Source organism: Gastrolobium bilobum, unplaced genomic scaffold, assembly GCF_033153095.1.
Source record: "Gastrolobium bilobum isolate Gb01-03AN ecotype WA unplaced genomic scaffold, APGP_CSIRO_Gbil_v1 utg16477, whole genome shotgun sequence".
NCBI lineage: Eukaryota > Viridiplantae > Streptophyta > Magnoliopsida > Fabales > Fabaceae > Gastrolobium > Gastrolobium bilobum.
The window spans coordinates 199,238-271,326 of record NW_026897272.1 but is presented as its reverse complement, the minus strand read 5'-3'; the positions used below and the strand labels follow the sequence as shown (position 1 = coordinate 271,326).

The window sequence follows — 72,089 nt, the reverse complement described above, 5'->3', positions numbered from 1 at the left end:
AAATGAAAAAAATAAAATAAAAAATATTTCAATTAAAAAATAAAATTACATCAATTACAGGAAAAGGAAATTTGTAAGAACCCGCACCGTTAATTAAGGTATTTAATTAATTAATTATGCAAAAATAAGAAATGATTCCATAATTGACCTTAATAATTATTTATGAGGCTTAATAATCATAATAAGTGATTAAGAATGCTGAAAGTCGCTTTTCGGAAGAAAAGTGCAGATACCAGTTCTGCTAGTCGGTATAAATGTGTACCGAAAAAGTATCCCGGAAAATTAAAGTAAGTGCATGATAATTACTAGAATAACATGTAGGACTTGTATTTCAAGTCCAAATAATGAGAACTGGTGCCAGAAACCGGTACTGGCTTTGAAAAGCGCGTACTGGAAAGGTGCTCAGAAAAATATAAGAAAAATATGATAATTCTTAGAAAATTATGTAGTTTCAGAATCCAAAGTTTGGGATTAAAATGCTAAGCGTAGAAATTAAAGTTAATACTGTGTGTTTAAGTGTGTTTGGGCTATAAATACTCCCATTATGGGCACAAAACCCTAGGCTCTTTTATTTCCTTCGTGAGTGAGCTGATCAGCTTGGGAGGGAGCACTGTTCCATTGCTTTCTTCTCTTGTTCTTGACCAAAACTCAACCTTGAACCCATTTTCTTGGTTGTTTCATCATCCTAAACACTTGGTGTGAGTGAGAGACATCATTGTGGGTGAGTGAGGGTGTTCTTCAGTGGTACTCTAGTTGCTGTTGGTGAGAGTTTTGGGGCTGACTTGGTTGGCTTGATTGTGGAAGCTTGAGTTGGGCATTTTGTTGCTTAAAGAAGCAACCTTTGGGTAGAAAGGTCAAGTCTTGGTGTAGCATTTTCGTACACCATATTTCCAGTAGCTGTTGAAGTTGTTTTGGGAGCTTCTTGAGCAGTTGAACCTCTGTTTTGGCCTTTGGTATGTATACCAACCTTTGATCTTGAGTTTTAAGGCTTAAAAATGGTAGCTTGATGCATGTTAAGGTTAAAAGATGATAACTTGTTGTTGAGTGAGGCTTAACACATCTAGAAATGCATGATTAGGTGTTTAAAATCGGTAAAAGGGGACCTTTTAGGGATATCTTCACGAAAATGCAGAAACTGCATTATGTCGTGAGATATTCGGATATCTGTCGAACTGATATCCGGATATTGGATATTCGGATACGTGGTTTTGGAATATCCGGATATTGGATATCCGAATATGTGAATCTGTATATCTGGATATTGCATATCCGGATATGGACAATGAGATATCCGGATATTCTGGGATTTCGCAGAACAGCAGCTGTGCTGTGTGTACAGTAGGCTATTGGGGGTTTGTGGACCCTAGTTTGATGAAGCTGAACTTCTGTATTTAATGGATTAAGCCAGAATCATGGGATTTAAGGCTTGTGGCTTTGTTAGAAGCTTTAAGACTTGAAAACGTAATGAAAAGGCGTTGTCTTTAATTTGTATGCATGTGGTACATGTTATTGATTTATGTTTGGTCCATATCAGATTGTGATCTGCTGTGATTGGACTTTTAGCTTGTGGCATTGGATAGCTAGCTTTGAGGTAAGCTTTCGTGTCCTCGGTTTAGCCATGTTGTGGTTCCACCATGTCCCATGGGGATATGGTATATGCATGCTGTGTTACATGCTTTTGATGTTTTGGAAATGCTGTTGAGCTATTGTATGTTAGTGCCTTGTTGATATGCATGGAGGTGTTCCACCTATACGGTAAGCCTGAGTATGTAGAACATACAAGAGGGTGAGGCTGTGGGTGAGGTGCAAGTGGTGTTCCTTGTACTACATGTAGGGAATAGACGTATTCCTACATTTCTCTGGCCAATAGATAGTGATTACACACATGCCATAGATATCTGTTGCACTACATAGTTTTTGGAACTGATAATGATATAAATGCTTTTGAACTTATATTGCACATGTAAGTGAGCTTGGGGTGGAAGATCCTTGAGGACCCCTTGTCTTACTGAGATTTCTAGTTTAGAGATCTCACCCCACGTTTGGGGAATGCTTATTTCAGGGTCAGGTAATGTTGAGACCTTAGGCGGCAAGAGGCCGGAGCTGAGTTAGATTGCTGATATATTATGCTGCCTTGATTGGATGCTGGATTTGCATGCTGCTTATGCTTATAGCTTCAGTTTATGTTTATGGAGTTTTATGTTGAGACTTGTTGTTTACTATGTTTATTGGTGAGCATGGGATTGTCCATAACACATAGTATTATTATGTCTTGTTGTGTCTTGAGTCTTTTGGAGTTGTAATAATGTATCAGGATGTTGTCCGGATTACTTGATGTAATGCCGTGATTTAGATACACACTTTATCTATATATTGAGGTATTTTAGTAGATGTCTTAGTGTAATTTACATACAGGCGTTATTTTATGAAATTGATTAAGTAATCAAGTTGGTAATTGATAATGACGTCATAATTGAAAAGAAAAGGAATATTCCGCATTTTTAATTAAGCACCGCTTAATACGATGTAATGTTAATATTCCGGGTATACACGGGGTGTTACAAAATTGAATGTCAAATCAACCTTGTATGGTAGGCGTATGAATCAATGATTATAAATGTCCTCATTGTATAAAAAGTCTTGTGCAAGAACCTTCATTTTGACTTATAAGTTGATTTCCTGCTAAAAAAGTAATTTAAAATGACAATTTTTAAGTACGAAGATTATCATAAAAAAATATTGAGTAAAAAATACTAAGCATTCCTGTGTTTGGCAAGTTAACCAATGGAATGGCTCTAGTGCTATATATATATATATATATATATATATATATATATATATATATATAGATGCTTTGATGAGTTATATTGTATCATGCTTGTTTTCATGCCTGTATATCATAAAAGTGAACTTAAAGGTGGAGGAATCTTCAAGGACCCTTAGTTTACTGAGATTGTATCTCACCCTGTGCGGGGAACTATATTTCAGGTACAATAAGTGGTGCATATGAGAACTCCCTTAGCAAGAGGCCAGCTTAGGGATTGATGGCAGGATAATATGATTTTTTTTACCCCTTTTAACATAAGAGCAAGCTAAGAATATTTTTTTTATGTATATTGAACATTTGTACTATGAGGAGTTGCAATTATAGGTCTTGTATGTACTAGTGTCAAAAGGGAGAGCTATTGAGCTTTATTTTGTATCCTTGGAGTATTATTTTGAAAACAAAGCCTAGTGTATCATGAATATTGATTTTAGTCACATGTAGTGACAAGCTATGATTTGGGTTATGTAAATAATGGCTTGATGCCAAAGATTGTTGGAACAAGTGTATAAAGCTTGCATGGATGCTTGATTATTGAAATTGGGAAATTGGTCATGGTAGCATATATGTGATGCAAGACCAAATTTGATGTAGACAATAACCATGGCTATATGGATTCCAATGTGAGTGTGCAATGATTTAATTGTGTAAAGGGTAAACCAATGAAATGATGTCATGAATAATAGAATTAATATACTTGATGTATAATTATTGGAAAGATGGGGAATGAGACTTATTAGGGACCATGGAGACTTGTTGGCTTTAAAAATTAGAGGTCCAATACTTCCTTTGAAACTTTGATTCCCATGGAGAGAGCACTAAAATGTGCTAAAGGGACTTTCCTTTGGGTGGAGGGCACTACAACGCGCTAAGGAACCCAAATTTGCTTACTTGCTCCGAAATGAAGGTGAAAAATACATGTTGAGCACGCTAAAGTACTCTGGAGGGCGCTAAAGCACCTTGGACAGGGTAATTTCTATGTGCAAGAGGGTGCTAAAGAGCTCTCAAGGGTGCTAAAGCGCTCTTCCCCTGCATCTTAAATTCATGTTTTACCCTCATTAGCCTATGTGAGTCACATGTTATGGCTTTGTACACCAACGTAGGATACTCTTAACTAATGCATGATTAATAATTACGGGAATGGGTGCTATTGAGCATGAGATGAATTTATTAGAAAAAGAAAAAGTTATTCACGATTCTTTTGCAATACTATATAAAAATTTAGCTGTGCTTAATGCCATAGTTAATGATAATACATCGGGTGCACACATGGTGTTACATTGGGAGTGTTGTACTTTAACTAATGGTTTAATTGGTTCTTCACTGGCAGGAGCAATGTTGTATTTACTGAGCCTTGTACTTAGGTAACCACTCCCACCTTACATGTGAGGATTCATGACTATCACCGTGTTGTAAAGTTGCTACAGTAAACTCGCAAGGTGTAACACCCTGTGTGCACCCGGTGTATTAAACATATAAATGGTAATAACGCAGCTCAATAAATGCGGAAGCTAAATTTTTCCAATTAGGAAACTTATCATTTTACCCAAATGGATTTACTTATTCTTTTCAAAATATTGCATGTATGAAAATTGCAATAAATAACTACACTTAATAACCTCATATCATAAATAACGTGCCAAGTCACGGAACTACAACACGTAGACCGGACAATATCCTGATACAGAATACAACTCAAGTCTGAACAATATAGCTTATACCAATGTGGCATAGACAACCCTCATGCTTACCAAATATAACAACATAATTCATCATGTCTCTAATACAATAGCCTTATAAAAATAACAAGGCAGATATAAATCCAAAAGCGATAACATATAGGCATGTATATATCAGCTTAACTTTGGCCTCCTGCCGCCAGAGGTCTCAACATCAGGGGTACCTGTACCTAAAAATATGTCCCACACGGGGTGAGATCTCTAAACAGAAATCTCAGTAAGATAAGGGGTCCTCAAGTATCTCTCAACCCCAAGCTCACTTACGTGTACAATATAAGTTCCAAAACAATAATAACAGTATAATGTCAAATATTCATGCAATGCAGCTTATGTCTATGTCATGTGTGTATGCATCCTACTGGCCAGAGAATAAAAGGTAGGGATTACATACGCCTACAACCTACAGTACAAGACTCTTCGCTCGTACCTCACCCATGGAGTTCTCATCTTGTATGTTACCACATACTCAGGAATTACCGTCTAGGTGGAATACCCCACATACATAGCATATGACATTTGCACTTATAAACAGCTCAACAATATATCAAATATTATTCACATAATTTCAAAAAAACACAACATGCATATAAACCACCCCTCCATGAGGTATGGTGGAATCAACAATGGGAAAAACTAAGGACACGAAAGCTTACCTGTCAAGCTAAATCCTCCCTCACAACTCGGTGGCCAAGAGTCACAAGTAATAACAATGTCCAGCAAGGTCACAAATTTGTTTTCATAACATTCACATCATCAATATTCATAGTCTAGAATTTCATTAAGGTTCTATATTGTATTTAAGGCTTCCCAACTTGTTAAAATTGATTTTAGGCTCAATCTGCCAAAAGTATTCGAATACTCCTCGATAAGTATTCAAATACTTCATGTTCCTAGAAAAGTATCCCAATACTTTCACTAAAGTATTCGAATACCAAAAGTATCCCAATACTTTTACTAAAGTATTTGAATACCACCAAGTATCTCAATACTTCACGATAAGTATTCGAATACCAAAAGTATCCCAATACTTTTATTAAGGTATTCGAATACTGCCCTTCCCAAAAAAGCATCCCAATACTTCTTGATGAGTATTCGAATACCAAGCAAGTATTCGAATACTCCACAAAAAGTATTCGAATAGTTTTCAGATAGAATGCAGAAACTCGTGTAGTTTTGCATAAACTCAGTTTTAAGGGTCCTCCAATGGTTCTGAGTCCAATGTCTCCACAAACAGAAGTTTATTACCACTTATTAAACATAGATTAACCACCCTTAACTTGAACAATCAAAGTTCCTCTTTTTTAGGACTCAAACAAGCTATATTCATGAAATTTCAAGGGAAATGGTCATAGGTTACCTTAAGGCTTGTGAAAACAGAAAAAAAGGTATCTTGACTTTGTCCTCACCACCCTACAATTCTGACCCAACAATGCCACAAATTTGGTCTACCAACAAGGTTCTTTCCTCCACAAAAGGCTTCTTGAAGTACCAAAGTGAGTGAAAATGGCCTTCACACTCCCAACCAAGAAGTCAGCAGCTCCACACCTCCAAACAGACTTCACAACCTCACAAGAAGTGATTTTTCACCCTCACCAAGTCTGCTCTCAAGTGTTTACAAGGAATGATGACGGTTCAATGGCTTAAGAGTGGAGCAATGTGGGTAAAAATGGATTCTTGGTCAAGTTCCATGCAAAAGCTCAAGTCTTTTGAAGAGGGGAAGGTGGCAGCAAAGGGGGATCAACCTTGGGATCAGAAACTGACCTAGGGCTGTGTGAAAAATTCCTATTTATAGGTCCACTTAATTATTTTAATCTCAAACTTCATATTCTGGACCTAGCCATTTTTCCAGGAATTATCATATTTTTCTTATAATTTTTGCAGCATTTTGCCGGTACGCATTTTATACGTAGCCGATATTAGTTCTGGCATCACCGCTCATTATTGTTACTCCAAATTTGATATCGCAGACCTAGATATTTTTCTAGGAATATTTATATTTTTATTATAATTTTTCGAAATACTTCACCAGTACGCATTTATACCGTAAAGCAGAATCGGTATCTGCACTTTTCATCCGAAAAGCGACTTTAAGCCTTATTCGACTTCTAAACAATTATCTTATCATAATTATACATAATCTTTATCAAATCCATGCTCCGGCATCGATACTCTTGTTTTATTAATTATTTAGCGGTGCGAGTTCTTACACAAGGAGAGTAAGTTGATTTTGTTGATCATTAAGTCTGGCTTCTAAGTGCTGAATTTGAGATTGATTCTTAGCAAGACGATTTTCAAAATTTCGTTCAAACAACTGAAATTTTTCTACAAGATCTTGAAGACACATTTTAATAAAGATGGTGGCTTGTTCAAGATGAAAGCACCAATGATTAGAAGAGACCTATCAAAGAGAAAGGAAAACAAAGGAAACTTGAGTTTATTATTTTGAATGAGTTAGTTACATACAACTTCTTCTATTTAAACATGCAAACCTTATCTTATCTTATATTCTATCTCCTCAACTACTTATTTGAACCACTAACATACTAATAACCCTTTTTCTTTATTACACTTGCCATTTACTAAGCTGCAAAGTCTTCAAGTATAACTAAGTTATTCTCTAACAACTTATATCATCTCATAATAACACATTAATAGCATAAAAGTCTTCAAATTAAGGTTATAAAATAACAATTAAAATACGAACTTTGCCAACACGAATAATGTGTTAAGGTCACCAATGAAATAAATTAGACTTATCACTTGATCAATTCATATGAGTGGACTTAAAAAACTATATCATTACCTCTGTCTGAAAACATAAAAACACTCGGGTGAATTGCAATGCGACCCAGCAAAAAGATTATGAAAGCTATAATGAAATAAGACTTGACAACATATAAAAATTAATAATTTAATCAAATGGAAATATTGAAAAGTAAATTGTCCAATCCGAATCAATGTATATACACACACACACACACACACTTGATCATGATATTTGTAAGAACCCGCACCGTTAATTAAGGAAGTTAATTAATTAATTATGAGAAATTAGGAAATAATTCCATAATTGACCCTAATAATTATGATATGGCTTAAATAAAAATGTTAAGTGATTAATAATGCTGAAAGTCGTTGTTCAGACGAATAGCGCAGATACCGGTTCTGCTGCTCGGTATAAATGCGTACCGATGAAGTATCCCAGAAAATTATAATAAGTGCATGAATATTCCTAGAATAATATATAGGACTTGTGAAACAAATTTCAAGTCAAAATAATGAGAACTGGTGCCAGAACTGATACTGACTATGGAAAAGTGCGTACCGAAAAGGTGCTGCGAAAAATAAAATAAAAACATGAAAATTCTTAGAAAAATGAGTAGGTTCAGAATCCTTAGTTTGAGATTAAAATGCTAAGCGTAGCTATTAGCGCTAATACAGTGCGATTAAAACTTAAGTGGCTATATATATCATAGTGGCACATGATCCTAGGGTAAACCCTTGTGCCTTATGCGTGAGTTTTCTGACTTCTTGAGCAGCTGAGCTTCTTCTTCATCATTCTTGGCTTCCTTCTCCATAGAAACTCCCAAGTGATCACCTTTGATCATTGTTTCTTCACTAAACACCATGTCTTGGGGTATGTTAGCAATGGTGGTTTAAAGGTGTGCCATTTCTGAGTTTTAACCTTTGTTTGGGGAGGCTTAGGTGCTGTTTTCTGAGTTGTTGGAGAGGAGACCTCTTTCTTGGCATTTTGAGTTTCAAGGTGCGACCTTTGAAGAGAAAGAACCACTCTTGACCACCATTTTCGTGGGTTGTGCTTAGCCTGACTTTGGGAGCTTTAAGTGAGCTCCAAGAGCACTTCAAGCTTTTGTTTTGAAGCTTTGGGTATGTTCCCTACCTTGATCATGAGTTTTCTTGGGTTAAAGGTTGAGTCTTGGCATGTTAATGAGTTAAATGAGTAACCAACCTGTATATGAACCTAAATGGGCTTATAGATGCATGCTTTAACGTTTAGAAGTGTTAAAAATGGAACCTTGGAAGTGATATCTCGCGAAATGCAGAAACTGCATTCTGTCGCGAAATATCCAGATACGATATTCGGATATTGATATCCGGATATGGGATATCCAAATATGTCCCCGACAAATATCCGGATATTCTGAGAATTTCGAGACAGTGTCTGTACTGTTCATACATAACTGTGTTTGGGGTTTGTGGATCCTAGATTGATTAAGTTGAACTTCTGTAATGATTGTCTAAGTCAGAATCTAAGTGATTAAGGGCTTGTGGCTTTGTGAGAAGCCTAAAGACATGAAACGTAAAGGAAAGGCGTTGTCTTTATGTCATATGCTTGTATGTTTGATATTGATATGATTGCTGGTCCTAAACAGATTGTGATTCTGCTGTGTGTAGACTTTGAGCTTGTGTAGACTCTTGGCTTGGATAGTTAGCTTGCAAGGTAAGCTTTCGTGTCCTCGGTTTAGCCATTGTTTCTTCCACCATGTCCCATGGAGGGATGGTTATATGCATGATGTGTTTTCATGTACTGTTTTATTGAAATGCTATTGAGCTGTTAAGTGCAATTGCTTTATGATATGTATGTGGTGTTTCGCCTAGACAGGAAGCCATGGGGTGGTCCTATGGGCGGGTACAGCATGGGCGTGTACTGTGTGGATAATAGACGTATTCCTGCACTTCTCTGATCAGTAGAATAGTTATAACACACATGACATGATTATCTGCTGCATTGCACTGGTTTTGGAACTTATACTGTTAAACTGTTTTGGAACTTATATTGCACATGTAAGTGAGCATGGGGTGGAAGATCATTGAGGACCCCTTGTCTTGCTGAGATTTCTGTTTAGAGATCTCACCCCACGTTTGGGGCACCATTTTCAGGTTCAGGTAATGCGGGGGTTGAGACCTCTAGCGGCAGGAGGCCGGAGCTGATATTTCTGTTTTTATGATGATTATGCTTGTATGCTGGTTATGCCTGTTGCTATTTTTCTGTTAGCTTTATGATTATGGTGTTGCTGTTGATACCTTGTTTGGCTATGTTGCCTTGTTTGGTGAGCATGAAGATTGTCCATGCCACATTGATTGACTATGCCTTATCTTAGATTTGAGTTGTATTAATGTATCAGGATATTGTCTGGACTGCGTGTTGTAGATTCGTGACTAGATCATGAACATATTGCATGTTGAGATTTCCATGCTTTTGTGGTGTTCATGATTAATGTAAGAATCCGCACCGTTAATTAAGGAAGTTAATTACTTAATTATGTGAAATTAGGAAATAATTCCATAATTGACCCTAATAATTATCATGAGGCTTAAATAAATGTAGTAAGTGATTAAGAATGCTGAAAGTCGCTTTTCTGACAAAAAGTGCAGATACCAGTTCTGCTAGTCGGTATAAATGCGTACCGATAAAGTATCCCAGAAAATTATAATAAGTGCATGAATATTACTAGTATAATATATAGGACTTGTAAAACGAATTTCAAGTTAAAATAATGAGAACTGGTACCAGAACTGATACTGGCTATGGGAAAAGCGCGTACACGGGGTGTTACAATATTCCTACCCCTAGAGGGAAGGGTCCTTCCCCGTTTACCCTGGTGTACAGAGCTACTTTACTTTGCAAGGCTAGGGTTGATTGTCGATTTTACGCAACCATACCCCTGTATTTATGCAAATAGATTGTTACTAACTTGAATCCATGATATCATGACGTGAATTCCAAGAATCTATATATATATATATATATATATATATATATATATATATATTCATCTGATATGTTCATTGGCAAAGAATCTATATATATTCATATATATATATATTTATCTCAAATCTCCTCGAATCATATCATATTATCACCTATATGAATGCAACTACACTATATGTTAGGTTATCACAAAGCACAAACATACAGATATACCTCAAAGATCATGAAATCCTGGTAGAACAAACAAAGAGGAAGAATCCTCCTAAACCAAGAGCTTACATCTTGTAGCTCCTAGCAAGTTTACTTGTACCACAAGTAACTAAGTCAAATCCTTCGAACACTGATCATGAATCACTGTATCTCCCGATTCACATTTGTACCCATATATACATCATATTTGACATACACACAATAACTTGTAACACAAGATTCATATCTTATCAATTCCACGTTACACTCTTAACAATTCATTTTCAACAATTCGTACCCATACCACAAGTCAGACCTAACCTTAAAACTTGACATTAGGATAAACTTATATTTAAACACTATCAATTAGAGACTTAATCATTCAAACTTACTTGAACACCTTTCATTTTAGTTTCTAGGATTTAGTTATCAACTAACTTCAATTCCAACCATATACATCTATTCATGGCCAAACCCTAGCACACATATTTACACATATTTTCATGCTTTTCATTCATCATTCTTTATACCACTTTACAATTAATCATGCATAAAAAATACACTTAAACTTAGACTTTCAAATCATTGTTTACATGTCCTTTAAGTGTCAAATTACATTTTTAATTTCAAAAAACCATTCCTATACATTTTATTTTACACAAAATGCACTCAACATTATTTAACATAAATTAAACATCATTGATACTGTAGCACCTCGTGTATACCCGATTTGTTAACATGTCATCGTATTAAGCCACGCTTAATTGAAAATGGGGAATATCTTTTTCTTTTCAATTATGACGTCATTATACTTAGCCAAGTTGATTACTTAATCATTTTCATAAAAACATCGCCTGTATGTAAATTGCAAAGACAGCTAACTGAAATACCTCAATAGATAAATAACATAAATGTGTCTTTAGTCACGGAACTACAACACGTAGACCGGACTACCCTGATAACTTATACAACTCAAGCTAAAAGGTACTAACATCAAAGCGGAGAAACCCCATTCTCGCAAAATAAGGCAACACGCCCAACAAGAGTCTCAAATCAAATAACAAAAGCATGACATAAAACATAAATAGCATCCAATATCTAGTCATGTCAGCATACAACATAAAATAGTCAACTAAGCTCCGGCCTCCTGCCGCTAGAGGCATCCGCCCCCAAGTTACCTGAACCTGAAATAAGTTTCCCAAACGTGGGGTGAGATCTCTAAACAAGAAATTTTAGTAAGACAAGGGGTCCTCAAGGATCTACCACCTCAAGCTCACTTACATGTGCAATATAAGTTCCAAAAGCAGTTACACAGTATAAGTTCCAAAATAGTGCAATGCAGCAGATAATCATGTCGTGTGTGTTATAACAATTCTACTGATCAGAGAAGTGCAGGAATACGTCTATTACCACACAGTACCAGCCCATGCTGTACCCGCCCCCAGAACCACCCCATGGCTTCCTGGCTAGGCGAAACACCACATACATATCATAAGCATTTTGTACTTAACAGCTCCATAGCATTTCAATAAAACAGTACATGAAAACACATCATGCATATAACCATCCCCCCATGGGACATGGTGGAACAAACAATGGCTAAGCCGAGGACACGAAAGCTTACCTCTTGAGCAATACGTCCAAACCAAGAGCTCACACTAGCTCAAGCCCACAAACAGCACAATCACAATCTGTTTATAGAGTAAATAATCATCAATAACCATTACTCCAGGTTACATTAAGTGATTAAGGTTTTCCATCTCATTTTAAGTCATTTTAGGCAGTTTCTACAGGAGGTATTCGAATACTCCCCGATGAGTATTCGAATACTCCTGCTCTCCAGAAAGTATTCGACTACTCTCACTAAGTATTCGAATACCACATGGTATTCGAATACCCACACCCCAGTATTCGAATACTACCCAGTATTCGACTACTTCTTCAAGGTATCCGAATACTTTTCTTCCTAGAAAAGTATCCTAATACTCCTGCAAGGAGTATTCGACTACCAAGGGATAAGTATTCGAATACTACACGAAAAGTATTCGAATACTACACGAAAAGTATTCGAATACTTATCAGACAAAATGCAGAAATTCGAGCATTCTTCTGCATAAGTCCAATTTTAAGGGTCCAAATGCGATTGGGAGTCCAATGGCTCCCTAAACAAGTATTCATTATCATGTTATGAACTCAGAAACACATTTCTTTACTCAAATGGTTAAAGTTTCTCTTTTTAATGGATTAAACTAGTTAAACTCATCCAAACACCAAAACTATAATCATGGTGTACCTTAGGCTTCACAAACTCAGAAAAAGACTCCTCCTTGGAGATTCCAACACAGTCTCACAGCACTCACTTCTAAGGTCCACGAATTTGACACTTCAAGATAGTGTCTTTCTCCACAAAGCACACAACTTGGAGCTCAAAATGCCATGTCAATGGCTAAACTCACTCACTCAGAAATTCAACCCCTTTAAACCTCACAAAATCTGAAACCAAACTCAAAAAAATCCCCTACACACTCTCAAGGCAAACCCTTACTCACACAAGTGTTTAAGTGGAGAGAACAAGGAGAAATGTGAAACCTTTGGATCACAAAAGGGAAGAGAGGTGAAGGTGGCAAAAGGAGGGAATGACCAGCAGCCAAGAGGTCCAGAAACTTCACGTAGGAGTGTTATAATTCTGACCTAGGGCATTGTGCCCTTAAGTATAAATAGGTCCACTTAAATTAACACACAGTATTAATAATAATAGCTACGCTTTGCATTTTAATCCCAAACTTGAGATTCTGAACCTAATCATTTTTCTAAGATTTATCATATTTTTATTTTATTTTTCGCAGCACCTTTCCGGTACGCGCTTTTCCATAGCCAATATTAGTTCTGGCACCACTTCTCATTATTTTAACTTAAAACTTGAAACATTAGTCCTACATATTATTTTAGGAATATTCCCACACTTATTATAATTTTCCGGGATACTTCATCGGTACGAATCTATACCGAGTAGCAGAACCGGTATCTGCACTTTTCGTCAGAAAAGCCACTTTCAGCATTATTAATCACTTACCAATATTATTTAAGCCTTCTCATAATTATTAGGGTCTATTATTGAATTATTTTTTAATTTCACATAATTAATCAATTAACGTCCTTAATTAACGGTGCAGGTTCTTACATTCACCCCACCGTTTTAGGATTTTGTCCTCAAAATCAGAAACATACCTGTCTCGAAAATCGGGATACTGTCGGAGAAGCTCGTCCTCTCGCTCCCAAGTGCACTCCTCAGGTGTTCTTCCGATCCACTGCACTTTGACCATCGGAATTATCTTGCTCCTCAGCTGCTTCTCGCCACGGTCGAGAATCTTGAGTGGTCCGACGGGAGTCTTTAGGTTCTCCTGAACCTCCACATCATCCGGTTGCACCATGTGCGAAGGATCTGCTACATACTTGCGAAGCTGAGACACATGAAACACGTCATGGATGTTGGCCAAGTTCGGAGGCAAGGCAAGCCGGTAGGCAACTGGTCTTACTCTACCAAGGATCTGGTATGGCCCAATGAATCGCGGGCTCAACTTCCTCACTCCGAGGGCCCGACCAACACCGGTGACAGGTGAAAGTCTCACAAACACGTGCTCACCCTCACTAAACTCCAGTGGATGATGCTTGACATCGTAGTAGCTCTTCTGGCGATTCTGCGCCTGCTTCAGCTTCTCTCGGATCATCTGGATCTGCAGGTAGGTATCTTGGACAAAGTTCAAGCCAAAAAGCTCATTGTCTCCAACCTCAGACCAGCAGGTAGGAGTCCGACACCTCATACCATATAACTCCTCGTAGGGTGCCATGCCCAGGCTAGCATGGAAACTGTTGTTGTACGAAAACTCCACCAATGGCAGGTACCTATCCCATGCTGAACCCTGCTCCAAAGCGCAAGCCCTCAACATGTCCTCCAAGGTCTGGATGGTCCGCTCAGTCTGTCCGTCAGTCTGAGGGTGATAAGTTGTACTCAACCTTAACTGAGTACCAAAAGCTCCCTGCAGCGTTTCCCCAGAACCGAGATGTGAACTTCGGGTCCCTATCACTGATGATACTCTCGGGCAGCCCGTGAAGCCTCACAATCTCGCAAACATACAGCTTGGCCAACTGCTCAGTAGTGAAGCTCACCTTCACTGGAAGAAATCGGCAGACTTCATCAGTCTGTCCAGAATGACCCAGATAGAGTCACAACCAAGCTGAGTCTTCGGCAAACCCACCACGAAGTCCATGGAAATGCTCTCCCATTTCCATTCTGGAATCTCTAGAGGTTGAAGTTTACCAGACGGCTTCTGGTGTCTATCTTCACCTTCTGGCAAATCAAACACTTGCACACATACACAACAATGTCCTTCTTCATACCCGGCCACCAGAAATTTTGCTTCAAGTCCTAATACATCTTCGTAGCACCAGGGTGAACTGTGAACTGACCCTTATGGGCCTCAGTCATAACCTCTTCGGTCAAAGGACCTCGAGGAACCACAATCCTCTTTTGGAACAACAAAAGTCCATCCTCATTCCAAGACACACCGTCTTTGTTCTTCACGTAGTCCAGGAACTCTATCTGCACTTGCGCCTCTTGGATCTTCTCCATAAGCTCATTCTTGACTCTCACAGTCTCCATCTCGAGAAGTGCACCCCCAAACAAGGAAGTCACCGTCAGATCTCGAAACTTCTAGATAACATCAAAGTCACCAATCTACAAACTGGATAGACTCACGGATTTCCGACTCAGAGCATCAGCTACCACATTGGCCTTGCCACGATGATACTTCAACTCAAAGTCGTAGTCCTTCAAGAACTCCATCCATCTCCTTTGCCTCATGTTCAGCTCCTTCTGGTCAAACAAATACTTTAAACTGTGGTGGTCACTGAACACAGCAAACTGCATACCAAACAGATAATGCCTCGAAATCTTGAAAGCAAAAACAATCGCAGCCAACTCCAAATCATGAATCGGGTAGTTCTCCTCATGAGGCTTCAACTTCCTCAAAGCATAAGAAACAACTCTACCAGTTTGCAGGAAAACACAGGCCAACCCCTTTCCATAAGCATCACAGTAAAGCTCAAACTGCTCATCAGTATCTGGAAGGATCAACACAGGTGCGGTAGTCAATCTCTCCTTCAACTCCTGAAAGCATTCCTCACACTCGTGAGTCTACACAAACGGAGTCTCCTTCCGGGTAAGGCGGGACAGTGGAAGAACCATCATGGAGAATCCCTTAATGAACTTCCGGTAGTAACCTGCCAAACCCAAGAAACTCCTCACCTCAGTAACCGTCTTGGGCCTCTCCCAATCCAGCACAGCTTCAATCTTGTTGGGATCTACTGCAACTCCCTCAGCAGAAATCACATGCCCAAGAAACTTCACAGACTTGAGCAAAAACTCGCATTTCGAAGGCTTAGCGTACAGTTTTTTCTCCTTCAGTACTTGCAAAACAATCCTTATATGCTCCGTGTAAGAACCCGCACCGCTAATTAAGGAAATTAATTAGATAATTACGATATAATTCCATAATTGACCCTAATAATTATTATGAGGCTCTAATAATTATAGTAAGTGAGTTATAATGTTGAAAGTCGCTTTTCAGACGAAAAGCGCGGATACCGGTTCTGCTAGTCGTTATAAATGCGTACCCAAAAAGTATCCCGGAAAATTATAATAAGTGTATGATAATTCCTAGAATAATATATTGGACTTGTAAAACGAGTTTCAAGTTAAAATAATGAGAACTGGTGCCAGAAATTGATACTGGCTATGAAAAGCGCGTACTGGAAGGGTGCTCCAAAAAATAAAATAAAAATATGATAAATCTTAGAAAAATGAGTAGGTTCAGAATCTAAAGTTTGAGATTAAAATGCTAAGCGTAGCTATTTTCGTTAATACTGTGTGTTTAATTTTAAGTGAGCTATAAATACTCACTTTGGCTCAAAACCCTAGGCCACATTTTATCCTACGTGAGTCACTTGCTGAAGCTCTCAATCAGCCACCCTCTCCTCCTTTCAAACCTGAGTTTTCTCTTTAGAATCTCCCCAAGGTCTCACCTTTCCTTTGATTCTTCCTCTTTGGAGTTGTAAACACTGTCTTGTTGGGCATTGTGAGGGAGTGTGGTGTAGTCTTTTGAGTGTTTGCTGCTGCCTTTGGGTGGTTGAGGGCTGAGTTGTTGAGTCTTGTGGAGGGAGCCTTGTTCTTGTTCTTTGAGGCTTTAAGAAGCCATTTTCATGGTGAAAGGTCAAAGCTTGTTGTTGATTGTTGTAATCTTGGTGGGACAGAACCTATGTGCTGTGTAGAGGACCCCTTGTGTGCCTCATTTTCGGATTTGTGGTGCATTAGAGGTATACTTGATCATAACTCTTGTCATTTTGATGTTTTAAGCTTGTTTAAGAAAATAAAACTCATAACTTGAACCGTTGATAAAAGGAATGTGTTTCTGGGTTCATATCATGTTAATAAACATCTGTTTAAGGAGTTCTTGGACTCCAGATCGAGTTTGGATCATTGGAGGTCGATTTTACCTTTAAAACTCAGTTTTCTGCATTCTGTCGAAGAAGTATTCGAATACTTTTCGGGCAGTATTCGAATACTTTTCTGGAAAAATGCAGTAATCGAATACTTCGCGAGACAACAGCGACCTAGTTTAGTAAAATTGCAATATCTTGAGCTACAGAGATCTAAATTGAGTGAGGTTTAGACCTATGTGAATCTAACACATAGTTTAACAACCCTGTAAAGTTTCAGATCCATTGGATAAGTGTATTTCTCTCAGTGTATGTTTGAAGTAGAGACCCTATTGCTGGAAATTCAGCTTGTTGTAGGAACTTTGCAAAAATCATAACCGGAGTTATACAACTCCGATTGAGGCATAAGATATGTCGTTGGAAATCTTGAGATGTCTAGTTTAACATAGTAAAATCTTAGAGTATTTGGTAAATATTTACAATGGTAGTTTTAATTTGGTAGTCGAATACTCATGGCAGGAGTATTGGAATACTTTTCTGGGAAGAAAAGTATTCGGATACCTTTGAAGAAGTATTCGAATACTGGAAAGTATTCGAATATAGTGAGGTTTGGTATTCGGATATTGTGGTATTCGGATATTGGGGAAAAAAGTATTCGGCTACTTGGTAGTATTCGAATACTTAAATGAAAGTAATCGAATACTTTCTGGAGAGCTGGAGTATTCGAATACTACTCGTGGAGTATTCGAATACCTCCTGCAGAAACATCATGAAATGAGTTAAAATGAGTAAGAAAACCTTAATCACTTAGTGGAATCTGAACTATGATTATTGATGATTAATTATGGTATGGGCAGATTGTGATTGTGCTGTTTGTGGGCCTTGAGCTTGTGTGGACTCTTGGCATTGGATAGTTAGCTTGCAAGGTAAGCTTTTGTGTCCTCGGTTTAGCTATGTTGTGGTTCCACCATGTCCCATGGGGGTATGGTTATATGCATGTTGTGTTACATGCTTTTGATGTTTTGGAAATGCTGTTGAGTTGTTATATGCTAGTGTCTTTATGATATGCATGTGGTGTTCCACCTATATGGTAAGCCTGAGTATGTGGTACATACAAGATGGTGAGGCTGTGGGTGAGGTGCAAGAGGTGTTCCTTGTACTACATGTAGGTATAGACGTATTCCTGCATTTCTCTGGCCAGTAGAATAGTATCAACACACATGTCATGAATATCTGTTGCACTGCATAGTTTTGAGAACTTATACTGATGCAAATGCTTTTAGAACTTATATTGCACATGTAAGTGAGCTTGGGGTGGAGGATCCTTGAAGACCCCTTGTCTTACTGAGATTTCTAGTTTAGAGATCTCACCCCACGTTTGGGGCGCTTATCTCAACTTGAGACCTCAGGCGGCAGGAGGCCGGAGCTGAGTTAGTTAGTGCTGATATTATATGCTGACTTGTTGGATGCTGGATATGCATGCTGCTTTTATGCTTTTAGCTTTTATTATGGTTTTGGATTATATGTAGAGACGCTGTTGATTTGGTGAGCATGGGGATTGTCCATGACACATAGTCTTGTTTATGTCTTGTTTATTTGGAGTTGTATTAATGTATCAGGATTATTGTCCGGATTACGAGTTGTAGATCCGTGATTTAGATACACACTTTATTTATATATTGAGGTATTTTCAGTTAGATGTCTTTGCAATTTACATACAGACGATATTTTATGAAATTGATTAAGTAATCAACTTGGCTAAGTATAATGACGTCATAATCAGAAAAGAAAAAGTATATTCCGCAAATTTTTAATTAAGCGCAGCTTAATACGATGTAATGTTAATATTCCGGGTATACACGGGGTGTTACACTCTGCATGCTCCTCCTCAGTCTTGGAGTAAATCAAGATATCGTCAATGAAGACGATCACAAACTTATCCAGGTACGGCTGGAAAATTCGGTTCATGTAATCCATGAACACTGCTGGTGCATTTGTGAGTCCAAAAGGAATCACCAAATACTCAAAGTGACCGTATCTCGAATGAAATGCGGTCTTAGGGAATCCCACCGGCTTCACCCAAATCTGATGGTATCCGGACCGGAGATCAATCTTCTAATACACACAAGCACCCCTGAGCTGATCCAGCAAATCATCAATACGCGAAAGGGGATACTTGTTCTTGATCGTCACCTTGTTCAACTGCCTGTAGTCGGTGCACAATAGCATTGTCCTGTCCTTCTTCTTCACGAAGATGACCGGTGCTCCCCATGGAGACACACTCGGTGAATGAAGTCTTTCGCTAAAAGATCCTCAATGTTCTTCTTCAGCTTTGTAAGAACCCGCACCGTTAATTAAGGTATTTAATTAATTAATTATGTGAAAATAGGAAATGATTCCATAATTGACCCTAATAATTGTTAAGAGGCTTTAATAATTATGGTAAGTGATTAAGAATGCTGAAAGTCGCTTTTCAGAAGAAAAGTGCAGATACCGGTTCTGCTAGTCGGTATAAATGCGTACCAAAAAAGTATCCCAGAAAATTCATGTAAATGCATGATAATTACTAGAATAATATGTAGGACTTGTAAAACGACTTTCAAGTCCAAATAATGAGAACTGGTGCCAGAAACTGGTACTGGCTATGAAAAGCGCGTACCGAAAAGGTGCTCAGAAAAATATTATAAAAATATGAAAATTCTTGTAAAATTGAGTAGGTTAAGAATCCAAAGTTTGGGATTAAAATGCTAAGCGTAGCAATTAAATCTAATACTGCATGTGTTTAAGTGTGAGTTGGCTATTTATACACTTACTAAGGGGACATTGCCCTAGATACCAGATTTTCCTTCGTGAGAGAGGCTGACCAGCTGCTTGAGCATTGTTCCATTGGTCTCCTTCACCTTCTCTTGAGCCAAGTTGGGACCATTGGCATTGATCCTTCTCTTTTCTTTTTGTAAACACTTGGGAATCATCTTTGTGAGGGTGTGAGGGTGTTTTGCTTGGGGTTTTAGTCACTGTTTCTGGTCAGGGAGTGTGCTGAGTTGGGGTGTTGGTTGACAGCCACCTTCTTCTTGGTTTGTGAAGCTTCAAGAAGCTACCTTTGTGAAGAAAGGAACCATCTTGTGCTAGCATTTTCGTGTTCTGTCCTAGTCAGAGGTTGAGGGACTGTTGGTGAGCTCCAAGGGCCTCTTGGTTCTGAGTTTTGAGCCTTGGTATGTTGTACCACCCTTTGATCATGAGTTTTATTCTTAAAAATGGAAGCTTGATGCATATTAAGGCTAAAAGATGATAACTTAACGTTGGGTAATGTCAAACACACATAGAAATGCATGTTTAAGTGTTTAAAATCGGTAAAAACCCAACCTTTGTAGGATATCTTCACGAAATGCAGTTTCTGCATTCTGTCGTGAAATATCCGGATATCTGCCCGTGGAATATCCGGATATTGGATATCCGGATATGGTATCCGGATATGTGATATCCGAATATGGGATTCTGGATATCCGGATATTGATATCCGGATATGCACAGTGGGATATCCGGATATTGCATATCCGGATATGACCCCGAGGAATATCCGGATATTTTGGGAATTCGAAGAACAGTAGCTGTGCTGTGTGGACAGTAGGCTACTGGGGGTTTGTGGACCCTAGATTAAAGAAGTTGAACTTCTGTAATTAATGGACTAAGTCAGAATCATGTGATTAAGGGCTTGTGGCTTTGTTGGAAGCCTTAAGACATAAATCGTTAAAAGAGAACGTAGTCTTTATGTTAATGCTTTTGAGTTATGTATGTTGATACACTTGCTGGTCCTAAATCAGATTGTGATCAGCTGTGTGTTGGATTTTAGCTGTGAGGACTGTTGGCATTGGATAGTGAGCTTGCAAGGTAAGCTTTCATGTCCTCGGTTTAGCTATGTTGTGGTTCCACCATGTCCCATGGGGATATGGTTATATGCATGTTGTGTTACATGCTTTTGATGTTTTGGAAATGTTGTTGAGCTGTTATATGCTAGTGCCTTTTTGATATGCATGTGGTATTCCACCTATACGGTAAGCCTGAGTATGTGGTACATACAATATGGTGAAGCTGTGGGTGAGGTGCAAGCGGTGTTCCTTGTACTACATGTAGGAGATAGATGTATTCCTGCATTTCTCTGGCCAGTAGAATAGTTTAAACACACATGGCATGAATATCTGTTGAACTGCATAGTTTTGGAACTGATATTGATATAAATGCTTTTAGAACTTATATTGCACATGTAAGTGAGCTTGGGGTGGAAGATCCTTGAGGACCCCTTGTCTTACTGAGATTTCTTGTTTAGAGATCTCACCCCACGTTTGGGGAATGCTTATTTCAGGATCAGGTAATGTTGAGACCTCAGGCGGCAGGAGGCCAGAGCTGAGTTAGATTTGCTGTTATTTATGCTGACATGTTACACTACTAGAAAATTCACAATCAGCGAGGGACAAATTCCCTCACAAAAATGGAAAATTCCCTCGCAAAAACGGTCTGCAACGGAATTTGCGAGGGAACACGGTCGATCGCTAAAACCGTGGTCGCAAAGATATTTGCGAGGGAAATTTGTCATATGCAAATTCCCTCGCAAATTGCTACGGAAACATTCCCTCGCAAAAAAAAAATTTCCCTCGCGAACAAGAAATCTGTCTATAGTGTATTTCCGTCGCAGATTGCAACGAAAATTTTGAGTATAATTTCCCTCACAAAATCTGCGAGGGAATATGTGAAATTTCCATCGCTGAATTTGCGAGGGACTGTATTAAATTTCCGTTGCAAAACTTGCGAGGGAATAATTTTATTTTTCCCTCGCAATAGTCTACGAATTTTGCAAGAGAAGTTTTAAAATTTCCGTCACAGATTTTGAAATTAAAAAAAATAATTAGAAAATGAATTAAACTTTTGCTAATTTTCCTGTAAACAATACAAATTCCAAAAGAAGATAAATACAAAAATTGAGCTACAGAAATCCAAAAAATACTGGATAAACAATTAAATTAAAATTAAACGATATATCAACAAAAGTGAACAACAATCCTCAAAAGTACAACTAAAAGTTCTAAACAAAATAAAACATACAAAAAATATTTGATATATGTCTCTGAAGTCCTAAACAAAGTAAAACATACAAACAACAACTAGTATGCCTCTAAAGTCCTAGCAAAGTCATCATCATCATCAGGGTCATCATCCGGCGCTGGTCCCTTCGTCTTGTTGCAGTTGGCTTCCTTGTCCTACATTAGAAGTCAGAGTTGTTCCTGCATTTGTTTCATAATTTCAGCTTGCTGCTTCATAAAGTCCGCTTGTTGAGTTAGCTGCTCTGTCTGCTGAGTTAGCTGCTCTGTCGCAGCATCCAATTGCTCTCGAATTTGGAAGTGGGACACCTTCATCCTTTTAAGCTCATCTGCAAATACATTATTATAAAATAGTAAGTTAAATGTTTAAAATAAAATATTAATAGAATAGAGATTGAAAACATAAAAGAATTAACTATGCATTGAGTTTACCTGCAGAAAGACTGTCAACCTGGGTAGAGGGCCGCTTACTAGGCTTCAGCCGGCTAGCATATCCTCCCAGCCCGACCACCCTTCCTTTCTTGTTGAATCCACCTGCAGCTATAACCAACATGTTCCCATTATCGGAATAGGAGGAGCTGGATTGACCGTCTGTCGCCGCCTGTGCGGACCTCTCCTCTTCAAGTTTTTGATAATTTTCCTGCAAGTAAAGAAAAACCAGCACACATGTGGACATGTAAAACATGACATAAACCATCATAGGAAAAACAAACGTCAAATAATAAATGATCAAACCGTTATTTGCTCCGCTCTAGGGCTTAACCATCGCCTTTGACCAGCTTCAAGCTGCTGGGAATGAGTTCGCTCAAAGGTAAACCAATCAACTTTTTCAGGCGGCACTTCTCCAGAAGCCTCCTGGAAATACAAATGAAAATCATTAATTCATTAGTTGCAAGTACGAATTATTGAATACTGAACTAGAAAACAATTTATACTTACTATATTTTGTCGATGCTTGCTGATTGGAATCGACCCTCCAGCATATGTGGGTGTTTCCTGCTTGGACCTATTTTCCTTATTTTGAGCAGATCTCTTTTGAAACTTAAGGCAGTTCTTCCATTTTTCTTTCAATTGGATTTTTAAATTTTCACTACACCATGCATTTTTGCCGATGTCATATCTTACTCTATTCATTTTATGTGAGAACATTGTGGTGGCTTTGTGATGCCAAGCTCTTACCAGGTTATAGCGATCCTCGGGCAACCACCTATAATGCTCCTGTAAATTGCCAATTTTTTCTATTAGCGCACAAATTGGTGACAAATGTGTAGTTAGTATACATTCTTGTAATAAAACATTAGCAATGACGAGATATACATAACTTACAAGGAATTCATTCAACCAAGCACGTTGAGTGTCCTCAGGAATATCTTTCCAGGTGCTCCATACTTGAGTAAAATTACGGAATATTTGATCTTTAATGAATTTCATGATCTCATTATAAGGTTCGAACCTGACAATATTAAATCAATTTATTTGATTATAACAATTGAGAAATGCTAGAAGCCACATTAGTACATCATTAGTAAGAATTACAACTTACTCTGTGGTTCCTAAAGGACGAACCCATATACGTCTAGTCTGTGGATCAAAACTCCCCCACTCTGGCTGAAGTGTCGAAGCAGCATCTCCTACCTCGCTTGCAGGGGATGCAGCCTGCAAAAGGGAAAAAATATTAAGCATTAAAAAAGTTAGTACATAGATGCTTAAAAGAAACTATAATATATATCTAAATCATAAAATGATGGTTTACTTAACCTGCTGTGTCGGCCCCATCGGGTCAGAGGGAGTGTGAGGAATACCCGCACTTCCCATAACAGAGTCGGTGGTAGATGGTGATGATCCTATCTGAAGTGGAGGGAGGGATGGGGAAGCTCTACGACCTCTCCCAGAGGATGCAGCCTGCAAAAGGGAAAAAATATTAAGCATTAAAAATGTTAGTACATAGATGCTTAAAAGAAATTATAATATATATCTAAATCATAAAATGATGGTTTACTTAACCTGCTGTGTCGGCCCCATCGGGTCAGAAGGAGTGTGAGGAATACCCGCACTTCCCATAACAGAGTCGGTGGTAGATGGTGATGATCTTATCTGAAATGGAGGGAGGGATGTGGAAGCTCTACGACCTCTACCAGAGGATGCAGCCTGCAAAAGGGAAAAAATATTAAACATTTAAAAAGTTAGTACATAGATGCTTAAAAGAAACTATAATATATATCTAAATCATAAAATGATGGTTTACTTAACCTGCTGTGTCGGCCCCATCGGGTCAGAGGGAGTGTGAGGAATACCTGCACTTCCCATAACAGAGTCGGTGGTAGATAATGATGATCCTATCTGAAGTGGAGGGAGGAAAAGGGAACCTCTACGACCTCTACCAGAGTGGGTAGATGGTGTCGTCCTACCTCCTCTGCCACCACGGCCTGTAACTCGACCTCTACTGACATTACCATCACTACCAGTCCGCCCATCCGTATGAACCATCTGTGAAAACTTATAAACATAATGCAAAAATATATATAAATATAAGAAGTATACAATACGACATCTACCATTATGGCCATCCATTTGTCACTAATATGCATACACCATACATAGATCCTAAAAGATAAAAAACATAAAACATAATTGTATAATACATATAACAAGTGGCCTGTGAATAAAAATTATGTATTTAGTACAACAAATAAGCTTAAAGAAAGAATAACTGAAATCAGTCGGACGATTCGTGTTCTTCGAATTCTTCTTGCCCACCTTCCTCTGGACTCTCATAATCATCGAATTCAGGCTCATTATCTAAATAAATATCTTGTTCATCATCGTCTGATTGCTCATTGTCCAATATAACAGGAATTAACTGTAACTCTGCAGCGGAATCAAAAAAATTGCTTGGCACATCATCCTCTGCAACATTTACAGGCAGTTCATGTTCCCCATCATCCTGAAATGGATCAGTCACATCATTTGAGTCTGACTCCATCGACTTAGGGATAATATTCCGGGCTTTGGTTTTGATAACTCCTCTCCACCCTTGTTGGGAAGTAGGGTATAATATGTAAATTACTTGTTCTGCTTGTTGAGCAAGTATAAATGGGTCGTAGCCAAGTGCATAACTCCTTGACCAATTGACCTCAACATTTCCATACTGGTCAACTTTTGTCCCACGTGAGGTGTTATCAAACCAATCGCATTTAAAGAGAGTAACCGATTTGCCCAACTTGTAATCCAAAAGAATGATATCAACCAACTTCCCATAGTAATCTCCCTCAGCACCGTCGACTTGCCCACCTCGACAACATACACCATAATTACAACATGACATGTTTTGATTCGCTTCTACAGTTGCAAATCGATATCCGTTGACTATATATTTTCTGAACCAGGTGACAAATCTTGCAGCTCCACCTGATAAAATATACGCAACGTCACGGACAATCGATTGGTTTTGTATGAAGTACTCCTCAAACCATTGAGTAAATTCAGACGTAACGTGTTGATCAACTTCGGAATCTGAGCATAAAGGATTATTCGAACGTGTCCATTTGGAAATGTTTCTGCAAAGAAAATATATTATAAACTCATGAGGATAACTACCCCTAAACCAAATATAGTCGCGTAATGGAAACATCATCTCTAAGTTCAAAAATGAAATCTTACTCTATGTACGGAGCGGCCTCTGGCGAGTTGTTTAGAATGTACCACTCTGCAACGTTCTTATCCCGTCCTTCTAGAATTGATGCCCTTTGCCTTCCCACGAATCGGACTGGATAATTAAATATTGATATCTGACCACTCGTATCACCACCATCATCATTTCGAGGGACTCCTCTCCAAGTTGATATAAATTCAGGAGGATAATAGTAAGATGCAAATTTACCAGTCTCTTCCACGAGATATGCTTCAGTGATAGATCCTTCAACATGCCTCAAGTTACTGACCTTCATCTTCAGTGTGCGTAAAAACCTATGAATAGATATTAGGGTTCTTATAATTTGTAGAATCGTATGACGCAATTAAATGTTCGGATAAAAAACTAACCTCTCAAATGGATACATCCATCTATATTGTTGTGGACCTCCAACCCTTGCTTCATAGGCCAAGTGAACAGGAAAATGTTCCATTGAGTCAAAAAACGTAGGAGGAAACACCATTTCTAATTTGCATAGTAGTGTTGGCACGCTCGACTCCAGATGTCTTAACCTTTCAGGATTAAGTTGAGAAGCACAAATTTCTCTAAAGAACATTGAAATTTCGGTCAATACACTCCACACTTTCTTCGGTAATGCTTTGAAAGCCCACGACAACGATCTCTGAAAGAAAACATGACAATCATGACTCTTCATACCGAATAACTTTGCCCCGTTCATGTCAACACACCCCGACAACTTGGATGCATAACAATCTGGGAATTTAAGATCCTTAACCCAGCGCAACATTTCTAAATTCTGAACTTTATTCAGTGTGTACGGCACTTGAGGTTTCAAAGTCCGCCCGGTTGGAGCTTCAACCAAATTTAAACCAGGTCTTCTGCAAATCGCCTTTATGTCCAGTCTTGCATTTAGAGTGTCCTTTGTCTTTCCCTTGGTGTCCATCACAGTATATAAAATATTGCAAAACACATTCCTCTCTATATGCATAACATCAAGGTTGTGTCTTAACAATTGATCTTTCCAATATGGTAGATCCCAAAAGATGCTACGTTTGTTCCAATGATGATCATCTCCATATCCCTCAGGGTCGTCGGAATTAGGCCTCTCTTCAACACTTGGAATGTACTTCACCCTCTCCCATATTTCTTGGCCACTTAATCGACGAGGTGCGTTTGCCCTTTCGACAACACCTCTCCTGAAGTCTTTTTTATTTCCCCTATACGGGTGATCGAGTGGCAAGAATCGTCGATGAGTGTCAAACCAACACACCTTGTGACTGTGTTGCAAGCTAAAACCCTTATTTTGTTCCAAACATACCGGACATGCAAGCTTCCCCGATGTCTGCCATCCGCTCAACATCCCATATGCTGGAAAATCATTTATTGTCCACATTAAGGCAGCCCACATGGTGAAATTCTGCCTCAACGATACATCATATGTCAGAACCCCTGCACTCCATAACATTTTAAGCTCGTCTATCAGAGGCCTGAGGTATACATCTATCTTCTTTTTTGGATTGTAAGGTCCAGGAATTAATGCTGTTAAAAATAAAAACTCTCTTCTCATGCACATCCAAGGTGGGAGATTATACGGCGTCACAATGACGGGCCAACAAGAATAATTCCTACCCGTCTGATTGAAAGGAGCAAACCCATCCGAACATAAACCAATACGCACATTACGTGGCTCCGCTGCAAACGAAGGATTCACCTCATCAAAATGAACCCAAGCTTCGGCATCTGATGGATGCGTCATATATTTTTCATCCCTACAATGCTCACGGTGCCATCTCATGTGACAAGCTGTTTGTTCGGAAGCATACAATCTTTTAAGTCTAGGCACAAGAGGAAAGTACCACATCTTGCTATAGGCTTCACGTGTCGTTTTCCTTCCGTCCCTCATAACTTTGTACCTGTCATGTTGACAAAACTCACATTTGGTGCGCTCAATGTTATCACCATAATATAGCATACATCCTTTGGGGCAGCAATGAATCTTTGTGCATCCAAGCCCAAGCTCTTTCACCTTTTTCTTTGCTTGGTAAAAATCCTTCGCCAAATTATTGTCTTTAGGAACAACCTGACGCATGAGCTGCATCCAGCCGTTGTAAGCAGACTCACTCATATGGTGATCACTCTTCAACTGTAGTGTTGCTAGGGTTGCTGATAGCATTGTATGTTCAGTATGTTGAATATGTTCACAACCTTCCCATAATGGACGTTGAGCATCTTGAAGCATATTGTAAAACCGTTCCGCTTCCGGATTAGGATCCTCTGCCATGTAGGAAGGTTCGGCATGAGTATCGGGTTCAAAATTTTGCCCAATCGATGGTCCCGCAGCATCCATAACCAACTGTTCATATTCGTTGAGGTTGTGTCGCTGACTAGTTTCCCCCATAATAACCTCCTGGAATAGCATGTGGCTGCCGAACTTCCCCATGGATATGCCAACATTCATAGTCCAGAATGAAGCCCCATCTACACAGATGCTCCCTGACTTGGTCCGGCGTTCGAAATTTAAAACACTTACATTTCACACATGGACAACTGATAACGTTACTTGATGTATCTATTTGCTCCAGAGCAAATTGGATGAATGTTTCCAAACCCTCCAAGAATGCTCGAGTTAGTTGTCTTCTATCAGTTAGACGATTGTACATCCAACTCCTATCATGATCGTCTTCCATACTCCTGACTTTGTAAATATCAGAAAACACAAGGCAAAATACCATAAATATCACGACATCAGATTCCATAATAAGTGTGGAATTCAAATACCAGCAAACACCGAGAAATTTCCACATATATGATGCAACTTACTACAGTAAGTGGCAAACAAACACATGCATTCAACAATTCCAGCAAGCAACCAAAGAATGAGGGTAGTACACCAGAAAATGGGGACATGCATTTAGAGGGAGCACACAAAGAATGGGAAAGTACACAAGATAAGGGGAACATATTACGGGACACGATGTTTACTTTGGAAATATCACAACATCAAATAAGTATGTGCAAGTAGAAATACGATCGTCAACAGAAGATAGAGACATGTGTTTAGAGGGAGCAATCAAAGAATGAGAATGTACACCAGAATATGGGGACATACTATGCAACATGGGGCATTACATATATACAGCTATGTCATCACAATACAAGCATGTAATTATTTTTCATTCAAAATTTGTTACCTGAAAGACCTGAAGTAAAAAATCTCAGCGAACGGTCAATGCGAATGTGCACAAGAGAATATATGGTGAAATGTCTCCAACTGCACCAAATAAGCCAACCATTTGTTATTAAAAGATAATGTAGTATGTATATGAATAAATATAATAATGATAATAGTTCAGCTGTCAAAAAGAAACTCGTATATTGAAATAATAAATTGAAAATAATTTAATCTTTATAAATTTGCATGTATACTAAAGGAAAGAATCATAGAGTAAAAACATGAAGTGGTAATAAATTCTGCTTACAAAATCGTTTTTACATATCTTAAGAAATTTTTTCAAGGTAACGTTTTGTTTTTTCGTTTTACTTAAAGTCAGATTTGTTAAGACAGTTATATTTAATCTTTTAACAATTCTACTGCCCACTAATTAAGTACCACTTTCATAATACTCTTAGAAATAACTATATTTTTAACTTTGATACCGAAAGTGCTATCACTTTGCTTCTCTTTCACACAAACACACATATATTTCTTTTAATTACACACATATTTAGAGATTAGTAAATATAAATAATAAATATTCATAAAAGTAAAAGGAGTTTGTTAACATGACAACGGTTAAAAAATATTAATATTTTATTAAATTATTTCAATTACTTAAAAGAGTAAATTTGCAAAAATTTAAATGTTAATTTTTTATTTAATAATTTTTTAATTTTTAACCAGTCTCTTAATAACATATATTTGCAAAACCCACGATAAAAAACACAAAGATGACATGACTCTATTTTTGTTATTATAAAATTATATTATTATTAATTTAACAACATGTTGAAGAACATTAAAGACAAAGTAAGTTGACTCTTTTTTTTAACTTATAAAGCTTAATTGAATAACTAACATTAAGTCCTCCGTGACATTAATTAGGGGAAGGAATATTGCTGATGTTTTGGTAATGAAGGCCGCAAACGGTGTTTTGGAAGAAATTTATTTCAAACCAAATCAGTTCTTTGGCCCATTCTAATCAAAATTAATAACTATGTTATCAAAAAAAAAATTAATAACTAAATAAATACTAGTCATAATAACATAAAATAAAAAGCTTTAAAAATGGCAGGTTGCAAAAAAGTGCTGCACAAAACCAAGGGTTACGACCTAAAGCAAAATATCATTCTTAGCTAACAATATGCTTCAACGTAATTATAAATTAAAAGTCAGTATTCCATCCAAAATTTATAGAAAGGAATCTAAGAAGCCAAAGAATGCAAAAGGAACGGAATTTGAACATGAAGTTTTTGAGACATGGAAACAGAAAGTTCAAGCAGAATACCAGGTTTACGTTCTCATGCATCACACATGAAGAGAGTGCAAGCCGCACAATAAAAATAACGTGCTCATGAAAAATATGATTATCTGTGCAAGCCACTCTTGGGAATGCATTTAGACTATTGTGATCTCAGTAAGAAAATTAACAAGATCTTATTATCCACTCGGACTCACGGATTTACTCATTTGCAAAAATCCCTTATTTGAAAAATGAGGAGACAGAACAGAATGGAGGAAACAACCAGGAAGGAAAGAGCACTAGCTTATGCTTTATCAACGTTCTTATGCTTTCTCACAACAGGAAACAACATGAATGTTACTCAAAGTCATCTAATAGACAAGCAGTCCCTTTCTTACCAACCGGTACATTAAACACAATTGCAGTCCTTTTCTTCTCATTAAATTCAATCAAACCATTAAAACTACATAAATCCATTGCATGCCTAGTCCTCTTCTCGCTTTAACACCATTTTGCTTTCTCATCTTTTAAACACAAAGGACTAATGAATAAAGATGAAAAACAAACCAAACCAAACCGAACAAACAAGGCCATGACAGTACATGAAACTGCAAATTCATAAATAGGTATCATATAATCTCTATAATACTCCAATTTAGGGAAACTTTCACATTAAACAACTACAACTTTCAGGAGAATGAGACAAGGACTAGGACTGTCACATAATAAACCCAACTTAAAGTTACAAAATATCTAATATCAATTTCAATCCCACGTGAAAATAAAAATAAGACTTTAAGTATATATTTTTCAAACAAGAAATCACCTCATGCAGACAAGGATGCTCATACTATAGGATATTTGCATTAATGCCTATTAAATCAAAACAAACTATCAAGAGCTTATAACTCGGCTATCCAATTCAATTGCAAAATCCTGCTGATATATACAAATGTCCCGCTACCCGTGAGGTGATTATACATACATCTGTAATCATGATTTCAAATAACTTGCAGTTTTTTTTAGTTTTTATTTATTTTATTTTTTTTCAAATTGTGCGACATAAAACTGTTGTTGGCTTGGTACAAGCCGAGCCGGCCCACAACTATACCTTATGGAAATGGAATAATGCAAAACTCTAATCTATGATACGACAACAAGTTACAAAAGACAATCATTAATTTGTAAGATGACAAGGTAATCTATGAAGACGAAAGAGATGACAGGGAAGAAGGGTTACCTGGATCCCAACACCGGATGAACGAGACACAGACCTTTTCTTATTATCCTTGTCTTTGCCTTGTTGGCTTTCGTGATTTTTCCAGCCGCAAGTCCTAATTTTTTTTACAGGATGAAAGGTTGTCAAACTGGGATTGGAAGCATCTCCTTTTCTATGTATATTTTTCTTTAAAATAATAAAAAATCAAAATGTGAAGATACAGAGTAGTTAAGGTCCCGTCCCAAAATCCTCAGAGAAAGAGATATGAAGATACATTCAACCAAACAAAAATTATAAGATGTACCTTGACGGAAATGGTAGCTCAACGTCGGTGGGTAACAGTGGTTGTCCAGTATGAAAGAGATGAAGTTCAATGCTTTCTCACTGGTGGTGGGTAAGAGTGGCTCACATGTGAAAATGGCATCTTCAATGCTTTCTTCACCCAAATGACCTAAACCAATTGGGAATGGGAAGAAGAGATAAAGTGAGAGAGAGATGAAGTGAGAAATGAAGTCAGTGAGAAATGAAGTGGGAAAGCCGTAAACCAAAACTTTTGGGATCCCAATTGGTGGAAATTGCACAAATTTTGGGAGGGATAATTAACATTTTGAGAATCTTGGTATAATTTAATAAAATTGGGCGGTGACATTAGTTTCAACTCATCCTTTAGTCAAATTGGTAAATTGTGTAGCAACATAGTTGGTGCAACTTGGAGGGCAAGGTTTCGATTCTTGCCTCCATGTATTTTTACAATATTGTATAAATATTTTTAATGTATAATCTTATTATTGGATAAATATTTTTAATGTATAATCTTAATTATATATATCTTTAATGTATAATAATAATTGAAATTTCATTTAATTAAAATATTAAGTATAATTTATTTTATTTACAATATTTATTAACATATCTTTTACTTATAATATATATTAAAATTTATAATATTTTTTTTTTTTGGTGAAGGAAATTTATAATATTTTTAATTTAAAACTTTCATTAGTTATAATATTATTTAACAAAATTAAATTCTATAATATTATTCATAAAAAATTTCATTTATAGTACTGATCATCATAATGAGTGTAACACTTGCTTGAATTATTTCAGCACTACCCATGTATTTTTATTTATTGTACAAGGTAATTTGATCACGTACACTTATACGAAGAGAAAATTGAAATTAAGAATAAATTCATGTGTTTTCTATTTTTGTTTCCTCGTCACCGTATAAAGTTCTATTGAGAAACAAAAAACGAAGACCATTGCCCTTTCTGAGTGTAGCTGCACGAATCCCTCTTTGCGAGATTCAATCGACAAATTGACCGTTAGATATAAAAGTATAATGGGTGTAACCCTTCCTAAAAATATTTTAGCACCATCCAACGGTGAATTTAAGATAAAACCTTCTCTCAATATTGCTGCCTACAGCAGAATACTACACACACACCACTTTAGTTTGGAATTTATGGTGACGCTACAGACCTGCAACCAGAAAAGCCACCGCTAGATATGAATAATCATGAGTCAGGAATATGCCAACAAAATCTCAGCTCGATCCGACGGTAGAAGAAGGAAATATCAAAGAATGATCAAAGGCTGCTCCTTTCTTTCTTAAATTAGCTTATTTTCTGAAAGAATTATTTCTCTCTTTTCTCTTGTCGTGATTGATTTCGCTTCTACTCTTATAACCAAAATGTTACTCACACACATTCAAAGTTATATATATATATATATATATATATATATATATATATATATATATATATATATATATATATATATATATATAAGTGTCACTTTTCATTCGTTTGAATAGTGATGACGATAAGGGTTGGATGGAGCGTGTCTATTTCAAATATTCCCCTCTTATTCTCACTCACACTCGTACAATTGCACGTTCTAATATGTATTCCAACTACCAGAAGTAACAACTCCAAAATCACAACGGTCAAGTTAGTTAAATACAAGATAGGAGGACACTGACTAATTTTGAGGACAATCCAATGGTTGCAAAGAGATATTCCCCTTTGTACCTCATTACCCAAAATTAGAGCAAGGATTACTGACATCCTCTATATGCAGTTGTACGAATTCCTCTTGAGAGCTCCAGTCAACAAACTGACTGTTAGATATGAAGTAAAACGAGTGTAACCCTTGCTCAGAGTATTTCAGCACGATCCAACAGTGAACTTAACAAAAAAAAAAAACTCTCTCAAGATCGTTGCCTACAGTAGAATTGTACACACAAACCACTTTGGTTTGGAATTTCTGGTGATGCTGCAAACCACCAACAAGAAAAGCCACCGTCGAATATGAAGAATGATGAGTCGGGAAGCCAACAAAATCTCAGCTAGACTGAGCGGTAGATGAAGGATATCTCGTAGAATGATTAAAGATTGCTACTTCCTCAATTCTCCTGTGAAGTTTTTGAAATTGTTCTCTCTATTTTCTCTTATAGTGACTGATATTCACACTCCCTTGTCTTCAAAATGCTATTCATGCACGTTCAAAATGGCTGCTAGACATCTCGAATTGGGAACCCTAGCTTTCTTTATTGGGGTGGACTTGACTTTTAATTAAGTGGTTAAAGCCCAACTACAAAGACCAATGCCCTTTTTGGTGGCACCGGAAGCATGTGTCACTTTTCATTTATTTGTACAGTGATGACGGCGAGGGTGGCTAGAACGTGTCTCATTCAAACATTTTTCTCTGCTTCTACCTTTTCAATCATTTGTACGCACACCTTAAATTTCAATAGAGTCTTATCTCTCCAACGATTAACTCACATAGGCATTATTGTCACTACACACACTCAATGTTTGCCACAAGAGGATGCAGCGACCCATTTAATGACTTTTTCTCATACGCATATTGCATCTTTTCTATATAGTCTTTTCCTAACTGTAATGACACCTTCCCAATTTTTCGCCTTGTCCCTTTAAAATTTGATTTATATGTGTTTTTTGAATTTTGCGAGGGAATATCATCCCTCCCAATTTGCGAGGGAGTATATTCCCTCGCAATAAGGGAGTATATTCCCTCGCAATTTGCGAGGAAGTATACTCCCTCGCAAATTGCGAGGGAAATAGCGAGGGAAATTATGAAATTTCAGTTGCAATTTTTGATCCTCTATTTTGCAAGGGAAGTTCCGTCGCCAACGTTTTCCGTCACTAGTTTCCGTCACAGAGTTATGATTTTTGCGAGGGATTTAATTCCCTAGCAAATTGCGACGGACTTACGACGGAACTGCAACGGATTCTGCGACGATGTTGTAGTGAAGGAAATTTCGCCAATTTTCCGTCGCAAGTGTACTTCCCTCTCAAATTCCCTCGCAGTTTGTGAGGGAAATTTTCCCTCGCAAATTTCCCTCACTATTAGCAACTTTTCCAGTAGTGACGTAGACCGGACAACCCTGATAGTTTATACAACTCAAGCTAAAAGGTACTAACTTCAAAGCGGCATGGACAAACCCCATGCTCGCCAAATAAGGCAACACGCCCAACAAGAGTCTCAAATCAAATAACTTAAGCATGACAGAAAACATAAACAGCATCCAATATCTAGTCATGTCAACATACAATATAAAATAGTACACTAAGCTCCGACCTCCTGCCGCTAGAGGCATCCGCCCCCAAGTTACCTGAACCTGAAATAAGCGTCCCCAAACGTGGGGTGAGATCTCTAAACAAGAAATCTCAGCAAGACAAGGGGTTCTTAAGGATCTTCCACCCCAAGCTCACTTACATGTGCAATATAAGTTCTAAAAGCAGTTACACTGTATAAGTTCCAAAATAGTGCAATGCAACAGATAATCATGTCATGTGTGTTATAACAATTCTACTGATCAGAGAAGTGCAGGAATACGTCTATTACCCACACAGTACCAGCCTATGTTATACCCTCCCCCAAGACCACCACATGGCTTCCTGGCTAGCGAAACACCACATACATATCATAAGCATTTTGCACTTAACAGCTGCATGGCATTTCAATAAAACAGTACATGAAAACACATCATGCATATAACCATCCCCCCATGGGACATAGTGGAACATACAATGGCTAAACCGAGGACACGAAAGCTTACCTTGCAAGCTAGCTATCCAAGCCAAGAGTCCACACAAGCTCAAAGTCCAAACACAGCAAAATCACAATCTGTTTTGGACCAATCATCATATCAATAATCATACTTAACAATTATACGACATAAAGGCAACGCATTTCCTTAAGTTTCATGTCTTAAGGCTTCTCACAAAGCCACAAGCCCTTAATCACTTAGATTCTGACTTAACAAGTCATTACAGAAGTCCAACTTCATCAATTTAGGGTCCACAAACCCATAACTCAGTTCTGTATGAACAATACCGTTACTGTTCACATAAACCCAGAATATCCGGATATATGTCGGGGTCATATCCGAATATCTGACTGGCAATATCCGGATACCATTATCCGGATATTCAGAACCCCATATCCGGATATCAATATTCGGATATCAATATCCGGATATCCATATCTGGATATTTCGCGACAGAATGCGGTTCTGCATTTCGTGAGATATCAATCCAAAGGTGGTTCATTTCACGATTCCAGAGGCTTACATATGCATTTCTAGGTGTGTTTAACCGTACCCATCCTTAAGTTATCAACTTTAATCCATTACATGCATCAAGGCTTCATTTTTAACTAAGGAAACTCATGATCAAGGTTGCTGACACTTACCCAACCACACTGCCTCTACAGTTCTGACTTCACAAAGGCACAAAAATACCAAGCAAGCAAGGTCTTTTCTTCACAAAGATTGCTTCTTGGAGTAACAACCACCAAGAAAATGGCTTCAACCACTCAAGCCAAGGAACTCAGCTCCCAAACTCTCACCACACAGTAACTAGACTCAGAAAGATGAAGGCTTTCACCCTCCAAATACACACCTCTAAGTGTTTACAAGGCTAAAAGAGAAGAATCCATGGTAAATGAGGTGACTTGGAAGAGTTTTCATGCAAGGGAGCCAAAGGAAGAAGGTGGCAGCTCACCCTCAGCAAATTCTCATGTAGAGAATGTCAAGTTTCTGACCTAGAAACTTGCGTACACCTATATATAGTCTAATTAGTTTTAATCACACAGTATTAGTGCTAATTGCTATGCTTATCATTTAATCCCAAACTTTGGAATCTTAACCTACTCATTTTTTTAAGATTTATCATATTTTTATTTTATTTTTCGCAGCACCTTTCTGGTACGCGCTTTTCCATAGCCAGTATCAGTTCTGGCACCGGTATTTTTTAACTTATCTCATTCCAAACATGGTGAACCTATTTTTTCCATTCCACTTTTCCAAGGATTCTATAAAATCTTCATACCAAACACCCCTTAAATCTTTATGTAAATGGTGGGGAATAAAGATCAAGCTTTAGCCTTCAGAGCAGAAGTACAATTAGATTAATGGAGAATGGCTTCAAAGAAATCTAGTGATGTCACATGAATCTTGACATCAAAAGTCCATGTTAGATAATTACTTCCAGCAATATCTAATGTTGCTAACTCCCTTTTTGTAATGTTTTTATAATTTTTCTACCATCTTATGTCACATTAATATGAGATAAAATCTACTATAATATAAAGGTTCTTTTGCTATTATTGCCATATTGTAATTTTTTTCCCCTTTTCTGTAATATAACCATTTTTTTAGTTTTTGACTTTTTATTCATAATTATTTCATTTATATATTTCTATCCTTTATATTTTTTTTCTTATCTTTCCTATATATATATATATATATATATATATATATATATATATATATATGGGCAGGATCCTTTGACACCGGTGTCAAATTTGAAGTTTGACACCTCATCTGAGAGCCGTTAGATCAAAAAAGATCAATGGTATCATATGTTTACAAATCAGAGTCGTTGATCTTTTTTGATCTAACGGCTCTCAGATGAGGTGTCAAACTTCAAATTTGACACCGGTGTCAAAGGATCCTGCCTATATATATATATATATATATATATATATATATGTTTTATAAGAGTTATGTTGTAAAAAAAGTGATTGTGTTATGTTATAGAGATTCGTTTTGCGTGCCAAAGTTTTTTTTTTTGCTGCGGGTCCCACAAAATATTGTGCGTGTAGGAAATTTTTTGTAGTCATGTTAAATGATAGATGATAAATCTATATATATATATATATATATATATATATATATATATATATGTATATATATTCCTTCTAACGTTCTCTATTTACCATAAACATTAAAGCGTTAAAAAAGAGAGAAATATTTAATATTTTAAGAATTACTGGTGCGAAAGGGCTTTTTGACCACGGTAGCCCTTTATTAATAATTATTTACCAAATTGCCCTCGATTAGAAACTATTACGAAAAATTAACCCTTCAAACAAACATAACACCAATCTGCCCCTATTTGACCGTTGACCACGAAACATACCTGGGTACCCCACTCCATACCCGGGTATATTTTAAAAAAATCAACCATACCCGGGTATGTAGGGGGGTACCCGGGTATTGTTCTTCAATCTTGAAATTTTTTGAATTATTTACCCGGGTAGGTAATGGGGGTACCCGGGTAGATTTCGGGAATAGGGTACCCAATACCAAGGGTTTTGGCCATTGTTGCGAGGTAGAGGTTTTTTTTCCCTAATCAGTTTCCCTTCACGTCTCTATTCCGAAACATCACACATATATTTCATCTCATCATCTCAAAAAGCTTAATCTTGGTAGGACATTGGCATTACACCTCCACATTTCCATTCTGTGTTAAAAAATCCGAACCAAGATCCAAACCCAAAACCTAAACCCAAATTTTCGTGTGAAAGATGAGTTCAAGTCCTATCATGGTACCTATAGTTATTTACTACAATGGGAAGCATTTTGAAGGTCCGAATGGTGTCCGATTTGAAGGAAAAACAAAAACGATGAAAATCAAAGTGGGCACTACATGCAATGAACTGAAGGACAGAATTCTCCAAAAAATGGGGTCAGAAGGCATCCATTCCATCCACCGCATGATAGCCAGGTTAGAGACTGTTATGGATATGGATACAATATACTACATTGGTAACGATATCAATGATGATGAAGATGTGGAGTTCGTCACAGATGCGTATGTTGGATGGAAAGTATTAAAAATGATTGAGATGTATGTTGAAGTTGATGCTGGTCAGTCTTCATCGTTACCGGTGCATACAACCACTGCGCACTGTATTGGTCAAGAAGATACAATTGTACGATCATCTGCACCTGCTCAGGTAACAATGGATGAGGATGAAGACGATGAAGATGAGGAGTATGTGGACAGCGAAGATGAGGGAGAATCTGAAAGTGCTATTCCACAGGGTGATTCGTCTGACACTGACGTGGATGAAAATTTTGACGCTGACACGAGCGCTGTAAGGCTGGGTACCCCAGTCATGTCACCACTTCATGTTGATCCTGTCAGTTCACCACTTCATGTTGATCCTGTCAGTTCACCACTTCATGTTGACCCTGTTAGTAGCGGTAAGTTATTAAATTTTCACATTTGCTTTAATAAATTATATATATTCGGAGATATTGATTCAGACAATAATCAATGAAGCTTTAGATGCAGGGACTGCGGTAGAGCCATTTTGGAATGAAAGCCAACATTATTCATTCATTAATTGGGCGCACCCTAATGACGAGTTGGAGATCCTGTATGGGGATGATGACTTGCACGGAGGTTGGAAGTTAGGAGATCCATTATTTGTGCAATAAGAATTTGGATCCAAACCAGAAATGCAACATGCTGCGAAGTTACATTGTATGAAGGGGCGCAGGACAGCCATAGTCGAAAAAAGTGACGAGTCCATATTCGCGAAATCTACCCGAGTACCCCATTACCTACCCGGGTAAATAATTCAAAAAATTTCCAGATTGAAGAACAATACCCGGGTACCCCCTACATACCCAGGTATGGTTGATTTTTTTAAAATATACCCGGGTATGGAGTGGGGTACCCGGGTATGTTTTGTGGTCAACGGTCAAACAGGGGCAGATTGGTGTTATGTTTGTTTGGAGGGTTAATTTTTCGTAATAATTTCTAATCGAGGACAATTTAGTAAATAATTATTAATAAAGGGCTATCGTGGTCAAAAAGCCGATGCGAAAGGTATCCAATTTACGTGAAGTTAACTAAAACTGTCTTATCGCTGTTACCTGTAATATATAATTTGCTTACGTACGTCGGGGTTAATGACGTGTCGGCTTTCCGTTTGGCATGTGTAATTAAGAGCCAACAAAATGGAACCTCGCCCAGTGTGAACACCAATCAAGTGGCGCTTTTGGTGTTTTTTTTTTTTTTTTTTAAGTAAAAATACGAACCCTTTTTATTCATCGTTCAGTGAAGCCAACCAGTGTTGCACTCGGAAACATCACACACAACACAGTCACAGAGCGAACGCAAGAAGCAGAGTGAGAGTTATGGCAAGCCTGATTCAGCAAGAAAGTGATGCAACAATCTCATCGAGGATTGGAGGTAGCAACCGCATCGTAGCCTTCAACGTGACCCCTCCTAACAACTCTTCTCCACCGTCTGATTCCGATGGCTCCTCAAATATCGAGGTCCTTCTCCCTTTTCCAATTTCCCATTCAACTTCTGAACTGTTATATATGTCTATGTATATATATACATATATATATATATAAACTTGATGCAATGAAACAGAAACCTGGGTGGAAAAAGTTCCTGTCACATGTGGGTCCTGGTTTCCTCGTTTCAATGGCTTACATAGATGGTGGAAGCTGTAACTCTCTCTCTCTCTCTCTCTTTGGGTCTCCGAAATTTTTATATATGCGTTAGTGTCTATGTGTTTATAACTAGTTGTTTTGCTATTTTGGCAGTGGAAACTGATCTGCAAGCTGGAGCTAACTATGGATATGAGGTATAACAATTAAGCAACAAAAATATTTGATGGGATAGTATATCTACCCTTTTTTCATACCTACTTTATCTACTCCTCCTCAACACCACTAGATTGCAATATCAAGACTAAAGAGAAAGGATTAAGGTAAGTTAAAATTGTGATCTAACCATATCAAAGAAGAGTAGGTAAAATAGATATGAAAAAAAATAGGCATGATATCCCGTTCTTGTTTTGATCAAAGTTGTTGTTGGATTAAACAAAATATATAAGCCCAAAAATTGAAATTATGTTGCTGCTGAATTCAGATGCTGTGGTTGGTACTTCTTGGAATGATATTTGCTCTTGTAATTCAATCATTGGCTGCAAATCTTGGCGTAACCACTGGTGAGATCCAAAACTAACATGTTCTATATAACCCTTCCCATCTGAAGATGTTGCACAAAAAATAAAACCATTGATGTGAGGGGAAAAAAATGAGGGATAGGACAAAAGAAGAAGGAAAAGGTGGATAAAAATGTATGTTTAGGTTTATGAGAGATACTTTCTCTTTGAGAATATTATTATTTTTATTTGAATTTTGCAGGAAAGCACCTTGCAGAAATATGTAAAGCTGAGTACCCATTATTTGTCAAGTACTGTTTATGGTTATTGGCCGAGCTTGCTGTCATAGCTGCAGACATACCTGATGGTATTAAAAAAAAAAATATATATTTTTCCATAGCCTCGTTTTTTCCCTTTCAATCAAAAAATCATTCAATTAATTAAACAGTAAGATATATACCCTTTGTATTCCTATTTAGACTTCTATAATCATTAATTAATTTTATCCAAACTTGATTTTTGCAGTGCTTGCCACAGCCATTGCGTTTAATCTACTTTTCAACGCCATTCCATTATGGTTAGGAGTTCTGTTGACTGGCGGCAGCACTCTCTTGTTTCTTGCACTTCAGAGATATGGGGTAATTTACCTTTTTGTAATAATTATCAAATATGAACAATATAAAATATCTCATTTAGGATATTATAATCTAGTAGTTAGATCTAGTTTCCTTTTAATCATTTATCTCCTTTCGTTCTTTTTTTTTTTTAAAGGTATGTCAGTTTGAAATAGCCAAGGATTATGATTAAATACAATACTATCTGTTAGCCAGGAAAATGGACAAGCTAGGATCCTCTAGTATTCCGACAACTTGTGTAGTTTAGAACAATGAGGGGAAAAAGTGGATTTTAGGATTTAAGTTTTACAGTTTTTAAATATTGAGTCTCTATTTTCTCAGTTGCATTGTAGTTGAACCCTAGACAGAGATAGAACGGACGAGCGACGTGTGGAAGCCTTGGTCCTCCAACTATGGTTTCATTTCATATGTATCAGTTTCTAATATTATTAGATCAAAATCTCAACTATTTTTTACTATTTTTCTCTCCTTTTGATATTCTGATTTATTCTAAAAGTAAGGAACATGCAAAGGTAAAAGGAAACAAAAAATGAAGTTTCAATAAATTCACATCAATGAAAATGGGAAAGAAAAATTAGTGTAAACTTTTTTTTTTTGTACAAGTAAGGAAAATAAACAACCAAAGAAACAAACTACCTACTACCTTGGGCACAGTTCGCCCTACAATCTTCCAACAAAAGATCTAAACAACCCTCAGGGGGTTCACTAAGCCAAACAATACTCCAGTCCACCTGCGAAGCCTGGCGAGCTAGCCAATCCGCCACTCTATTGCATTCTCTATTCACATGATCAACCCTCACCATCCAACTCTTCTCCAGCATCTCTCTTATCCTAAGCATGAGCAGATGGCAAAATTAGTGTAAACTTTGATTCAAAAGACTTATTGGAGGATTTAAAAACTATGGTAAAAAGTAATATTTCATTTCTTTGTTGAAAAATTTGACACTAAGTCAATCATAAATAAAATTTATGATATGAAATAACATTGTGCTCACTACGAGAAAAACGCTCTTTAGCTACATGTGATTTGCCACATTTAATGAAATCATCATAAAATTACAAAATTATCCTTAACTTTATTCATTGTTTTTTAACGTCCCAAATTATCTTTTAAAAAAAAAACTCTCTCTGACCTGAGTATGTCCTCAGTAAAACCAAAAACACTAATTTTTTTCTTCATTTCTTAATTTATTTCGTCTTTCTTCGGATCTTCATTCCCAGCCATCACACTTCAGAGTTTATTTTCCCTCTTTTATTCTAGCTTAACATTTTTTCACATTCATCTTTAAAACTTCTCCAATGGACGATCAATAAACCCTAGACACTTCTCTGCAGGTGGATATGTGATCATTTTTATTTCGCTTTCTCTTGCATCACGAGGGCTTTCTCTTTGCTATTCAAACATTGGGAACAGATTGATTCAATTTTTTTTTTTACTTTGGTGTGGTGTGCCGGAGCAGAGGATTGTTCCGTTGCAGCGACCGCAGGTTGCAGAGCTCGCAGCTTTGCGGAGTTACTTTCTATAGAAGAACGGGAAGATGAGAATCACATATTTGGTTAGCAATGATGTTTATGTGTAGTTTAGTTCTCTCGTTTTGAGCTTGATATGCAGTGTAACTGTTTCTGAATCCACTAACTTGTTTTCTCTTGCATATTCGTTTTCTCTTTCATCGTCTTGTTGAGATATTTGCATGTTTTTCTTATGAACTTTTTTTTTTTTCATGTCAATTTGAAAGGTCCTTTCTGGTTTCATTTTAAATCAGCATTTACTTCTCCTTTATTTGATAGTTTTTGATAGTTTTAATACTTTTGGTGAATGAGATGATTGTCATTTGATTTTAGAGAGATGTCCATATACATCTATACAAATTAAATTCTATTTTTTCTCTGCTGGCCCCTTTTATATCAAGCATAATTTGGATTACTTTATTTTATTTTATTTGCAATTCAGTTATTATTGTAAGATTACAATGAACCTCAGTTACATTACACCCAATTTTAAGGAGGAAAGGAGCCTCATCAGGTAATAAATGCTACCGATTCTTTTTCTCTATCTCAGTTATTCGAGTACAAAGCATATAACAGTTTACTATTTTCTTGTTGTAAAAAACGTGGCATATTTATCATTTGTTGAGGTGTGTCAAATAATTCAATTCCCATTTGTGATAAGAATGTGTGTATAATGAAATGATCCTAGATTTAATAGCTGCTGGTGGAACTACAGGTTTAAGCATGTGCATCAATGGTAACAGAGGAGCAGCCTCATGTTATGTTTGTACCAACTATTAAAAGTTGAGGCCCTGGATGATATGTACTACCTATACACAGGTTCAGTAACATGTCTTATTTTTCTTCTTATTAAATTTACTGATGAACTTTTCGGTTATAGTATTTGCCTAAATTATGAAGTATTCGTTCTATTGTTCACAGTATCTTTACTGCTTCGACAATTGTTTAACATTGCTCGGCTCATTTTAATTTGTATTACTGTCCTACTTGCGAAGTTTCAAGTTATTGATTAAAACTTTTAGATGTTTCAAGTTACTTTCAAGTAACAAGTAGTGCATTTTGTCGTCATTGTATGTTAGTTACTAATCCATTATGCTTCTAACAGGTAAATCTGACAGTTTATGTTCTCCTGTATAGGTGTTTGGGCATTTCTTCCTAAAATCCAGCTACCATGAAAGGCTAGATTTCTTCCTAGGGATTACTAATTTTATCACTCGGTTAACAGGTATAAGTGAAGGACAGGACAACCTACGCTCTCATAGTTACGTTTTAGTAACTTTTTTAACTACCAAAGAAGATTTATAGTTTAAAGTTGGTCTTAGCTGTTATTTGGTGATCTGCAGACTATAGACATAAAGATCAACAAGGTAAAACAAATGATTTGCTGAAAAATTATAAGGGTTCCATTTATTCTTGAAAAATTATAAGGGTTTCCATTTATTCTTGAAAAATTATTTGGTCTTAAATTTATATTATTTAATAATTATCAGGTTTTCTCTTTGCTTGTATACAGAGAGTTCAAGCCACACCTGCTCATGGTCTTTGCTCAGGTAGCCTATACCCTCTTATATTTTATCGCTGAAGCTTCCTTCAATCATGGGATGAGTCCTCATGTGTATGTAACCTATCGGCATGTTGTGGTTGGAATTGTGATGTTCCCTTTTGCATAATTTCTGGAGAGGTACATATATATTTCTGTTCAAATGCATTTGAGTTCAATGCAACTTCAATCAGTTTATTTCAAGCTAACAATTAAATTCGGTTTGATCACATAACATTTATTATAGCACCCTAACAACCATTAACCAGTAAAACTTAAAAGGTTCTTTTTGGGGCCAAGTTAGGTTGTGGGCGTAAATTAAGGTGCTTAGAGTATATGTATATATAACCCACAAGGTCCATTTTAGTAATTATGTTTAAGTGCCACTATCAAAGTTAGATTATAATACAATAGAAAGGAGACTAAAAGAGAACCCCAAAATTTCCATCACCTAAGTGTCTACAAATTAGACTTAGAGCTAACCCCATCTTTTGTTCTAATAAATGATTCTAAGATGCCATCATCTAATAGATGGAATATAATAGAACAAAAAAAGACTAAGAAAAGAATGAAATGCTACGGCCTAGGTGTCCACACATCAGAATTGGACTCAAGAATACCTTTCTTCAACTAAGCATGCAAGAGCTAATGTGTCACCATCCAAGATAGAGGATATCACGTAGCAAGAGAAAGCGGAATGGGAATTATGAATTTTTTTTATTAGACAGGAATTCAGAGTTTTGTTTCTTAGGTGTCAAAGTAGAACCAACATGACTAGGTGTTAAAGTGCGAACCAACATGCCTTAGGTGTCAAAGTGGGAACCAACATACCTTAGGTGTCTACAAACTAAACTTAGAACTAAACATATAAGTCCTTCAACCTAAGACTTATTTACAAAATATGCCCTTCTGTTATATGTACATTATATTTTTTTTAATCATCTTTGTAACTACTAAAATAATATCAAAAGGTATACATATACAATGAAATATGCATTATGTATGGTCAGGAGGACTTTATTTCTTATGCCTACTGCATATGTTGATTTTCTGTGTGACAATTAAATCAATGTAAACTTAGCAGCCTATGGTGATTGATTGTTTAAGTTTCTCCACATCTACAAAAGTTTAGAATTTAGATCATCATTATGTCACGTGCCTTGAAAAAAAATTATAATTTAAATTCTATATCCTAGAAGTTCCTTCCACAAACTATACATGTGAGTACAGAAGCTCCATGTTCCCACACAAAAGCACCATTTACAAAATTTTGTAGGTTAAATTCAGTCTGTAACTCTGTACCAACTTTATAATAATCATTCAAATTTAAAATCCAAACTTAAATAAATTCCACTAGAGCTTCATATTTTATTTACTTATTTCAATTTGATTTGATCCATCTATTATATATATTTTTCAGTCCAACACAATAGCTTTTGAATAGATAAAATTCAAGTTCAAAATTCCTACATTTGTGCTAATACATCGTCTATGTAACACTTATTGCATGCATGGTGTATCAATACTTTAACAGGGTCTTCTTTTAACAAAAAATTATCTTCTTCTTTTTATCGGTCCCCCATCTTCCCTCTCAAAAAAATAGAATGCTACACCAAAATTGTATATGTCATCAAAACTATTTAGCGTGATTATTGCATATCACTTAAATGAAGCTATTGGACAATTTTGTTCCGCTGTCTTATTGCTTTATTTGATTAGAATTTCTTTTAGTTGCATTATTTCTATCTTCTGGTTACTGAAAGCATAGATTTGTGCACCATAAATCTTAAGAATTATTAAGACTTGCTACTACAAATCAGGTAGGGAAATATTAGGAATTATTGTATTAGCAACAAATAAACTTAAATGTTCTCTGTTGGTGATGATAAACAACTTAAGAGATGGGAACTTGAACAGAATAAGGTCAAATCCCCATTTCAATATTTATTTTTTGGGCTGTATATTTCAGCAAATAATGAATCTCTTAATCAATAAAAGGCTACTAAAACACATGTTATTGTATTTGGGTTATTAGGTCTTGTCATGATCATCAGAGTATTTATTGCTTGGCTCTTCATTCCACATTTGACATTTTACTAACAGGAAGATGTGATTCAGTCTTCCAGGTAAGTAACTCTTTATTCACGGAGTTTGACTATAATGTATTTTTTTTATACTGCACCTTTTTTTCTTCATCTGATTTCGGGATATCTATAGCACAATTTGTGAAATAAATTGGTCAATGTGAAGCTGAATGAAAGAAACCACTATAGCATACTTCAGGTAATTCATGTCTTCGTTTTATTATCTCATGGTTCATGTGTTAATGTTATATAAATGAGTGAGTCTTGCTAACAATCTAATTGGTATGATTTTAAAACAGTTTGAATATAGATTCAAGCTGAAAGCCATTAGGATTTCTTCTTCTATGCCAAAACCCCATTTGGAATCGCTTTGCGGATCGGTTCAGATGTGTATAGTGATAAGATCGGTTCAGATGTGTATAGTGACATCAATCCAACTTCTCTTATTGTAAAGGGGATTCTAAATGTTGTATCTATAGGGCTTTTGAATTAGTGGATGGTTACAATAAATTCTTTAATTTTTCACGTGCTAATGACACATGCTTTAACAGTAAAGTCCAACTTGCAATAAGGCCATTTCATGTTTAGTTGCTTATTTGATCCACATTTTTATTGTTGAATTTTTAATTTGAATTGCTGGAAAGTTTGTATAGTTGTACATGTTCGTTGACAATGTAAGGCCAAAATTTACACATCTCTAATCATGTATTAGTACCCTAGTTATTTAATTTGGTTTCTGAATCCTTACTTTTGGGTGCACTGCATATCTCTAACCACGACAGCTATTTTTTTTTATAAAACATCATTATATTAGCCACGGTTGAGACGTACCTAAATGTAACTAATTTCGTAGCTAAATTAATACTACCACACTCAAATAAAATGTGGCTAAACCCAAATGCCACGTCTCGTATAGCCACATTCATAAGGAGTGTGGTTGCTTTAATTAGCCACATTTTTTATGTGATTTAGCCACTATTTTAAACGTGGCTAAAAAATGATTTTTTTGTAGTGTTACTTCGATAAATATATGATACATTCAATATTTAAACAAGGTTTTTTATTTTAATATCTTATATAATTTTGGTATCCTCAATAATCAATTTCCGAATCCGTCCCCCAGTCCCTAGAGAATACAAATTCACTAGAAATCTTGTCACTCTGCCTTTATTGTTATTTATTTATTTGTTTCCGCAGATAAGGAAGCTGGAATTGGTCATAGCTATCTCAATTTTGTTATTGGCTGCGTGTTTCTTTGCGGAAATGAGCTATGCGAAAGTCAGTACTTCTGGTGTACTAAAGGGAATGTTTGTGCCCAAGCTCAGTGGTAACGGAGCCACAGGCAATGCGATTGCCCTTTTTGGTGCCCTTATCATGCCGTACTCTTCCACCTTATTCCTTTAACTTCATTTGTTGATACCAATTTGTTTGTGTCTTTACTTATTTTGGTTATTTCCCCTTAAAAAAAATTAAATGTGAGATATTCATCGTAAATTTAGAATATTCAATTCGAGTACACTAATATAATTAATAAGGTATCAACACTTAATCTATTTTTACAAAATAAATGTTATATTCACTAGTAAATTAATAATATATATGTCAATACTTTATTGGCAAAATGCACACAAGTAAATTATGTTTATATAACATTTTTTTTTAAGTATAACTCGTTTAATATTCACTGATATTTTGCTTTTGACAAAATGCAGACATAACCTTTTCCTTCACTCTGGCCTTGTGCTGTCTAGAAAAGTACCCCATTCCGCGAATGGTGTCAAGGTAAGTTGTCACATCAATACGTGGCAAATTTTGAATTTGAAAAGAAGATAGTTAAGAGGAAACAACTTAAATATGTAGCTATGCCTAGTTGCCACATCTAACTTCTTTGTGTTCAGCGGGGGTTGATCTTTGTACTATATTTATACGATTGAAGTCTGAATAACATATGAAATAAGTGTGTGTGATTTTAAGAGAAAGAAAGAGATAGATAAAACAGGAGAGAGAATTGACAAAAAAATAAAGATGTAGGTCTCACTTCTTTGTGAGAGTAAAATGAGATAAGTTGTGTCATTTAAAATGATAAACATTTTTCCATAATATATAGACTTATTAATTATATGAATAATTTTTTTTAGAATTTGAAATATGGATAATTGAAATTTATTTATTAAAAGTATGGGATGAAAAGAATTGAATTCTAGATCTCTCAAGCATCCATAAAAGCTCTAATATCAAGTAAAATAGTTAATTCAACTCAAAAATTTAATCTATTAAATGAAAATATATATTTATATATTATTCCTTAACATGCAAACTAATATTATATGAGGTATATGCTTGATTATGCAGGAAGCACGTACATACTTTCTCATAGAGAGTGGGTTTGCACTATTTGTGGCATTCTTAATACAAGTTGCAATGGTTTCTGTGCCGGCTGCTGTTTGCTCCGGTAGCAACCTTTCTGCAGAAGATGGTGATAATTGCAATAATATTACTCTTAAATCTGCTTCTTTCCTTCTCAAGGTTCTTAATTTAATTCATTATATAAATTGCTATAATCCAATCATAATAATTTTATTATCATAATCAAGCATCAATTTAATTCGCGTGAAATTTAATTTGATGTCCATTGCTTGTAGAGTGTGTTAGGACGGTCAAGCAAGACCATTTATGCCATAGCACTGCTAGCTTCAGGACTAAGCTCTACTATCACTGGAACCTGTGCAGGGCAATATATCATGCAGGTTTTTTTTTTTAATTTTCACACCATCGATTTTTTTTAAATAATTAATTGGATTTGTAAGGGATTACTAAATTTGAGTTGCTGTTTGATTAATTGTTGGTATAGGGTTTCTTTGACTTAAAGATGAAAGGATGGATTCAGAACATGGTGACTAGGGGAATTGCCATAATACCTAGTCTTGTTGTCTCCATCGTTGGTGGTCCTTCTGGGTCTGGTCAACTTATCATCATTGCATCGGTTAGTATGTTCTGGATTTTGTCATTCATTTCTTTTCTTTTTTCAAAAATTAACTCATCTATCTCTTTAAATTATGGGAAATACTACTCTCATTTTACATGAGGTAGTTATCTCATTTTCTCTCACATCGAAAATCGCACCCCTTCTTTTTTCTTTTTCTTTTTTACTTTTTAATGGTGGACCCCACTTAAACTCTCTCTATAGCATGAGATAATACTCTCATGTAACATAAGATTAATATTCCCCTTAAATTATACATGCAACTAACTAAAATTGTTTTATAGATGGTCCTTTCTTTTGAGCTTCCATTCGCTTTAATTCCACTCCTTAAGTTTAGTAATAGCAGTGCCAAGATGGGAACTCAAAAGAATTCTAAGATTGTAAGTTGTCTTCTTTCCTAGTTTTTATACACACACAAACACACATATTCCACTTTAATTTTGGTTAAAGGAATGATAAATTTTTGTTCCAATAGCCATTAACCTAAAGCAAGATTATTTGTATTTTTCATTATTTTTGTGCAGGTTATTATCATCTCATGGATATTAAGTGTGGGGATTTTCGGTATTAATATGTACTTCCTCGGCACTGCTTTTGTGGGTTGGCTAATTCATAGTAGTCTACCAAAAGTGGCAAATGTGTTCATTGGGATCATAGTATTTCCTTTAATGGCAATCTATGTTATTTCAATTATCTACCTAACCTTCAGGAAAGACACAGTTAAAACATTTAAGGAGAGGGAGAATGAAATAGCAATGCAAGACCATGTAGAAAGTGGAGTTCAAAATATTGGTCAGTTAGAGTTGAACCAAGCTCCCTATAGAGAAGATTTAGCCGATATCCCATTTCCCGAATATGGGACTTAGGCTATGAATGAAATGGATCACCTTAAAAGAAGAGATTTGTCCACAAATCAGAAACTTCACACTGCTTTCAAGCCATTTTAGTGAGCAATTAGCATATGATGATTGATGATTCTCAAAGTGATTGGTGTTGAAAGTGATCATCCATATTGTATAACTGTGTAACATGCATTATTGATTATGTTTATTATGACATGATATGTAAGAGTTTACAAAAAAATTGTGCAAATATATGTATTTATGATAAAATGACATTTTCTAATTAACAAAATTCGTTTACTATAAAGTTAAAAGGGGTTTACTAATCTCATGTTACATGAGATAGTACTCTCATGAGAGGTGATACAAATATGTGGGGTCCACAATTTAAAAAAAAAAAAATTGGCACAAAATTCTATAGGTGTATGACATGAGATAGGTATCTTATGTAGCATGAAACTATCATTTACCAAGTTAAAAACTAAACACGAATATCTTGTTTTGAGAAATAACAATATGTTGATGAGATGGATAAACGGGCAAGTCTTGGGATTCAACCTATTTGACCCCCGATTTGCATAACATCTGGATTAGAACATTCAGGCATGTTGGGACTGTTTTGTAATTTTTTTTAAGTATGAGGGGAGGGGTATTTTTAAAAAGAACTAGTGAATTACCCGTGCGATGCCCGGGAGAAAAAGAACAAAATTGTTGTCGCCGTCGTTGGTGTGTCGTCTTACTGGTAAATCCACACGTTGATCTTGATATCAAGCTCTTAAAAAATAATTGTATTATGTGCTAATTTTGACCTTCAAAAGCATGTAGCATTGACAAAGAAAAAACAGTAAAATAAAATTTTGTAGGATTCGCACGTTGAACGATACCGATTAACCTTTACCTACAATTGCAAAAGTTATAAAATTTATTCTTCTTAAGATGGAACATAAAGTGACAAATCTTATACTATATTGTAGGAAACATATCTAGTTTGTTTAAGTTTGAAAACAACATTATGTGTTAAAGGCATTATTTCATAAAATACTATAAAGAAGCAACCCTAAATACAATAACACTATCTTGCATGACAAAAAAAATAAAAATTTGAAAACCCAGTACATCCATTAATTACGAACAACACCAAAAAAGCATAAACCCTATATACTACAAATTTCATTTATTTCATTATCTGCAGCACAATATTCACAAATAATATCATTATTTTCGTCATCTTTGTCTCGGTCCAATTGTAATTGCTTGTGTGAAACCTTTTCACGGTTGCATCTGCTGGAATTGCACCATGATTTGTCATGATTTTGAACAAGATGTTTACGCACCCACAAACTTCGGATAACATATTTCACGCGCTCTTTGATTTGATCGAACTTATTCATCTTTTTCATAAAACGAAAAATTTCAAATCCCACATTTTGTTCATCCTGATCGTTGCCAATCATCAAAAGCATACAATAAACGTACTTTGCTTCATCGTGACCGTTCTGTGCTGATGTAAGAACCTACACCGTTAATTAAGGAAGTTAATTAATTAATTGTGGGAAATTAGAAAATAATTCCATAATTGACCCTTATAATTATGGGATGGCTGAAATAATTATGGTAAGTGATTAATAATGCTGAAAGTCGCTTTTCGGACGAAAAGTGCAGATACCGGTTCTGCTACTCGGTATAAATGCATACCGATGAAGTATCCCGGAAAATTATAATAAGTGTGCGAATATTCCTAAAATAATATATAGGATTTGTAAAACAAGTTTCATGTTAAAATAATGAGAACTGGTGCCAGAACTGATACTGGCTATGTAAAAGAGCGTACCGGAAAGGTACTGCGAAAAATAAAATAAAAATATGATAAATCTTAGAAAAATGAGTAGGATCAGATTCCAAAGTTTGGGATTAAAATGCTAAGTGTAGCTATTAGTGCTAATACTGTGTGATTAAGTTTAAACTAGCTATATATTGATAAGGGCACATGATCCTAGGTTTTTGGTGCCTCCTAAGTGAATATTTCTGAACTATAGCTGCTGCCTTCTCCTTTCCACCTTCTCCTCTCTTCATTTGTGAGCCAAGGAGCCACCTTTCTTCATGAAACCTTCACCTAAATACCATTGTTGAGTGAGAGTTGGTCTTGTGAGACTGTTGAGTGCTTCCTCTTCTGAGTTTGGCCTCTGTGTTGGAAGTGAGAGGGCTGAGTTCTTTGTTTGGAGTGGTGGGAATCATTTCCTTGAGTGTTGATGCTCCAAGAAGTAACCTTTATGAACAAAGAAGCCATCTTGAAGCTCATTTCCATGCACTTGGTAGTCAGCACTTTGGGAGCTGCATAGTGAGCTCCAAGAGCCTCCCTTGTTCTGTTTTGAGAGCCTTGGGTATGTCCCTAACCTTGATCATGAGTTTTCTTTGTTTAAAGCTTGAGTCTCTGCATGTAATATGTTAAAATGAAGTAACCAAAATAAACATGAATTTGTAAGTCTGTAAAAATGCATGCTTGGACGTTGGATTGGGTTAAAAACTCAACCTTTGGAGTGATATCTCGCGAAATGCAAAAACTGCATTCTGTCGAGAAATATCCGGATATGGATATCCGGATATTGATAACTTGAAATGGGCTTTGAGATATCCGAATATGCATATTCAGATATGGGATATCCGGATGTGTTCCCGACATATATTCGGATATTCTGGGAATTTTGAGACAGTGTCTGTACTGTTCATACAGAACTGTATTTATGGTTTATGGACCCTAGATTGATTAAGTTGAACTTTTGTAATGATTAATCTAAGTCAGAATCTAAGTGATTATTGATATGATTATTGAACTTTTGTGAGAAGCCTAAAGACATGAAACGTAAAGGAAATGCGTTGTCTTTGTGTCTTATGCTTGTTGAGTATGATTATTGATATGATTGCTGGTCAAAAACATATTGTGATTCTACTGTGTTTGGGCTTTGAGCTTGGTTGGACTCTTGGCTTGGATTGTTAGCTTGCAAGGTAAGCTTTCTTGTCCTCAGTTTAGCCATTGTGTGGTTCCACCATACCCCATGGGAGAATGGTTTATATGCATGATGTGTTACATGCTTTGATAATTGAAAATGTTGTTGAGCTTTATGTGTAATTGCTTATAACATGTATGTTCTGTTCCACTTAGACGGTTAGCCTGAGTATGTAGCGTCATACAAGACGGTGACACTGTGGGTGGGTGCAAGTGGCGTCTTGCACTAGTGTGGGTAATAGACGTATTTCTGCATTCTCTGGCCAGTAGATTAGTTATAACACACATGACATGATTATCTGCTGCATTGCACTATTTTGGAACTTATATTGCACATGTAAGTGAGCTTGGGGTGGAAGATCCTTGAGGACCCCTTGTCTTACTGAGATTTCTGTTTAGAGATCTCACCCCGCGTTTGGGGCGCTTATTTCAGGTTCAGGTAACCCAGGGGTTGAGACATCTAGCTGCAGGAGGCCAGAGCTTAGTTGATTGATGTTTATCTGCTTATGTATGCTGACTATGCTTGGATGCTGGATTATGTCTGTAGCATTTATGTCATTAGCTTTATGGATTACTGTGTTGAGACTCTGTTGGTTATGTTGCCTATTTGGTGAGCATGGGGTTTGTCCATGTCACATTAACTTGACTTTATGTTTTTAGATGCGAGTTGTATTAATGTATCAAGATATTGTCCGGACTACGTGTCGTAGATCCGTGACTTAGATACTCACTTATTTATCTATTGAGGTATTTCAGTTAGCTGTCTTTTGCAATTTACATACATGCGATGTTTTTATGAAAATGATTAAGTAATCAACTTGGCTAAGTATAATGACGTCATAATTGAAAAGAAAAAGATATTCTACATTTTTAATTAAGCGTGGCTTAATACGATGACATGTTAACAAACCGGGTATACACGGGGTGTTACAGCTGCCGTGTTCAAGTTTTCAAGAGCCACCTTATCGCGCAAAAAACAACAACTCTATTGGTAATACTGTACTATTCCTTCACGTTACAAAATTTTTGGGTTGCCACTTTCTCTACAACGTTTCAAAAAATATAATTGGCGATCTTTGTTGTATTGTTCATCTGGTGTCATTACCCATTCAAACAACACCTTGTATTCCTCGTCAGGCTCACCGTGACAATCGTTGATTACTTCGTGTACAAACGATCTTTGCAGTGAAGCCGAAGTCATTGGCAAACATGCAAATTTCTCCAACGATGTATGTTTATACACAGAATTATGCTCTGCAAGATTTAAAAAATGTTTGCAACTGACAAAATGTTTATACATGAAGTAAACAACATTTTACTGCAAAATATAACAACAACATGATTGGAAAAATTAAGAATTGTAAAAACTAAGAATTGATCATCTTCAAACCCAACATGACATAATTAATTTTTGCATAATTTTTTCAAAGCATAAATTAATCAATAGTTTTAGATTTATATTGGTTGAGCAACGTAAATATGACACGTACGGTGATATAAAGGAAAAACTTTGTCGCAATCTTAATATTAATAGGCTTTTTTAATTATGTCTTTACAAATAATATTGAATTCGTTGGCTTTGACATACAAAATTAAGAAAGAAACACTTGAAATTTGAAACGACAAACTGGCAATGGAAAAAAGAGAATCATTGATTGAACGCCAATTTTATTCTGATGCATTTACATATGTTATTTATTTGATACCCCATTGTAGCATGAAACGTTAAATCACGACGAAGATGCTCGTTCAAATTAAGAGTCAAACTCAAATAATATCAGAGATCAGACAATGGCAGACAAAGCCAATGGAATATCAGTGACAATACATATTCGCAATTAGAAACAAAAATAAAACAATAATTACACGAAGAGAACAACATTTTCCTGCAAAATATAACAACATTATTGTTAAAAATAAGAAGTGTAAAAAGTAAGAATTGATCAACTTCACACCCAACATGACATTATTAATTTTTCCATAATTATTTCAAAGCAGAAATTAATCAAAACGACAGAGATTTACACCGGTTGAGCAAGGTAAATATGAAACATACGTTGATATAAAGGAAAAACTTTGTAGCAATCTGAATACATTGCTTATAACTTCCTCTATCAGCTATTGAAAATTTAAATTTTTTATTAATATGTCTTTGTAATTATGTCTTCACAAATAATATTGAATACGTTGGCTTTGACATACAAAATTAAGAAATAAACACTTGAAATTTGAAACGACAAACTAGCCATGGAAAAAGGAGAATCATTGATTGAACGCCAATTTTATAGTGATGCATTTACATATGTTATTTATTTGATACACCATCGTAGCATGAAACGTTAAATCAAGACGAAGATTCTCGTTCAAATTAAGAGTTAAACTCAAATATTATCATAGATAAGACAATGGAATACAAAGACAATGGAATATCAGCGAAAATACATATTCGAATTAGAAAAAAAAACAATAATTACACGAAGAGAACAATGTTTTCCTGCAAAATATAACAACAACATTATTGTTAAAAATAAGAAGTGTAAAAAGTAGGAATTAATCAACTTTACACCCAACACGACATTATTAATTTTTCCATAATTTTTTTAAAAGCAGCTATTAATCAAGGGAGAGATTTGCACTGGTTGAGCAAGGTAAATATGAAACGTACGTTGATATAAAGGAAAAGTTTTGTAGCAATCTGAATACATTGCTTATAACTTCCTCTATCGGCTATTGAGAATTTAAAAATTTTATTAATATGTTTTTTAATTATGTATTCACAAATAATATTGAATACGTTGGCATTGACATACAAAATTAAGAAAGAAACACTTGAAATTTGAAACGACAAACTGGCAATGGAAAAAAGAGAATCATTGATTGAACGCCAATTTTTTATTTTGATGTATTTACATATGTTATTTATTTGATACACCATTGTAGCATGAAACGTTAAATCCCAACGTAGATACTCGTTCAAATTAAGAGCTAAACTCAAATATTATCAAATATAAGACAATAGAATACACAGAAAATGTCTCGAAAAAAACAATAATATTAAACGCCTCACATCGTAATTTTACAAAAAAAGAAGAAGTAATCTCAGCAAATGCAATACAATGATCACATTTAGCAGAATCACCATCATCAAACATGTCTGTCTCAAAAGTTGACAGTTCCTTTGAAACCCCTTCAGATGTGCATGCATGAGAACAACTCAAAGAAAAGTCTGGATATATTGGCACTTCTTTACGATCCCACATGCTTTGGATGAAACATTTCACACGCAGTCTGCTTTTTATCAAGTCAGTGGACACCTTTAAAGAAAAAAATATCAAATCCAACATTTCTTTGGTCATGATCTCTACCATTAAGCAAAAGGATGCAATAAACATACTTCGCTTCTCTGTGACCGTCCAACGCCGCATTTTTCAAATTTCCAATAGCAACATCCTCAATAAATAAGCTGGTATTTTTTCTGAAATAGTTCATCATCCCTCTTCGGTACAGCATTTTCGGGTTGCGACTTTCCTCGCATCTCTTTAAGAATAACAATTGGCGTTCCTGGTTAAAAAAATTTTGTCGACACAGTTCAAACTCTAAGAATTAAAAACCAAACACTTTGGTGGTTTGTGAAAATTCTGCATCATTCTCACGATCTTCTTCAACAACTTGCCAAAAGGGTTTATTATCACTAATCCATTCCAGTCCAGAGATTGCAAACCTCTATAAGGAAGAGTTCTTATACACCAAATCATGCTCTGCAATTCGTAGGAAATCCTTGCAGCATAGTCTAACGTTGTTGATATCATGAATCGAATGTGTCGCCACTTTAGCAAATATGCATAATAACAAATCATCTGGAAGATTTTTGACGTTCCCCATTCTTTTGTTGAATTTGGTTAAACAACAAATGATTTGTTTAAGAACATGTATGCCAACATATTTTATTTGACTTGTTTAAGAACTCACATTGATGACACAAATTCCATATGAATTAGTTGGATAGAGTTATTAAAGAACTTCTAATTACCAAAATCTTCAAACTTTTCGTATTCAGTATATTGTTATACGTGGAAGACATGGTATTAAAAAGTATATTATTAATTGTGCAATTTAGTAGTGTTTTAAATAACGAATGACCTTTCGTAAACCAATGTGTCACCGTAAATTAATAAGAACCCCAATCGCCGTGAACGTAAATAGTATTACTCATGGTCTTTTAGTTTCCAATGCAATAATCAATGTTGATACACTGCAATAATGATGAAGTGTTAGAAACTGAAACACTCTTTATCAGCAGAGCCGGCATTTGCACATAGTTCAAAATTGCAAAAGAAAAACGAACAGACCAACACCTCAAAAGTAATTGTATCTATCTTGGAACTACCATTTCGTATTCTTAACAATCAATAAAGCAGGAGAAATATGAACACACAAAAAAACTCTAAACGTCAATAAAAGATAATACACTGAACACTGACATATCATATAGAGAAGTATAAGGAAAATATTTCGACAGCAGAAAAGTTAAAACCATTTTTTTTTCTTTGCATTACAAACAATAACATAAACAAAACCATGAACACAATAAACCATAAAAACACTACAATATTAATACACTTCACCACAATGCCTAGGCATTAATAAATTCTTTCAATTCATAATCGGCACTACAATACTGACATTTATCTTCGTTCATCACAACCATCGCCCACACTTTTCTGCTTGCAAATCATGGAATTGCACCGTGAAAAAGACTGATGTGGAACCACTCTTCTAGCACCCACATACCCCGTAAAAAAGCCCTCACTCGCTTCTTGCACTTATCAAAATTGATGGCCCTTTTCGCAGAACAAAACATATCAAATCCAATGTCTCGTTGCTCCTGACTATCACCAACCATCACAAGCATGGAATAGACGTACTTGGCATCGATGTGACCATTATGTGCAGCAATTTTCAAATATGTTAAACCCAAATTTTCCCTCAAAGAACAACAATTTTGTTGGAAATATATTATCATCCCTTCGCGGTACATAACTTCCGCATTTCCACTTTCCCTACAACGCTTCAAGAAGTTTAATTGGCGGTCTTTGTTATAGTCTTCCGTAGGTGACAATTCAAAATTGTATATAAATCCCTCGTACTGATCTTCATGTTCATTGTCACAAACATTGTCTACAGCATGACGAAATGGTTTCTGTCTGGAAATCGAGTCCAACGCTAGACATGCAAATTTCTCCAATGAACATTGTTTATACACAACATCATTTTCTGCAAGATCTTTCGACTCCTTGCAAGTTGCCTTGACGTTGGAAGGATCCTCTATAGAATGGGACGCTACCTTTCCCAAAATCTCTAGTTGCAAGTCGGATGGAAAATTTGTTAGGGATTCATTTGTGTATTTATCCATTCTTGGACACTTTGGAGATGACGCTTCAGCCATCGACAGAAGTTACAGAAATGAATCAACAATTTTAAAGTTTTCACAAAAGAACCATAACAAAGGAACACAACTGAAAAAGACATACCCCAACCCATGATTATTTATAACCTGACGAACCATCAATCGATTAACACATGCAACGTTTGGGAAACACAATCATTGAATGAAACAACGTAGCCCACCCAAAACCATTTTTGTTGGAATATTTAATTTTCAATTTCAAAATCCCAATAGACTCATTCGAAATTCAAGGAAGCAGTAAAAGGAAATGCATACCAAACGTCACCATTAATAATATTAAAACATGTTAATTATAATTTGGTTTAATTGGGAATTTCAAACGACATCCCTAACGAAAATGGTGCCAAACATTTAATTAAACGATGTCTGCAAAGAACTCTTTCAAACTACAAATTAAATTTCATAAAACGTCCTGACTTTTTTTATTAGCTCTAACACTGTAAAACGTATCACTAAAGTCATGGGAAGAATTTGCGAAATGAAGAAACGAAGTTGATAACAAATTATTTTACAGATAATACGTAAAGAAAAACGACAAAGGTGGACACACGATCAATGTTAAACACATGATAAAAGGTAATATAATAAGGATAATGTTAATAGATCAATACAACAATTAAACTAAAATATAGTTCCAATGAACCGCCCGCAAATATTGAACAGTTACAAATTTTCTTTCTGCTGCAAGGTGTCACCGGTTTCAGCATCAAAACTGTGCCAAAATAAACAACAGAGGACACAGTGTGAGAAAATCAAATTATAAAATTTGTAAAGTTTGTAAGTCCAACAACTCTACCAAGATATCGTTCAATAGTAAAATTAACAGTAAGAACTTAACTCTTTCTCCAACTTAATCTTTTTAAGAGGACGGACAACTGAACAATTATTTTTGTCTTCAACAACATCATTATACTTTACAGATGGTGTCAATAGAGAAAGCGAAATATCAGCATAATCACTTCTCTCACAGGTTTGGCTTTGAATATCCTGTTAACGAAATGACTCATGGAATAAAATTAACATACGATGTGGAATAAAATTATACAGTAATCATATTTTCAAATTATGTCAATAATTCTAACTTACCATTGCTTTTCTTGATTCCACCGATACAATATTGTCATCACAAGCACTGTCAAATACAGAATCATCCTGAAAAATATTTTTTTGTAAATGAAACAAAGTCAAAACGCATGAAAAGTCTAAAGACAATTAAAAAGTTAAGAAATGTTAAATAAAAAACAACATACGTTTGGATCTGCCGTGGTCTTCAGAAATGATGTGATAATACTTTCACTTATGCAAACTTTGGCCACATGATATTTTGGCTCATTGTAGGAGTTCAGATTGCTTATTTTCACATTGAGTTTAAATAACATGGATCTATCTTTGAGAACATTTAACTCTTCAGGATAATGCTCCAAATCTGCACCCTACAAAAAGAGTATATTTCCTTATATTTTTAACAAAACGAAATACCAAGCAGAAGAATACCCCACTGTTATAAAAATTATAAGTTTTGAGAACCAAACCCGCTTGAAATGTTGCTCGCGTAATTCACCAGCACTCACTCCTAACAAAGCAAGACAGTCTCTATCAAACAGTACAAAAGAAGCAGAATCGGTGTTATCAACAACTCTAACCTGAACATTGAACCTAAAAAGATTAAAAAATGTAATTTACATCAGTAAAACCGCTCTGCATGATTAACTTTAAAAAACAACGGCAAACAAAAACCTCCTTACTTCGGATAATACTCATCCCAATGTTTCTGACAGTTCTTACAATACCATTTTTCAAAATCTTCACACACTGAATATGGACATTTCTTACAGGACTTGTACCACCAATTGTACTTATTTTCGATGGATTTAATAGTTCCATAAGTAATGCAAGTAGTAACATCACTACTATTCTTAATATCAGTAATAAATTTTCTTTCTGTATCTTTTAGAAAATCATTTTCAAGAGAATATGAGGATTGGCTTGACAACTGAGTCAACTTCTAACTACTTTCGATCGGATCTCCCGAAAGCCTGAAATATAAAAATCTGAGCATTAGTGCATACAGCAAAAGCAATGCCTCCTAAAAAATATGTTATGCACACCTTTTTTTGAAGTTTACGATCTCAGGAATATTGGAATCAAAAATTATTTTCGTCGTATACTTTGTATTAGCTATTCCATTTTTTCCTACAAAATTTGTAAAAAATATACGAAATAAATAAAAGAAGAAAGAAAACAGTAAACCAAAACAAAATCGAGCAATACAACACGAAAAAAAAAAGAATACCCCTAAAACCCTTTATCCTTGCAAGCTGAAGTATTATAACATTTTGGGGACTCTGATTCTTTGCTAAGAAAGTCTGGACCTCATCTACGTAGGACTCCCACAAAGTGCACTCAAGTTTCTGACCCCTATTATGTCAATGGAACAAAAGAGATATAAGAAATCATGCAAACTCTCAATGTTATTAAATTGAAAAACAAGTAAGAAATTTAAAAAAAAAAAAAACCAATGCAGTCAGGATAGGATCGGATTGATCCTCAGAAGTCTCTCGTGTTCTCCCAGACCTTACCATGACTCTGCACAAGTTACACAAATTATGAGTTGATCAGGCCCACGCAATGTGATCACATATATATCATCATAATAAAATTCGACGGAGTAAACACAAAGATAGACACAACTAGACAACCTAGCAATTGCAATACATACAGGCTTTTCCCTCGAACCATTGCTCTGATACCATAAATGTAACACCCCGTATATATCCGGTAATGTTATCATAATATTGTATTAAGCTGCGCTTAATTAAAAATGCGGAATTACTTTTTCTTTTCAATTATGATGCCATTAACATTACCAACTTGCTTAATAATCAATTAATAAAACATCGCCTGTATGCAATTGCAATAAAACAGCTAACTGAAATACCTCATAGAATAGATAATATAAGTGTGGCTCTAGTCACGGAACTACAACAATGCAAACCGGACCATCTAACAGTTATACAACTCCAATCTAAAAGTACTAACAGAAAGTGTCATGGACAATCCCCATGCTCACTCAAATAAGGCAACATGCCCAACATCAGTCTCAACAACAACATATCATAAATAGCGGAAAAACATAAACAACATCTAAATCCAGTCATGCTAACATATAAGCAGAAACAACATAATCAGCTAAGCTCCGGCCTCCCGCCGCCTTAGGCATCAGTACCCATACTACCTGATCCTGAAATAAGCATTCCCCAAACGTGGGGTAAGATCTCTAATCTAGAAATCTCAGTAAGTCAGTGAGTCCTCAAGGATCTTCCACCCCAAGCTCACTTACATGTGCAATATAAGTTCAAAAACAATTTATCATTTATCATTTCTAAAACAATGCAATGCAGCAGATAATCATGCCATGTGTGTCAATATTAATCTACTAGCTAGAGACAGTGCAGGTATACGTCTATCACCTACACACCGTGCAAGTACCACTTGCATTCACCCCGGTACACCGTCTTGTATGGCGCTACATACTCAGGCTTCCCGTCAAGATGAAACAAAACATGCATATTAAAAGCCATTACATGTAAAGTTCAATCAACATATCAAATATTCAAAAGCATGTACACAGCATGCATAAACCATACCCCCATGGGACATGGTGGAACCATAACATGGCTAAACCGAGGACACGAAAGCTTACCTTGCAAGCTAACTCCAAAAGCCAAGAGTCCACAGCTCAAAGTCCAAACACAGCAGATTCACAATCTGTTATGGACCAACAATACATCAACAACATGCACCACAAGCATACAATATTAAGACAACGCCTTTTCATTATGTTTTCAAGTCTTAAAGCTTCTAACAAAGCCACAAGCCCTTAATCCCATGATTCTGGCTTAATCCATTAAATACAGAAGTTCAACTTCATCAAACTAGAGTCCACAAACCCCCAATAGCCTACTGTACACACAGCACAGTTGCTGTTCTACGAAATTCCAGAATATTCGGATATCTCACTGTCCATATCCGGATATGCAATATCCGGATATACAGATTCACATATCTGGATATCCAATATCCGGATATCCCAAAACCACGTATCCGGATATCCAATATCCGGATATCAGTTCGACAAATATCCAGATATCTCACGACAGAATGCAGTTTCTGCATTTTCGTGAAGATATCCCAAAAAGGTTCCCTTTTACCGATTTTAAACACCTAATCATGCATTTCTAGATGTGTTAAGCCTCACCCAACAACAAGTTATCATCTTATAACCTTAACATGCATCAAGCTTTCATTTTTAAGCATTAAACTCATGATTAAAGGTTGAAGATCATACCACAAGCTTAAACTCAGCAAGAATGACCCAAAGAGCTCATCAACAACCCTTCCAAGTACTGTTTCTACAGGTACACGAAAATGGACCAACAAGATGAGTCCTTTCCTCACCAAGGAAGCTACTTGGAGCTCAAAACCACTAAGAACAAGATGAATCTCCTCCAAACTCTCCAACTCAGAACCAGAACCTCACAATAAACTCAGAAAGATGACTCTTTTCTGCTCACAAGACTCACCTCAGGTATTTCCCATTCACCTAAGGTGTTTTGGTGAGGAAACTAGAGGAAAATGTGGCAACTTGGTTGAGTTTCCAAGGAAACAAGGCAAGGCATGAAGGAGGCTGGTCAGCAGCTCCAAGGCACCAACTTTCACGTTCAAATGGCTGAGTATCAGCCTAGGTTAGTGTGCAAAAGTTGTATTTATAGCCCAAGCCACTTAAACACACAGTATTAAATTTAATTGCTACGCTTAGCATTTTAATCCCAAACTTTGGATTATGAAACTACATAACTTTCTAAGATTTATCATATTTTTCTTATAATTTTCTGAGCACTTTTCCGGTACGCGCTTTTCCAAGCCAGTACCGATTTCCAGCACCAGTTCTCATTATCTGGACTTGAAACTCGTTTTACAAGTCCTACATATTATTCTAGTAATTATCATGCACCTACATTAATTTTCCGGAATACTTTTTTGGCACGCATTTATACCGACTAGCAGAACCGGTATCTGCACTTTTCTTCCGAAAAGCGACTTTCAGTATTCTTAATCACTTATTACAATTATTAAGCCTCATAAATAATTATTAGAGTCAATTATGGAATCATTTCCTATTTTCTCGTAATTTATTAATTAAATACCTTAATTAACGGTGCGAGTTCTTACACTGCATGCATATGACATAAGATTTCCAAACGGATTTGGCCTCATAGGATCAAATAGCTTATACCTACTTGTTGATCCCACCCGCACCTTCCCTTCTGAAGGAATTGGTATTCCTTTGCCATTGTCGTAGAAAGCACATCCCTACCAATCCTTAATTTCTTTCTTTTAGGAATCAGATTAGGCATTATTTTGAGGCATTTCTTTTAGGAGTTTGATGCATGATTTTGGAACTCAGTGTTGTTGGGACCACCATGCCTGTGGTTGACACTATATTGGAGTTTGAGGCATGATTTTGAAACTTAGTGTCGTTGGAACCATCATGTCTATGGTTGACACTATATGAGAGTTTGAGACATAATGGTGTTGTTAGGACTACATGGCCCGTAGTCGACACCATATTTGATTATATGATGGTTTCTTGATAAATCATGAAATTTCTCTGGCTTTAAGGCATTTGAAAGAAATTTGAGAACTGACATAGAAAATAGCAGTTTGGCTGTTGTTGGATCACATTGACATGCTATTTTCTTGCTACACTCCACACTAATGACTAGTCGACAGAGTCAAGTAACATTTGTGACCATAAAAGGTCTTATATCGATAAGGGTATAATCACTTCCTGATTCATTTTTATTTGACTTTAGTTGGATGAAATCATATTCAGATATCGCACCTTGGATAATGTGTTTTCTTAAAATGTGGCCACTTTATAAGAATTGGTCCTTAGCCCGAGAGTCGTTTTCAAATAACTTGTTTTCCTTTTCTCTTTTGAATTAAAATTTTACAATTGATTTTGCCCAAGTAGGAGAATGTTAGAAATTTTTATAATTATTATGGGCTTCAATCAATTGTAGCTTTTCTTGTTTTAATAAAAATGGGCTAAGTCATTATCCATATAGGGGTGCAGTATAAAGCCCAATTAATTTAGTGATCTTTTTTATTTGGGCTTGGGTATCTGTAAACTGATTAGTGTGGGTAATAGTGTAGGCCTAACCCATAAGCCCATGATGGGAAGAGGACTATGGTTAATAAGTTTGGCTAGGTCCCCTCTGCATTCACAGTGAGTTGAAAAATCTTCACTGCACAACTTGCCCCATCGAGAGTTGTGATTAGGGAGTGGTGTGAATTGCAGAGGAAGATCCTGGTCTCTTCAACCTTTGCAGGAATATCGGAGCAAGCACTACAACTGTGGTAACAAGAATCATATCGTCAACAAGTAAGACTAAAATCTTTTGGTGTTCTAATATCATATAATCCTATTTTGAAATATTTTTACATACACATAACAAGAGAAAAATATTAGAACGTAGCAAAACCCATAATGGGCCCAAAACATTATGCAATAGACGAGCAATGTTAGAAAGAGTTCTCAAGAACTAGCTCACAAGATCAATCAGGGAGAAATATATGAGTAATCGCAGCCAAATATACAAATCCACTATACTGTTTGTGGTGCACATAATAGAATGTAAAATATAGCTCTGGAACTAAATGATTGTAGATCAGTTGATGTATGGGAACTGAGCAGATGTGGTGAAAATATATGTTCGATCTTCTCCATATTATCTTTGAGAGGGGTTTATCATAGATCCGCTCCTAATAGGATTAACTCCCCTAAAGAATACCTTGGACAGAACAAATTGAAAATCAATTAATCTTGCAAAAAAAAATGAGACACAACAAGAACAGAAGACATCACATATAGGAATCCACTTTTTGTCCATATAATTAAAAGAGCAGTAAAGGAAATTACTTATAAAAAGAATAAAGTCAATTCAAAATGGTAACTCAAATCCCTTGCCTTTCACTTATTTGTATAAATAGGTTAGGTTTTGGCTTAAATATGTTAGATTTGTTTAAAAAAATATTAAACCTACCTTGGTCTGTTAGCTTGTGTAAATCCAAATTACAGATCTTATCTGACTTACATTTAAAAAATAAAATTTTAACCTAACCTACTAACCTATTTAATTCTATTAAATATTCAATAATTAAAAATAATTAAATAATATTACTTTATTATTAAAAAAAAAAATCATTCTTAGGTGTGTTTATTAAAATGAATTAAAGGACAAAATTCAACACATGCAAACGGCGAATAATCTACCTGAACAAGGTAACATTTGTCCAAATGTATCTGAACATAATAAAGAGGAGGACGTGTGGTACTGCATCAGCAAATCTGTACTCAGCTGATCAAGATATGATTCTTAATTCCAAGTTGACTTTAAATCTAAGACATAATTTGCCTACGTGACGTTCTGTGACGTGTCGATTTTCGGTTTGCTTTGAGTAAGAGCCGTCTAGATGGAATCTTGACCAGTTTGAACGCAAAACAATCGGTAGATTTTGTTTCTTTTACAAAATTATTTGTAACTTCAATTTTTTTTTATAAATAACAAATATTCTTATATAATTTCTTCCTGCCATCTTACTCCATATTCGGAGTACAACTATGTCTATATGGATCGTTATCACTGCAAAAAGGATGATATTAATCCCTGCAAGGGAAAAGTAGTTTCTCTCTAATATATTATATTATCTCCTATGATATTCATAAAAAATTTAATATATTTTATCGTTCTTAATTCAAGCATTATAAAATTTCACATTAATTAATTTATAATTAATTGATATTATATTCTTAAAATATTAATAAATTTAATTTTTTGAAATTTTGAGTTAAAATGTATAATATTTATATTTAATAGAATAAAAATATATCAGAATACGTTGGATTATGCACTACAGTCAGAAGACGACTTATTTTCCTGTCATAACAAAAGACGTATTTGAAATTTTGAAAACATATTAGACTGAAATATAAATAAAAAATTAGTCTGCTTAATTAATGTTCAATGCTTACCGTACAAGTATCCATCGAGCTGAGTGCACCATGAAAGGCACATGACTTGTACTTTAAAGCAATTTTCTATTTTTATTCTTTTTTTTTTGGCTGGACTGATTGAAATTGATTCTTCTACAGAATTCAACATGCATACGGACATACGGTGAGTAATCAACTGAACGAGATAACACTAGTCCAAATATATCTGAAATAATTAAGAACATAATAGTAGGAGGATGCGGTAGTGAACTGGCCAATTAGTAATTACCTTGCATTAGTCTAAATCTAATAATAACATAATAAACGTTAAATTAAACTATAAGATTCAAATGCAAATGGTGAAGATAACAATATTATATCTGAAATATATAATTGACAACGTAATAGAGTATGACATGTTACCGACTGGCGAATGAGAGTGATCAACGGATCAAGTCTATATATATATAAATGAAAATTCAGTCACTGGATTGTCCAGTGCACTAAATATTATAATGGTGTTCTCTCAGTATTCTCCCATGAAAACATAATTATAATATTTATTATAACTGTGTTCTCGCGAGAGAACTTAGTGCACTGGATCAAATCTTGTATCCAGTTACTGTACACTCACTAAACCTATATATATATATATATATATATATATATATATATATATATATAGGGAATGATCCATTTACAAATTTTTTTGACAAAATTTTACAAATTACATTATCTTCTCCCAGGAGAATATAGGATCCATTTACAAATTTTTTTGACAAATTTTTACAAATTACATTATCTTCTCCCGGGAGAACATAGCCGGGAGAACATAGTGAAACTAGTGTTCTCCCGAAAGAAGATAGTGTAGTTTGTAAGAGTTTGCAAACAAAAAAATTTATAAATATAACCTGCCCATATATATATATATATGGGTTCACTTTTTCTGCAGTTACTGCAGATAAGTTATCTGCAGTAAGCCAATACGACGTCGTTTTGGGACGAAAATCATTGTGTTTTTGTAATTTTAATTTATTTTAGGGTTATAATAGTCTTTATATTTATAATTTTTTAAGATTTCAATATCAAAACGACGTCGTTTTGGGAATAAATGCAGATAACTTCTCTGCATTAACTGCGGAAATATTTTCCCCCTATATATATATATATATATATATATATATATATATATATATATATATATATATATATATATATATATATATATATCCTCGTACATGATTAATTAATTAAATTAATATATACATGTGTTTTACTTTGACTTTTTTTTTTGTTGATTTAATTATATATAAACTCGTTCACTACCAAGAAAAAGAATATAAACTCGTTGAAATTTGTGTGGCGAGAATAAAAATTAGAGAGTATGTATCCCCAAACCATTGACATGTTAAGTATCTTGTCCCAACATTGGACATGATTCAATTATGATACGGCTTGATGAAGAGTAGAGTACTGCTAGGTACCCACGACACCTATTATCTTCGTTGAATTTTTACTCACTAACTTGTTATATTATCATTGTATCGATTGTTGAAATCAAATATTTAGAATTATAAAATTTTTATTTAACAGATAAATTCTTAATACATATTTGAATTAATATATTTGAAAAAATTATAATCCCAAAATATTTTGAGGATATTCTTTGGTAAAAAATATTAAACATACTTTTGATCTTATAAAATATAATAGAGACTCACATATTCAAATTTCAATAATTATATGATTCAATTCTTTTATTTGTAATAATATTCTAATGAACTTTTTAACTTTTTATTCATAATTTAAATAGAAAATTATTATTTTCTTTCAACGTATTAATTAATTTTTTCAAAACATAAAAATATTTGTAAACGTCACTTTATAAAAAATAATTTTTAGCTTAGTTTTAATTATATTTTGGTAATTTCTTTTCTTAAAGACATGGTATACAAAAATACTAATTAAAATTCCTATTTCCATTCACCAAAAAATATATTCCTATTTACTATGATATCTTATATAATATTTATCATTTTTTTATACATTGTATACCATCGAATCATTAGTGTAAACAAAATACAAATACTCCACTAGTTGTAAAGCAAATAAAATCATAAAAATATTTGCTTACCAAAAAAAAAATCATAAAAATATTTACTTTTTTCTAAGAGAGAACCCAAATAGAAGTGGGTTTCCGAGAAGCCAAAACAAATCCCACACATAAGGGGAGAAAAAGGCTAGAGGGTATTGCAGGATTTGAACTGAATGCTATATTACATGTCCACTGCTCTCTCAATATTTTTTATTAATTATTGGAACTTTTAAGATTAGTATTAAAAGAAAACTTATAAATATATAAATATTTCTAAGACATTTAATAATGTAAATTTATATAATAAAATACTTGATTAATTCAAAATAAATATGCTTTGATTGCTTTTTATATATATATATATGTGTGTGTGAAAGGTAAGAAAAAAAATATAAAGGATAGAAATATATAAATTAAATAATAAATAAAAAAGTAAAGAATTAAAAAAAAATGGTTATATAACACAAAAGGAAAAAATATTAAAAAAATTACGATATGGCAATAATAGCAAAAGAACCTTTATATTATGGGTTATGATTATCTCATTTTACATGAGATAAACAACTCTCCTACACACAAAAAGGGATTGAGTCCCACTACTCTTTTTTTCTTTCCTCTTATCTGTGGGTTCCACTTATACTTTTATTTCTACAACATGAGATAATTTTTTCCTACAACATAAGAAAAATATATCCCTTAGATTATAGTACATTTATCTTATATTGATGTGACATAATATGGTAGAAAAATGATAGAAACTAGAATTTTACTATCAACTTATAATAGTTGGACATTAATAATTTGGTTACATACGAAAGTTGTAATACTTTTAATGTGCCATTACTAGTAAGTATTTCATGTGTTTTGTATGTATTTTTTGATTCAGGAAGAGATTTAGAAAAAGTATTTAAGATTAAATACTATTAAATTGTTGGGTTTATGATCTTTTATTTAGGCTCAATTAGGCTAAGAGTATGAGAAGAACACAAGAAGCCTAGAGCTCAAATAGCTTAGGGTTAAGATTTCTTAGTACTGATATAAATACTACCACTTAAATCATCAGCCTCCAAGGTTATTGAACAATAGAGGTAAGCTCAAATCCGAAAAATTGCTCACATACTTCTCATTCCCCTTTGAGAGAAAGTTTGGAAGATTTATCATAACCTAGAAAGATCTCATTCCCCTTCAAAAGTAAGAATGTTGTTTCTACTTCTAGACCTTTAGAGTTATTACACATGGATTTGTTTGGTCTCAGAAGGACAATGAGTTTTGGTGGTAATTACTATACTCATGTGATCATTGATGATTATTCTAGATTTACATGGACACTTTTCTTGTCACGCAAGCATGCTGCATATAAATCTCTTAAGAAGTTAGCAAAGCATATCATGAATGAGAAAAGCATGAAAATTATTCATATTAGAAGTGATCATGGTGGAGAATTTGAAAATTTAAATTTTGAAATTTTTTGTAATAAGCATGGCATGGGTCATAGTTTTTCTTCTCTTAAAACACCTCAAAAAAATAGAGTTGTAGAAAGGGAAAATAGAGTCTTAGAAGAACTTGCTAGAATTAGGATTGGTGAAAGCACTCTTCCTAAGTATTTTTAGGCCGATGCGGTAAGTACCGCTTCTTATGCAATCAATTGTACACTAATTAGGCCTATCCTTAAGAAAAATCCTATGAACTTTACAAAGGTAGAAAGTCTAACATTGCATATTTTCATGTGTTTGGTTGTAAATGCTATGTTTTGAATAATGGTAAGGATAATCTTGGTAAATTTGATGCTAAAGCCGATGAAGATATATTTATTGATTATTCACTTACTAGTAAAACTTATAGAATCTATAATAAAAAAACCATGACTATTGAAGAATCTATTCATGTTGCTTCTTTTTTTTTTTGAAAATTAAGGGAATTAAAAACTACAGAGAAAGACAAAGCCTAGGGCAAGAAACGCCCAACCTATCCCTATTCACCAGATTTCTACAAATCACAGGGACCTCATGCAGAAGCTGCAAATCCCAATTAGAGAAAGAATAACCCAAAAAAACAATCTTATCTCCCACCATATTACCCTCCTTATAAGTGTGTCCAATTCTTGTAACCCACTGACCCCTCAGCAGTAGTCAAATCTTGTTAACAAGAGAAGCTAGAGGGTGATGCCTATCACAACCATTCTGAATGAGAAGGATAGCTGTCTGAGAGTCACCTTCAATCGAAAGCCTTCTGATACCCAAGTTCCAAGCAACCTGAATGCCAGAGAAAAAGCCCCACAATTCAGCTCTAGTAGACGAACCCACCCCCAGGTTTTTTCAGAAGCTAGTAATCCAGTTGCCCGAGGCATCCCTCACAACACCCCCACAACTAGATCTCCTGCCTTCTATATAACTTGAGCCATCCACATTCACCTTGTACCACCCTTCCTCAGGGAACTTCTGATGAAACTAACTCTTTCTTGCAAAGAAAGTCTTGTGATGATGATATTGTAGATACTTTGAAAGACTTATCTTTGGAAGATAAAAATATTAGCAACTAGAGAAATAATGATGATAAAGGGAATCAACAAAGTGAACAACAAGAGCTACCTAAAGATTGGAAGTGTTCAAAGTCACACCCTATGGATGTTATAATTAGAGATCTATCAAAGGGAGTTTCAGCAAGAAGTTCTTTGAGGAATGGTTGCAGTCTCTTAGCTTTTGTTTCTCAAGTTGAACCCAAGACAATTGAGGAAGGTATTCAAGATGAAAATCAGATGCTTACAATGCAAGAGGAGCTAAATCAATTTACAAAGAATGGTGTTTGAGAACTTGTCCCTAAATCGGAAGATCATCAAGTGATAGGCACTAAGTGGGTATTTAGAAACAAACTTAATGAAAATGGTGTAATAGCAAGGAACAAGGCAAGACTAGTAGCTAAAGGTTACAATCAAGAAGAATGAATTGACCATGATGAAACCTATGCACCTGTTGCAAGACTTGAAGCATTAGATTGCTACTTGCATATGCTAGTATATACGAATCCAAACTATATCAAATGGATGTCGAATCTGCATTTTTAAACAGTATTATTCAAGAATAGGTATATGTTCATCAATCACCCGATTTTGAGAGGTTTGACTTTCCTAATCATGTTTATCATTTGAAAAAGGCTTTATATGGTTTAAAGCAAGTTCCAAGAGCTTGGCATGAAAGATTGAGCAAATCATATTACAAAATAATAACTAACATGATTAATA

The 72,089-nt window shown here is 35.5% G+C and overlaps 1 protein-coding gene across 1 annotated transcript; it reads left to right on the top strand.

The window, feature by feature from the left end:
• Positions 1-39,869: 39,869 nt before the first annotated feature.
• LOC133305630 (metal transporter Nramp7.2-like) lies at positions 39,870-50,250 on the top strand. Its single transcript, XM_061505890.1, has 13 exons — positions 39,870-40,010; positions 40,114-40,192; positions 40,290-40,330; positions 40,618-40,696; positions 40,896-41,000; positions 41,159-41,271; positions 47,599-47,780; positions 48,114-48,183; positions 48,754-48,927; positions 49,044-49,148; positions 49,253-49,384; positions 49,669-49,764; positions 49,909-50,250. The coding sequence occupies exons 1-13, from the start codon at positions 39,870-39,872 to the stop codon at positions 50,248-50,250; spliced, it is 1,659 nt and encodes a 552-aa protein (XP_061361874.1).
• The last annotated feature ends 21,839 nt before the right edge of the window (positions 50,251-72,089 follow it).

Coding starts and splice junctions, on each gene's coding strand:
- LOC133305630 (XM_061505890.1), top strand. CDS start 39,870: ATGGCAAGCCTGATTCAGCAAGAAAGTGATGCAACAATCTCATCGAGG. Junction 40,331..40,617: donor GAGCTAACTATGGATATGAG/GTATAACAATTA, acceptor TGCTGAATTCAG/ATGCTGTGGTTGGTACTTCT. Junction 41,272..47,598: donor TTGCACTTCAGAGATATGGG/GTAATTTACCTT, acceptor TTGTTTCCGCAG/ATAAGGAAGCTGGAATTGGT.